Source organism: Gopherus flavomarginatus, chromosome 16 (assembly GCF_025201925.1).
Source record: "Gopherus flavomarginatus isolate rGopFla2 chromosome 16, rGopFla2.mat.asm, whole genome shotgun sequence".
Lineage (NCBI taxonomy): Eukaryota > Metazoa > Chordata > Testudines > Testudinidae > Gopherus > Gopherus flavomarginatus.
In genome coordinates, this window is record NC_066632.1 from 16,306,317 (window position 1) to 16,377,485 (window position 71,169).

The 71,169-nt window shown below is 52.9% G+C and overlaps 1 protein-coding gene and 1 long non-coding RNA gene across 2 annotated transcripts; both read right to left on the reverse strand.

Moving 5' to 3' along the window:
- Nucleotides 1-2,178: 2,178 nt before the first annotated feature.
- Nucleotides 2,179-28,592, reverse strand: LOC127035681 (ultra-long-chain fatty acid omega-hydroxylase-like). Its single transcript, XM_050925901.1, is given in 14 exon segments — nucleotides 2,179-4,439; nucleotides 4,441-4,624; nucleotides 4,969-5,051; nucleotides 5,745-5,809; nucleotides 5,939-6,072; nucleotides 6,541-6,670; nucleotides 7,545-7,611; nucleotides 8,128-8,395; nucleotides 11,131-11,252; nucleotides 11,661-11,788; nucleotides 18,034-18,087; nucleotides 24,676-24,820; nucleotides 25,962-26,184; nucleotides 28,523-28,592. Coding segments are annotated over 13 exon segments (1,656 nt in total). The 5' UTR covers nucleotide 26,184; nucleotides 28,523-28,592; the 3' UTR covers nucleotides 2,179-4,385.
- A 30,204-nt stretch (nucleotides 28,593-58,796) lies between these two features.
- On the reverse strand, nucleotides 58,797-66,854 carry LOC127035771 (uncharacterized). Its single transcript, XR_007769939.1, has 2 exons — nucleotides 66,748-66,854; nucleotides 58,797-59,064 (listed from the first exon to the last, which is right to left on the reverse strand). It is a non-coding gene; the product is annotated as an uncharacterized LOC127035771 (long non-coding RNA).
- Between the last annotated feature and the right edge of the window lie 4,315 nt (nucleotides 66,855-71,169).

Here is a 71,169-nt window from a genome sequence, read left to right on the forward strand (position 1 = left end):
GCATGCATGGTCGTGAGCCACTCCAGACATGCACTGCACTCTGAATTGACACAAGCGCTATTGATGAGGACGCACAGGGGTGACTGGGAACATGTGTTCAACTTCCCATAATGCAGTGTTCTGCATCCCATAATATTTCACACCTCTTTTCAAAATCCCCCAAAACCTGTGTGTCTCCTCTCACTGTCTGCCATCTCTGGCAGAAGCATGGAGCATGCACAGCTCTGCACTACTCTCCTGAGTATTGTGAGCACGGGGCGCCTGAGCCTGCAGGATTTGCGCAGTGTAACTCATTTCAGCCTCATGAGGCATTTCAAAAACTTCCCTAATCACTCTGGGCTGAAATGGTAGTGAGTGGCACAGTGGGATAGCTACTCATGGTGCACTCTGCATTGATACAAGCACTCCTGGTGAGGCCACGCACCACTGACTCAAGGAGTGCAGTGTGCACACGCACAAGCAATGTAATAACTGTGATGGCTGTATGCTAACGTAATTTAGGTTGACACAAATTTGTAGTGCTCTGTGGCAAAGAGGTGTGGCCTCCCTAGGGTTACCACTGGTGGTGTATCCCGAGGACACACCAGACTCTCACTGCACCGAGGTACAAACAGGGCTGGCTCTAGGCACCAGCAGGGGAAGCATGTGCTGGGGTGGCACATTTTAAGGGGTGGCACATTCCAGCCAATCTTGGGGCGGCACATTCCGGCCACCCTTTTGTTTTTTGCTTGGGGTGGCAAAAAAGCTAGAGCCGGCCCTGACTCTAAGGCTTTTGGGCCTTACACCCTAATTAATTTAGCTAAGCTATCTTCTTCCAGGCCTTCGGAAGTGTAGGCTCATTGCATTTCTGTGTTACCGTGTGCCTATGCCTTACCAGGCTAACACCTATGGCTACCAATGGCGAAAGTGAGACAAAGTCAGTTTGGAAATATGGTGACAATGGTTAACAGGGAGGGGACTTAACCCTAAGAACAGCTGACTCAGAGGGGAGGGCAGATTCTCCATCATCCAGAGTTCTTGAATAAAGCTTGAAGGTCTCTGGCTAACAGATCTCTCTGCAGGAGGGCAGACTGACTGAGCACAGTGGTTCCTTCTGGCCTTGAAATCTCTCACACTAAAATCTATTAGATCCTACTCCCCTCCTAGAGCCAGAACTAGACTCCGGGAGTCCTGCCACCCAGCTACTGGCTGTGACTCCTGTCTCTCCTCCCCCAGAGGGACGCAAAACCCAAGACTCCTGAGCCCCAATATCCTGCTGCCATCTAGTAAACAGCTGTGTAACCCACTGTCAGAGTGAGTGCCCCCCACCAGTAGGCTCACATGGACAGGGCCGGGGGGGCGTGGAGTTAACCCCTGGCCCTTTTGCCCAGGCAGCACAGCTGGGGCTGGGCTCCTGCCTACGTGGTGTAGAAGCAGCTACATCCAGGAGTTCTGTTATTCTGATTTTATTTTTCAGCCACTGGGTTGTTTGAACATCAGCCTTTCCGCCGGGTTCAAACGCCTGGAGCTGCTGGGCCTGGTGTGCAGGGGAACCCGGCCCAAGGTTCCCTGCTGCAGGTGGTGTTATCCATGTGGGTGCTGCTGTCACACCCAGCAGGCAGAGAAGATGGGGGTGGGGGAGGTATAACACAAACAACTGGGCAATGAGACCTGAGTCTTTGCTGCCTCTCGCCCCGCTCAGCTGCCCAGAGTCTCCCTACCAGTGACTGGGCACCAGCCTCTGGGTCACAGCAGACAGAGATGGGTTCAGATGTATTGAGGGCCTGGGCACAGGGAACACTGGGGACCCCACTCCATTCAACCACAAATGTGTAAATACAAAAACTCCAGTCACTGTTTACACGATGCATTAGTAATGAAGCAAACCAGTTCATGGTGTATAATAACCTGCTCCATTTTTCCACACAGAAAATGAATTTGGCTAGATAGCACCACACAAAGGTGTTCACTGCGATTCTGCACAACCCTGGTGTTCCAAGAACCAGTCGCTCACTCACAGGTCAACACTCAGTTCTTTCATCTCCCCCAATTTTCTTAACCCCGACCATTCCGCAGGGGCCCTGCACCAGCGCTGGCAACTCTTGCTGGTGGCCGCTCTGACACTTGTTCCTAAAATACTTAACATTAGGAAAAACAAACAAATATGCACATACCCAGGCCCAAGGCACTGTTATTTATTTATGGAGGATTTGGGGTTTTTTTGCAGACTGAACAGTAAAAATAAAGTCCAGTTGCCTTTATTCTTCACTGGCCCTAAGCAGAATAGAAACGCAAACAAGGTGCTCTGCACGTTCTTGTCTTTTTTGTTGTAGTTTCTTTTGCTTTTTTGGTTGCATTGGTTATTTTTAAGCCTTGTGAGCTAGTAAATCTGCTGCTGTGAAAAGTGACACTTGTATGTTAATATCACTTTTCACAGCCTCCCAGCTTGCTACTCGCTCTGCTGTGAAAAGTGACATTACCAAACATACAAATATAACTTTTCACAGCACTTACACAGCCCTGGCAAGCCTGGAGACAAAGGTGGGTATGGAGGCAGTGGAGCCCCAGGGCAGTGGGGGGAATGGACAGGGAGCTGGTGGAGGCAGTGGGTGCCAGGAGCAATGGGGGGAGTAGGAGTGGCAGCAGGGGCCAAAGTTGATGGAGGCGGGGGGAGGGGGTGAGCTAGGGGCCTGCACCTGCCACGGCATGGCCACGAGCCAGAGCCAGAAAGCTGAACACCCCGCAGCCGGATTCTGTGGCCTGAGCTTGAAACCCCATGGCCGGGGATTGAGCATGTGGACAAAGCCCAGGGCCAGAGGAGGCAGAGTGGGCCAGGTCAATGGGGGGTGGGTGAGCCTGGGGCCGGCCCCCGCTGCCTCACAGCTGGGAACCAGAGCCGGAAGACCCTTAGCCAGATCCTGGGCCCTGGAGCCCTGCGGCCAAGGAATGGAGCATGCGGTTGAAGTCTGAGAAGGCAGCAGGGACCAGAGAGATGGGAGGGAGGAGTGAGACCAGGGCTGGAGCCTGTCACCATGTGGACAGGGGACAGAACCCAAAGCTCAGTGACCGGATTCGAGGGCCAGATCTTGAAACCCCCAGGCTGGAACCCAAAGTCCCATGGCCTTGTCCCTGCAGCAGGGGCCTTGGACTTCACCGTGCTCGAGAACCAACTTAGAAATATCATGAAACCAACTGTCCCCCAGTTCCAGGTCCAGCTGCCCCAGGGGCCACACTCAGCCCCCTCCTCCCTGCCCTCAACCACTGTTCGTTTCATAGAACCATGAGTTCCCTGTGGCACAGAGTGGGTCCCTGCTGGGTCTGCAGCCAGCCCCCTGGGGCACTACAGAGAGAAAGAGAGAAAAGACACACACACACACTTACAGGTTCCCTGCCCCAACTCCTCTGGGTGACTGCAGCCAGCAGGTTGCGATTACTAGGCAGCTGCCCCCTGGATTGCTGTCCCCACCTCAAAGCCATCCAAAGCAGCCCAAGGCAGAAGCTCTCAGCCAGGCTCCTGGGGGCCTCTCAGGAAGATGGGCCAGAGCACTGAGCCACCTGTCTGCAGGCCTCTCAGCTGTTCCTGCCCCAGACCAGATGGGTGGATTGCTGAGTACAGAAGTAGGGGGAGCAGGACAGAGGGGGAGTGGGCGGGAGGGAAGATTCCTACCCTCCAGGGAAGGGGAGTGAGAGAGAGACCAGACCCTCAACTCCAGGCGGCAGCATCAGGACACGGAGGGGCTGGCGGGAACACAGGGGCTGATCCACTAACGAGTCCATAGCATTCAGGGTTATTGACCACGTGGTCTTAGATGCCCAACATAATTATGTGGCACTTCACCCCCTGACTGCATTTACTCTCAGCCCTCCTGGGCAGGGCCATTAGCCCCATTGCACTGATGGGAGTTGAGGGCCAGAGGCAGACTGACTTGCCTAATGCCGCAGGCTCCCTGTGTGGCAGAGCAGGGAAGTGAACACGGGTCTCCCACATCCTAGGCTAGCGGCCAAACTGCTGGGCACCCTGCCTCTGGCCAGTGGCGGCAGGGAATGCAGGCCACAGGGGTCACCTAGGCTGTGAGTAGGCCGAGCTGGGAGCCAGGCTGTTGGGCTACATTTCTAGCTCTGACATTGAGTCACCAGGTGGCCGTGGACATCCAGCAGGGCTGGGGAAAGGCACTTGTCACCCTCGCTCCCAGGGGCAGGTGGGACAGGGTTAAGCAGCTGGTGTCTGAAAGGAGCCTGCAGCACCTTCGGGGCCCCACGCCTAGACGCCACAGCCCCTCCTTTGGTAGAGAGGGCTGGTCTAGATTAGAGGAGAGAGCTGACTCCCAGGTGTCTGCTAACCTCTGGCCCCACCATGACCCCCCCCGGTCCGCCACTCAGCAGGCCCCTGAGCTGAGTGGAGCAGGCTAGATCTCCCGCAGCAGGGGGGAGTGGATGGCCCTAGGAGCGCGGTGCGGGGGGGTGGCTCTCACAGCTGGGCCCCAGTGGCTCCAGGTGCAGCCACAGCCCGTTCTCACTGCGCAGGATCAACTCGGGTTTGCGCCGCACAGGCCTGCTCTCATCCAGACGCACGGCGAAGCGCAGCAGCGTCAGTGCCAGCACCACCTTCATCTCTGCCATGGCAAAGTTCTGCCCGATGCAGTTCCTGTGAGAGAGCCAGGTGTGTCAGCCAGTGCTCTTCGCACGGAAACCACACGCTATATGAGAGCAGGGATGGGGGACCAGGGACAGACACCCCAGAACCCACTGCCCACAGGGACAGACAGACACTAGGGGGAGCCTAACCCCCTCTGGGAGAAGGGACTGATCCTCAGCAATAGCAGCTGGCTCCAGCACTGACCAGAGGCCAACTCCTGTGTATCCCACAATGCTTCATTGCAGTCAGGGTGCCAACAGGGAGCTGCTTGCTGGTGGGCAGCCGGGGGGGAGGGGCGGAGAGGAAGGGGCAGTTCGTGCGGCAAGGGGCTCTGAGCTCGGCAGGCAGGTTACCTGGGTCCAGCAGAGAAGGGCATGAAGGCCAGTGGGGGGTTATTCTTGGAGTTCTCTGGGTCGAAGCGATGTGGGTTATAGACCTGGAGCAGCAAGCACAGGGCATGGTGAGGGGAGCTGGGGGTGGGCTGGGGTCCCTGAGCCAAGGAGGGAGCAAAGGCAGCCCCCGCCCCCAGTACAGCATGGACATCAGGCTCCCCAAGACTGAGCTGCTCACTGGGACCGTGCGCTGGCAGCGGGGATGGTTCTGCCTCCACACAGCACTCAGAGCTGGGCCGAGCCCAGTTACCCAGCCCTGCCCAGTGTGAATGGGGGTGCGACCCTCACTCCCCTTTAGGCGAGCTCAGGGGTGGGAGGGAAGCTTCCTCTCTGGGGAGGGTCGCTGGGAATAGGAAGCTGCTAGACTGCTGGTGTTTCAGCACCCGCAAGTGCCACGCCGGAGCACTGAGTCAGCAGTGACTGAGGGGACAGCGCCACCTACCAAGCCCCCCAATCCTGCCCCTTCAGCACAGCGCCCCCTAGTGCCATGTGAGGCACCGAGTCAGCAGAGACTGCGAGAGGACAGCGCCACCTACCGAGCCCCCCAATCCTGCCCCTTCTGCACAGCGCCCCCTAGTGCCATATGAGGCACTGAGTCAGCAGTAACTGCGAGAGGACAGCGCCACCTACCAAGCCCCCCAATCCTGCCCCTTCAGCACAGCGCCCCCTAGTGCCACGCTGGAAGTAGCCGCAGGGTGGAGTAGAGCCAAAGGGTAGAACAGAGTGACCAGTGATACCTGGGGCTCCGGCCAGACAGCAGGATTGTGATGTGTCCCGTAGATACTGATCAGACAGATGTTCCCTGCCAGAGAGGAAACTGCCTCGTTAGAGAGGAAAGGAAGAAAGAGGGGAGAGGTTGAGCACCTCAGGGGTTATGGGCCCAGCTCTGGTGCCATGCCCCTGGCTGGGGGACAGGGAAGGAGGCTGGTACCTTTGGGTAGGACACGTCCGTCGGGCAGTTTGATGTCCTCAGTGCAGCACCGGGACACGGCCGTGACAGGTGGGTGCAGGCGCAGACTCTCTTTGATGCACATGGTGGAGAAGGGCATTCGGGACAGGTCCTCCCTGCAGAGAGCAGAGCTTAGTGCTGGCCCCAGAGGTGGATGCATGAGGGGCCCAGTGTGAGCCCATGAGCCAGGCACCAGGGTTGGGACAGTTTCGCATCTGCATGGAGCTGGCACTGAGGGGACGTATGACACCGTGAGTGGCGGGGAAGGGGCGAGCACACCTGAGTGGCAGGGCCCTTGGGCATCCGTAAGGGCATGCAAAATCCAGAGTGGCAGGGCCCTCGGGCACTGGGGAGCAGCCTAGGCCCATCTTGCAGGGGAAGCCCTCCAGTTTGTGAGGCTGGCAGATGTGAAGGGACCCCAGCGGGGAGGGGAGGGCAGCAGCTGTGCTAACCCTCACAGGTGGGGCAGGGGCTGTGCTGGGACTAAAGGGTGGGGGAGGCCACAGAGGCCCGGGAAGTGGTGGTGCGGGGGGTCCACACTGCACTGGACAGAGCCAGCACTGCAGTTGGAACAGCCATCTCACCATTCAATCTCCTCTGACTCCTTGTCCTGCATTAAGTCCTTGATCTCCTCGCGGCAGCGCTTCTGGTACTCGGGGTGACAGGCTAGGTTATACAGCACCCAGGAGAGGCCACTGGCTGTGGTGTCATGGCCTGCAGAGAGGCGCCAGTGCAGCATGAGAGCCACCATGCCAGGGGCAGAGAGGGACCATGGAGAGTCCGGGGCTGGAGGGACCCTGCCCAGCTCAGCTCCTGCCAGCACCTCTTCTGAGGCCTTGCTCCCCATGACTTTCTGGTAGTGCCAGCTGAGAACTCCAGGCCCCTTGTGCATGGAAGGTGAGTGGGGTGACTCTGACCATTTGCCCCCTCTAGCGCCCCGCCTCCGTTGCTGAAACTGTCTGGCAGTGCCCAGGGGCAGATCTGTCTTAGCCCCATTTCATTGAAAGGCATACTCAAGTCACTCAGAGCCAAGGACTGAATCCAGCTCTCCTGGCCTCCCCACCAGAGCCATGACATCTGCTAAGACCCCACTGTGACGCAGTAGGGAGCAGGATGGATTGACCTGGGAATGTCATTTAGTTTTAATGAGGCTGTCTGCGTGGGGGATGGGAGAGCAGGGGATGACTTTAGGTGAAGGACGGTACCTGAACCTGTAACCTGAGCCAGGAAGAGGGTGGGGAGTAGACACCTTTGCCCAGGGAGAGAGCCTGCTGGAGGGGTTTTTGGTTTCAGTTTTGGGCTAGCTGGGAAAAGGCAGGGAACCCCAAGTCTGGGGTCTAACATCCTTGCCCCAAAGGGGGACCTGATTGAGAGGCCCTGGTTCTACCTACAAGCCCTGCTTGAGATTGTGTTCCTGTGGTCTAATAAACCTTCTGTTTTACTGGCTGGCTGAGAGTGACGGTGAATTGCAGGAGTGTGGGGGGTGCAGGGCCCTGACTCCCCCACACTCCGTGACACCCATCCCCCCATATGAGGCTGTGAGGTCAGCAGGAGGGCCCCTCATCCCCTCCCCAGGGTGGCTTCTCACCCTCAAACATGAAGGTGTCGGCCTCGGCTGCGATGTCCTCCTCTGACAGGTCCTGGTCGTCCTCATCCTGCACAGAGCACACACTGCTGGACGGGTAACCTGGCTCCCCACGGGGCCCGGCCCACGCCTGCCCCATCTCAGAGCCTGGGAGGATGGGACATCTCGGGGTGGAGTGAACTAGGCCATCTCCCCTCCACCCCAGCCCAAGGAAAGAGGCAGCCCCTGCCCTGCCCCACAGCCCCAGGCCCCAATGTGGGCTCCCCTCCCCCCCATGCCCAGCCTGGCTCTGGAGTTCGAGCTCCCCAGAGGTGCTGGTCCCATGTCGCCAAGTGCAGTTTATATTGCTCCACGCTGAGCATGCTGGGGAGGCAGCTCTGGCTGGGCTGCTCCGGAGAGTTGGGCTAGGGGGCAAGTCCTGGTATGACAGACATCACACAGCACCTTACACCTGGCGACACCCTGTTCGGATGTCAACGAACCCCCAGCTCCCTAGGGCACGGCCTCCCACTGTGCTATCTTGGCCTATAGCAGGACATCAGTGACCTCCCTCTCACCATCATGGGGCAGGCCCCCACCATGTTACCTTGGCCAGGAGCAGGATGTCTATGAAGTCCACTGTCTTGCCCTGCTTGGATTTAAGCCAGGCCTCCCTGCCCAGGCGGTCCAGGGCCTGGTGGCGCCGCTGCACCACGTCGGCTGTGAAGCGGTGCACAGTGTCGCAGGCGCGCCGGAAGCGCCGCCCGTCGGATGTCAGGTGGTACAGGAAGTCCCAGTGCAGGAGCAGGCGGTGCTGGCGTCGCACCACCAGGGAGCTGAGCTCCAGGATGGCCGCGATGTAGTCACTGGTAGTCCTGCAACACAACAGCTCAGCATGTAACTGACAGGCCAGGGTGGGGGATGCGCCCTGATCAGAGCTGGGGGATCCTGGGGGGCTGGGCCTCGCAACATAGTGATTGTGTGTTCTCCCAGTCACAGGATCTCCAGGCTGGCCACGGGATCTCTCAGGTGTCTCTGGCTGCTGCTGTGGCTCAGCCAGTGTGGGACTGTGACATATGACCGGAAAGGGTTAAGCATCCTGCAGGATAAATGACTCAAATTCAGCCATTAAAAATGTTTTTTTTCTATTTACAGATATATTGGTAGAGGTCAACAGTGTAATCAAACTGTCCCTGTCTAGGCTGTATTCTGTTCATTCAGAGATCAAACGAATATCTTAGCATTTAAATGAATTGTAAATGCAGGATATCACTGTATTCCTTTCTCTTTGAAATGTATAGCCAATCATCTGCGAATGGTGGAAAAACAGGCAACTGCCTTATGTTAATTCGTGTAGCTAATCACTGATGATGGACCTACTTCAAAGTCACCCTGATTGCCTATTGTTGGCCTAGGGACTCCGAGCTATCCAAGGCGGCCAGAAGTTGTATAACAGACCCTTGGGTTCTGAGCCTGTTTATCTCAAATCTGCTTGAGGCTTCATGTAGGGGAAACCTAAGTCACAAGGACTGAGATCCTAGTTCTGACAGGACCTCCTTGAATATTCATGTTGGACTATAACCTATAGACTATTTCTGAAAGAACTCTTTGCATCTACAAAGCTATAAATCTGATCCTCAAGAATTATACTCATGTCTGTACGTATACTGTTCTTTTAACCAATTCTCTCTCTCTCTTTTCTATTTTAATAAATTTTAATTTAGTTAATAAGAATCGGCTGTAAACGTGGATTTGGGTAAGATCTGGAATATTCATTAACCTGGGAGGCAACGTGTCCGATCCTTTGGGATTGGTAGAACCTTTTGTTTTATATGATAAATAAGATTTTCATTCATCCTCATCATATCTGACTTGGGTGTCTAGGTGGAGCCCTGAGGCAGGGCTGCTTTAAGGGAACTGTGTTGTTGACTTCTGAGTAACCAGTGAGGTATAACAGAAGCTGTTTTGCACTGACTTGGTAAATCCAAGTATTGGAATATCCACCAGCTGGGGGTTTGCCTGCCCATTCGTTGCAGGTCACCCTAATGGAGTGACCTCAGCTGGCTTCCCTGGGACCCCAGTCACAGGGACATAAACAGTCCCAGACACGGTGACTGTGGGGGCTGCATGGCCCAGGCAAGCTCCAAGGAGCCTCCAGGCTAACACAGCCTGTTCCCTGTGTGCACCATGGACTCTGGGGTGTCAGGGGGCCCCCATCCCCATAGGGCAGCAATGGCAGCAGGGCATGGGGGAGTGGTTGGTCAGTGAGTGCCTGCAGGGGATGAGTGGGGTTCAGAGCACAGCTGGGGCTGGCAAGGATGGAGAAGTGCCCCTCCCCATCAGCTGGACAGAACAGACGTGGGTTTGGCGGGAGCTGATCTCGGACTCCTCCCAAGAGCAGGCTGATGGTGTGAGGAAGTCCAAATAGGGCTCCCCAGGGTCATGGGTCACCTCACTGCGGTAGAGATGGGAACTGACTCCCTGCCTGCCAGGAAACCAGCCACTTTCCCTGTCGCTGCCAGGTGGCTCCAGACCAGCCCTCAGTCCTGTTTCTGGCAATGGGGTCTGCTCTGAACTCGCACACTGTGGGCAGAAATGCTGGGCTCCCAGCACATCCCTCCGCCAGCCCGGGACCCACCTGCACCGGCAGGTCTTGCAGCCAGCTGGCAGTGTCCTATGGCAGGGAGCCAGCATGCACCGGTGCAGTAAATCAGGTACAAGCTGCAGACAAGGGCCCTGCAGTACATGTATAAACTGGGGGCAGGAGGGTTCTGAGGTGACGAGAGCTTCCTGGCAGCGAGATGTGACAGCAGGATCATCCCCCAAGAGAAGCACAGCACAGCCAGGGCCAGCTCCTGGCAGCAGCATCCCAAGCAGGTGCTTGGGGCAGCAATCTGCAAGGGGCAGCAGTCTGTGTGTTTTTGCCCCCAAGCAGCGTGCCAAATTGCCGCCGTGGATGGCTGGGGCAGTCTGTGTGCCGTTAGGGTAGCACGCACGTTTCCGTGGCGGCGGCAATTGGGCAGCAGCTTCTATGTTCAGCTGTCTGCTGCAGCGCAGCTTCTGTTTCCCGTCTTCCGTCTTCCGACGGAAGACAGAAGCTGCTGACGAATTGCCGCCACCGCAGAAACACAGGTGCTGCCCTAATGGCACACGGACTACCCCCACCGTCCGCGGCGGCAATTCGGCGCGCTGCTTGGAGGCAAAAACAGTAAAGCCAGCCCTGAGCACAGCCAGGCCGACCTCACGGGCATTCGCAGACAGACCAGCGAGTGGAAGCACCAAGCACCAGCCTCTGCCCCCTGAGCTGAGGAGCTCCACCCCCAGTGCTGACCAAAGCCTGGTGCAGCCACTACAGAAACCCCCCCACCCCCACCCCAACACCTCTAGACTCACCTTCCCTGGAAGGCCCTCTGCTCCTGCTCAGGCTGGCAGTAACACCCATACAGTTCAGGGACCCATTCCATGAATCCGGACGGGCTCGCTGGAGCCAGGCCAGGAAGGGAGGGATTCTGCAGCCCATTTTCCCAACTCTGACCTCCCTCAATGAGGGGGCTCCCACTCTCGGGTCAGTGCAGGGCCCTGCTGGGGCAGCTGCCCCCGTGTCACTCACTCCTGGCAGTTGCTGTTGTAGCTGAAGACGCATTTCTGCAGACTGTCCAGTGTCATTAGGCTGACCTGTTCAAACATGTCCAGGGAGGTGGAGCCTGATGCCACCAGCCTGCGCCACTTGGTCTGTGGGAGAACAGTGCCCGTGAGACTCGTACCCGAGCAGCTGCCTGCAGGGACAGCACAGCAGAGCCCAGTGCCCACGCAGTGCAGGTGGGCCAGCGTCAGAGACAGGCAAGCAGACGGGAGTAGGTTAGTGGACTGGTGCAGTGACAAGGCTGAGCATATGGTTGGGACAGGTGCAAGAGCAGTGGGCAGGCGGGCGGGTAGGGTATCGGTGCAGTATATGCTCTGGAGTGAGCGGGGGGTGCAGGGCCAGGGGCACAGTGTAGTGATGGTGCAGCACATGCCACAGGAGGAGGGCAGAGTCACGGGCAGGCTGTGGGTAGCAGGGTGCCAGGGCAGCATGTGCCCTGGGAGGGGCCAGAGGCACAGGCATGGATTTGGTGCTGTGGGGGGAGGGGAGGTACTCACATGCATGATGTCAGTGCTCTGGTTGAAGATCTTCACGTAGGGCTTCAGGATGTCGAAGTGGAAGGCTGGCGTCAGCATGCGCCGGTGTCGCACCCATTTTGCACCATTGCTCAGCAGCAAACCATCCCCTGAGATGACAGGCACTCAGCTCAGAGCCTGGTAGCCATGGCAGAGATCCCATAGCCCAGGCCTCCAGCAGCCCCCAGGTCACAGCCAGCTGGGGTGCTCAATGAGAACCAACCTCCCTGGTGCATGTTAGGCAGCCACGAGAGTGTGCACGTGTGTGCAATGCGTGCATGGAACGTGGGTGGGGGTGTGAGTGAAATATGTGTGGTTTTGGGGACACATGTGGGCATGAACATGCAGGTGCACGTGTACGTGCAGGTGCGTGGTGGGCTGTGCAGAGAGGTGTGTGCGCATGTCAAGGTCTGTGCGTGATCCTGTGCACACCCATGTGCTGGTGCTCACAGCTATGGCATGAGTAGCTCCAGCTCCACACCAACGTAAGGACAGACAGGCTGGGTCAGCCCAATGCTCCATCCAGCCCCATGTCCTGTCTGCTGACAGTGGCCATACCCCCTTAGTCACCTCTTTTCCAAGCTGAAAACTCCCAGTCTTTTTAATCTTTCCTCATACGGAAACTGTTCCAAACCCCAATTCCAATATATCTTTTTTGAGATGGGGCAACCACACCTTCACGCAGGATTCAGGATGTGGGTGTACCATGGATTTATATAGAGACAATAGGATATTTTCTGTCTTATTATTTATTCCTTTTCTAACGGTTCCCAACATTCTGTTTACTTCTTTGGTAGATGCTGCACATTGAGTGGATGTTTTCAGAGAACTATCCACAATGATGCCAAGATCTTTCTTGTGTGGTAACAGCTAATTTAGGCCTCATTTGTTGTACGTGTAGTTGGGATTATGTTTCCCAATGTGTGTTACTTGGCATTTATCAGCAATGAATTTCATCTGCCATTTTGTTGCTCAGTCACCCAGTTTGGAAAGATCCTGGAAACTCTTTGTAGTTTGCTTTGGGTTTATCTTGAGCAGTTTTGTATCATCTGCAAATTTTGTCACCTGTTTACCCTCTTTTCCAGATCATTTATGAATATGTTGAATAGCACTGGTCCCAGGACAGACCCCTGGGGGGCACCATTATTTACCTCTCTCCATTCTGAAAACTGACCATTTATTCCTACCCTTAGTTTCCTGTCTTTTAACCAGTTACTGATCCAGAAAGGACCTTCCCTCTTATCCCATGACAGCTGACTTTGCTCAAGAGCCTTTAGTGAGGGAACTTTGGTAAGTCACCCCCCTTCCCTTGGTTAGTCAGGGACCACGATGAGGTAATGCTCACCTGACCCCGAGGGGGGTGGGGAGCATAGCCAAGAGGGAAGAAAGAACATGATAAAAGGGAGAGATGTTTGCCAGACTCTTCCTCTCTCATCCACCTTCATCTACAAATACCACCACCAAGTGACTGAAGCGTTGCTCAAAGGAGAGAGCCTGGCTAAAGATCAACCAGCCAGCCTGTGGTGAGGAGCATCTAAGTTTGTAAGGGCACTGAAAGTGCTAAGATCAGCTTAGAATGTGTTTTGCTTTTATTTCATTGGACCAAATCCAACTTGTTATGCTTACATTTTAAGTGATTATAATCAATCTTTGTAGCTAATAAATGTTTGTTTATTCTACCTGAAGCAGTGTGTTTGGTAATAATAATAGGAGATATACCTATCTCCCAGAACTGGAAGGGACCTTGAAAGGTCATGGAGTCCAGACCCCTGCCTTCACTAGCAGGACCAAGTACTGATTTTTGCCCCAGATCTCTAAGTGGCCCCCTCCAGAATTGAACTCACAACCCTGGGTTTAGCAGATGTGACGAACTGGGAATGTTCTTAATGTTTCTCTGAATACTGTGTTGGTGCCTCAGTGTCCCCATGGCAGTTCTTAAGTATCTGGCAGAGCAAAGGGCCAGTGCACCTAAATGCCTGACCCTCTGTCTCCTAGCAACTGATGGCCTGGGCCCCTCCTCTGCAAAGGTGCCAGCTGAAGGTGTTGGAGACAAAGGGATCAGGTGACCTCCTGGCCCGGGAAAGGGGCTGAGGAGAGAGGAGGGGCTGGGAGTGGTGGTTAGTCTGGAGCTGGCTGGGGCCAAGGGTGGAGGGCAGACCTGGGGGTCTGGCTCACTGCCCCCCAGAATGGACCCAGCCGAGGGGTCCGGTTCGCTGTATCTACAAGCTCTGTTTTAGACCCTGTTCCTGTCATCGAATAAACCTCTGTTTTACTGGCTGGCTGAGAGTCACGTCTGACTGCAAAGTGGGGATGCAGAACCCGGTGGCTTCCCCAGGACCCCGCTGGGGTGGACTCGCTGTGGGAAGCGCACGGAGGGGCAGAGGATGCTGAATGCTCCAAGGAGAGACCCAGGAGGTGAAGCCGTGTGAGCTTCTTGCCCTGAACAAGTCTGCTCCAAGGGAGAGGAGGCTCCCCAAAGTCCTGACTGGCTTGGTGGGGAGCAGTTCCAGAGCATCGCCCGGGGACTCCGTGACAACTGGTGGCAGCGGTGGGATGTACTGCACCCCGTGAATGGCGCTGCTTGCAGTAAGTGACTGGGGAGCAGTAAAACAGAGGAGGGATAATGAGGACCAGGCATGCTGAAGGCTCAGAGTGGGACGGTTTCAGGGGGCAGTTAACCTCTGGGAGTGTGTGACCAGCGAGAAGGACTGTTGGAGTAACGGGGTCCCCCTGAGGATTGCAGCGAGCAGTCTCAGGGGCGGAGGAGCTTGCCGCTCGACCCTGGGAGAGAGAAGGATTTTTGCAGTAGCAGGGTTTCCCGGGGGATTGCAGGAGCAGTCCCAGGGGCGGAGGAGTCTGCAGCTCGACCCTGGCAAAGAGGTGGTGATCACGAGAAGGGCTGGCACACCAGGGGTTCTTCCTGGAAACCATGGGGGAGCCAAGAGCACACAGGCCTGTGAGTCCAGAGCCACTTGGGAACGGTGAAGTGATGGCCTATCACCATCTCCTTGAGAAGGACATTGTGATCCTGTGCACAAAGAGAGGGTTACGCATGGGGAAATTCACCAAGGCACAGTTAATCGTGCAGTTGGAGGAAAAGGACCGCTCTGAGGAGCAGATTCCTGGCCCAGATGGGGCTACAAGAGGATCTGAGAGCAGCTGGAGCATCAGCCAGGCATCCCCGGGAGTCTGGTCCCCAATCAGACGAGGGTCTTCACGATTGGGTTCCCTATCAGGAGATTGGAGACGGATGGGATGGGAGCAGAGCCCGAGAGAGCAAGAGGACCGTGAGAGAGAGCAAGAGCCCGAGGAAAAGCTGCAGGAGAAGCAGCAGCAGCGTGGACTGGTGATGGTGGATCAGAGAGACATAGGGGGCTGCCCAGGGGTTAGTGGGGAAACACGCCTGCGGGGGCGAGACCCTGGGACAGAGAGAACTGTGGTGGTGCAGCCCCAGATGCTGAGGGACTGTGGGACCTGGGTGAAGTTCCCTGGGGTGAAGCCCCTCGCCCTGCCTATGGCCCAGATCCCTGTGCAGACCCAGGAGGGGTTGGGCTGGCTGGTCGTTGGGGTTCTCCAGGATATCGGCTGGGAGGCCCTGTTGGGGGGTGACTGTCTCCCCATGGGACAGGATCCAGGCCCCGCTCCTGTAACGGCTGAGGGTTTGAATTCAAATCCAGGGAACCAATTGGCTAGGATGGAAATGGTCAGTGAAAATGCAAATGACCTGGCTGGCAGGGGGGAGGGGCTGCAGGGCTCAGGATACCTGCCTACCTATAACCAGCCCCCTGGGGCTGAATGGGAGGGAGAGATGCTCCCTGCCCCCCTGCACACCGGAGTGGGGGCTCATGCTGGCTCTGATGCTGTGACCAGAGCAAAGAGCTCGCTGCCTGGCCCCACTGGGACAGCAAGGGCAGTGCTGAGCACGGGGGCAGCTGAGATCCCAGCTGAGTGGGGGGACACCCGGGCAGGGCAGGTCAGCTGCCAAACAGGTTTTCCTGGTCCAGACACGCTGCTGGGAAGTGATTACACAGCAGGGAGGGAGCTACCAGGGACAGGGCTCAGGGGGGCTGCGACCCCAGGCCCAGCCAGCGAGAGGGAGCAGGTCCCACTCCCTACCCCAGCCGCTGAATCCCAGACCGAGCTGCAGAGGGATCCCTCCTTGAAGAAGCTGCAGGAACTTGCTGGCCACAGCGCTGCAAACCTCCGTGGGGAAGGCTGCAGGGACAGAGTCCTGCAGGAGGAGGGATTCCTGTACCGGGAATGGGCTCCCCAAGGGGAAGTAGAACTGGGGGGAATCGGGAGACAGCTGGTGGTGCCCCAGGAATCCACAGGGTTCTTCCCGTTCGAGCTGCTGGATGGGAGGAGAGTGAGGGGACCCCTGAACCTGAAGAGGGAGGATTGGGAGGAGAAGGGGGAAGACCCCCGGGGGGATCTCTTCGCTGAGGTGGGAGACAATCTCCCCATCAGGTGTTTCCCATTCAGAGTCACTGGGAAAGCAGCCCAGAACCTGGAGAGAGAGGTCAGGGACATGCTGCCTTTAGATGGGATCCAGCCATTTTACAGCCCATGGGCCTCACCCGTGGGGCTGATCCCCAAGGGAGACAGGATGATCTGGTTTTATGGGGGCTATCAGAAGCTTAAAGCCATCACAGTGTCCGATGCCGACCCCATGCCTAGGCCTGGGGAGATTCTAGACAAGCAGAGGGAGATGGAGAACTTGGCCCTGGCAGACACTGATAACATGTGCATCTTTAGCCAGACCTGGGAGGAACAGGTGTCCCAGGTGAAGAGGGGGCTGGGCTGCCTCAAGGAGGTGGGACTGACCTTAAAAGCTGGAATGTGTAAGGGGCGACGGCAAAGGTGTTGTGTCTGGGCCACAAAGTGGGAAGCAGCTGCCCAAGCCCAAAGCTGGCCAAGGCCAAGAGGGGGGCTCTTAAGTGCTGGGAGAAGACCCCGTCCCAGTTTGAACCCCAGAGGTATTGGGGTAGCAAAAGGGTTCAAGCCACATAAACCTTCCCACATGCGGCCTGCAAGTGCCATCAAGCACACCCGACCTAAGGGAGGGCGTGAGACTGGACTGTCCTGGTGTAACTCACACCAAGGAATGGGAGAGATGCTGGGGCATCCATGGGAACGCTGGTGGGTTCGAACTTCCCCAGGTCACTGGCAGGAGTGACCTCGCTCAGTTCGGTCTCGAAGGGGGGAGAGATGTGACGAACTGGGAAAGTTCTTAATGTTTTCTCTGAGTACTGTGTTGGTGCCTCAGTGTCCCCATGGCAGTTCTTAAGTATCTGGCAGAGCAAAGGGCCAGTGCACCTAAATGCCTGACCCTCTGTCTCCTAGCAACTGATGGCCTGGGCCCCTCCTCTGCAAAGGTGCCAGCTGAAGGTGTTGGAGACAAAGGGATCAGGTGACCTCCTGGCCCGGGAAAGGGGCTGAGGAGAGAGGAGGGGCTGGGAGTGGTGGTTAGTCTGGAGCTGGCTGGGGCCAAGGGTGGAGGGCAGACCTGGGGGTCTGGCTCACTGCCCCCCAGAATGGACCCAGCCGAGGGGTCCGGTTCGCTGTATCTACAAGCTCTGTTTTAGACCCTGTTCCTGTCATCGAATAAACCTCTGTTTTACTGGCTGGCTGAGAGTCACGTCTGACTGCAAAGTGGGGGTGCAGAACCCGGTGGCTTCCCCAGGACCCCACTGGGGTGGACTTGCTGTGGGAAGCGCACGGAGGGGCAGAGGATGCTGAATGCTCCAAGGAGAGACCCAGGAGGTGAAGCCGTGTGAGCTTCTTGCCCTGAACAAGTCTGCTCCAAGGGAGAGGAGGCTCCCCAAAGTCCTGACTGGCTTGGTGGGGAGCAGTTCCAGAGCATCGCCCGGGGACTCCGTGACAGCAGGTCAATGTTCAAACCATTGAGCATCCCTCCCTCCCCTCCAACTTGGTTTGAAGTGTGTCAGAGACTCTCCTTGGGATAACAAGCCTGGTACACGTCAATTTCTTTGTTACACTGACGAACTTATATAAACATGCAGACTCCAGTGGGCATAACTAGACACTACAAGACAAAGGTTCCTGGGGTTGTATCTGGGACCGGATATATTGGTTAGTGTCATTCAGTTGCACTGTCCAAGGAGCATTTACATGCCAGAGGCTGTGCGTGAACAGCCCAGGAGTGGGGGTTCTCACAGCAGAGCAGGGTAAGGCTGGCTCCCAGAGTCAAGGATTGGAGTGACCTAGCAGATCACTGGTCTAGATAACACCAGAGGGGAACATCACACCCTCCTTTCCCCACAAGCCCGTCCCCTGAGGTCTGGGCCCCATGACACCAAGCACAAGATCCAAGCCCAGAAGAAAGCGCACTCACCCAGCCAGGGCTTCAGGAAGCCGTAGAATATGTAGTCCTTGGGCGCGATGGCAGCTGTGAGGGAGACCAGAGATGGGGCAGGCCTGGGTGTTAGTGCTGAGACACACACACGGCACAGGGGACAGTAATGGGGTTCACCCCAGCACTCGCGCTCAGACACACATGGCAAGGAGGGTGGTAATGGGGCAGACCCTGGTGCTAGCACTCAGATACAATGGCACGGGGGGCTGTAATTGGGCACACCCCAGCGTTATCGCTCAGACACACAGAATGTGGGGCGGTATTGGGGTGCACCCCGGTGCCAGCGCTCACACACACATACACGGACCAGGACACAGGGAAAGAGTGCAGGGCTACTAGTATCAGAGCCCCGGCTGGAGCTGCAGGACCTATTAGTCTGGAAACGGGCAGCCACAGGAATGTGGGTCTGTCCAGCACCCGCCTGCTCCACTGGCTGTTTCCTAAGGAGCGTTGGAGCATCCCCCTGTGAAAGGAGCCCCCGTCAGACAAGGCAGAGCCCTGCTGGACACCCTGCTCCAGGCTCCTCCCTAGCAGCCAGGAGGGCAGCTGCTGGGGCAGCAGGACAGGCTCAGCGAACAGGGTGAAGGAACCACACGACAGGGATCAGGCGCTGAGCCACCAGGCCCCTCACGCAGAGCAGGCTCTGCTCCGAGCGAGTCACCGGGCAGGCAGGACATCGGGCACAAGCAGCATCTGCAGCCTGGGCCAGGCTTGCAGAGCGACAGACACGCTACTTGGGCAGTCACAGACCGCGGGAGCTCAGCAGACACATGGGGCCTTCACAGTACAGAGCTTGGCATCTTCAAAGCTCCCTATTTATTAGTTGTAATCCCTGGCTCTGGGAGCAGGGTGAGGATCCTGTGGCCATAGCAGGGTCTGAAGAGGAGTAGGAGCCAGGACTCCTGAGTTCTATTCCCATCTCTTCCACCCACTCTCTGCACCATTCTCCAGATTTCCCCTGACATCCCACTAGTCTCATGGTCATGCACTCCCACAACGGTATTTGCCCCACACTCTCTGCTCCCCCCCCCCCCCCCAAGAACATTGGCCATTTAGTCCTTATGAGACACCCTGACCTGTTTCTCCCCTGCATCACCTCCCTGATTGTTCCCTTCACCCCACAGCCCTGCTGCACCCCCTTCAGGATCATGGACTGAGCTGATGAAGGGTGGGTGTGTGTGTGTGTCCCTGAGCTGGCAAGATGTTATCAGACCCACTGAGCTGCCCCTACTCACCTATCACCAGCCCCAGCAGCCAGGGATGCCGGCAGGGCTGCAAGGAACCTTTGTTCCCATGGGTCACTGTCCCAGAGGCTGATGGCAGCACCAGCTGGGCTGCAGCCAGGGGGACATGCTCCTCTCAGGACGCTAACGGCTGGCTACAGCCTCTGTTCCAACCCCTCTGGGGCCAGGGGAACTCACTAAGGACCCTGGGTTGGCAGCAGCCATGTGCTGAGCCGAGCTCAGCCTGAGACCTGAGCCGTTCCCCAGCTCTGAGAGCCGGACAGCTTCCTCCTCAGCCCTGTGGAGGAAGTCTGGTCTCAGCAGCCAGTCCTCCTGGCCGGGGGCTTTTCTAGGGAGCAGCACACACAACAGATAGTTCCAGGAGCCTGCTGGGAATCCAACCCCTGCTGAGCTCCAGGACAGTTGGATGGACGGACACACAAACTCCTGGCGCTGGGGCCACCCTCACTACCTGACTCCAGCAGCACGGGTTTAACTGCCTCTGGGTGGAAGAGCCGCAGAATGGGAAGCCAGGGGCCAAACCACCAAAGGCAGGAGTGGCCATAGCGCCCGACGAGCTCATCAACGCACTGCATCCCTTCCTCCATGTTCTGACCCTACAACAAGGAGCCATGGGTTAGCCATGGGCCAGCTGAGACTCCGGCCAGGGCGACATGCTGGGCCCAGCGCCTGACTCAGCCCACTCAGCTCCCCCCACAGACGCACTGCTGGCTGTTCTCAGAGTGCCCCCAGCTTCATTTCTAATGGGGGAGGGGAAACTGCTCTAACCTGGCAGTAGGTTGGACAGGGCCCACTTGGGCTCCCTGTGTTATCGCAAACATGGGCTCCCAGCTGTTCTCTGTGCAGAGCTGAACCCGGGGGCATGAGCCCTCAGCCCTGGCATGAACTAGCTACATGCATTCACACAGCCCCGACACTGCACCCCTGCCCTGCACTTCTCTGCCATCCAGCTGAGCTGAGCAGGAGATTGAGTGCCGAGCAGCCCCACTGGACGGGGGGCTCCTGAGCCCTGAAACACCCCTGTCCTGGTACAGTGACATACAGCTCTGCTCCAGGGAGCAACTCTCTCCGCTCAGACCCAACCACTGGCTTGGAGCACTAAAGCCAGACCTCCCCCATCTGCGTCCTGCCAAGCCAGCCTGGCACTGAGGAAGAGAGCTGGACTCTGTTCCTGCTGCTGCATCAGCAGGGCCGGTGCTACCATTTAGGCAGCCTAGGGCGCCAGAATAATTGATGGGTGGCATTTTGCCAGAGGGGGCGGCAGGCGGCTCCGGTGGAGCTGCCGCAGTGGTGCCTGCGGAGGGTCCGTTGGTCCGCGGCTCCCGTGGAGCTGCCGCAGTCGTGCCTGCGGAGGGTCGGCTCCTCACGGGGCTCCGGTGGACCTCCCGCAGGCACGACTGCGGCAGCTCCACGGGAGCCGCGGACCAACGGACCCTCCGCAGGTACCACTGCGGCAGCTCCACTGGAGCCACGGGACCAGCGCGCGGGGCAGCGAAATTGCTGTCCGCCTAGGGCGCTCAAACCCCTAGCACCGGTCCTGTGCATCAGCAACAGGGATTGTTTACAAAGTTTCAGCAGATGGAACTGGGTCCCTGGGCACAGCCCCTAGCCGCTGGAATGGGCAGCAGTTCAGGGATGAGCAAACAGGCCCCCGCTTAGCTCCACGTGCCCTTGGCTCGGCAGGCCCAGACACCACTTGGAACAGAGCTAATTGGAAAGAGTGGTAGCAGTACATTAAGTGGAACAGAGATGTCACCTCTGCAAGGGGGTAGGAGAGGATAGAGCAGGAGCCCCCAGGTCAGACAGCACCAACCAGGCCGGGGACTGGACTCCTTCGGAGTCTGGCTTCTGCTTATTGCACGTCCCCCTGCAGTGCACAGCCCCAGTAACTCGCTCAGCAGGGCAGTGTTAGGGGTGCAGAGCTGCAGCAAACCCTCACCCTCTGCTACACCTGGTGACTCCTCTCAGTACCAGGATGATTGGCACTACGAGAGACACCAGAGCACTGGGCAACCAGCCCTAGCAGGGGCCACTCTCCATGGGTGGCAGGGAGGGGACAGGGCCAGGATAGGCTCCCCACATCACTGATCATTGCTGGCCATCACTATCCTGCCTCTGGAGTGTTTCCGTGTCCTCCCCATGGGGCCCCAGCTGCTCCTGCAAGACCAATGATGACACAGGTCCCCAGTGGGGAGGTGGCTCTGCTTGCTGCCCCCAAGCAATTCAGCCAGGCAGTGCCCTTGGCCCTGCTGCCCAGAGTGTCTGAGCCATCACCCTGCCCAGGCTGGAGGGGCCTTTGTGGTGTAGCAGCTCCTGCCGGGTGCTGTCTTAGGTCTGCCCTGCATGGCCGGGTCCCTCCTCCTGCTGTTCCCAGGAGCCCGGGCACAGTGCTGATGGAGCTGAGAGCCTCAGTCCCGGCTATGGACCATTGGCTCTCCATGCAGGAGACAGCCAGTCTGCGCTCCCTGTGCCCAGGAGAGGAACTGCTAGTGCTCAGTGGCTCTGGTGGGGTGAGGGCTTGTCCATGGCTCCCTGGCAGCACCAGGTGCAGTGGGGGGTTTGCCACAGGGGCACCATCTCCTCACTTCTAAAGGTGGAGCAGTAGCTGTCAGGAAGCTCACAGCCTGCAGCCCGTGGAGGCGCTCTGCCTGCTCCTGCACACCTTCTCCCACCCCTCCATGGGGCATCACAGGACTCAGACCCATCCCTTATGGCAGCAGGGAGCTTCTGGGTGCCCCTGCATCCAGAGGGTAGCAGGAACTGGCTGGGCTGGACTCCTCAAAGCAGCAAATGACACAATCTCTCAAGAGCCAACCAGGAATCAGCCCATACCAGGGCCTAAGGAAGACCCCGCCATGAACACTTGGCCCCCACAGCTACATAGCCCCATTTTATTCCCCTGCCTCCCTGCACAGAGCACATTGACTGCCTTTGCCCAGGGTGAGCTGGTGCAGACACTGGTCTGCAGCAAGAGCAGTAGGGAGCTGGAGAAGCTGGACTAAGGCAGCCCATCCTCTGGGGGGATCCAGAGCTGCCTCGGAGGAAGGGGATTCTGCAGAGACCAGCCCGGGTCCGATGGGTTTTCCAATGTAGCACGGCCCCTCGAGACAGACTAAAGCTTCCTGGGGCTGCCTGGGCAGAGCTGTCCCACAATGAAGCAGGGAGGCAATAGCTCTTCCCTCCACAGTGCCCCCCACCTCCAATAGCACAGTGACAGCAGGGGAGGAGTCTGGGAGGAGCCACCAGAACAACTCAAGCTCTGGAAAATCTGCCTCTCTGGGGAAGGCTATCGGAGCCCAATGGATTTAATTTCTTTAAGAGCAGGAAAAGAGGTGCCTAGACACCAGCTACCAGCCCCTCCCTGGGCAGGGACGCCTGGCAGCAGAGGGCTCTGCCATCCAGCAGACAGCAGCTGAGTGAGATCCAGCAGGAACAAACTCAGACTGGTAACGCCGTTCAAGTGTTTAACAGGGAGGGGAATGAGCCCTGGGAACAACTGGAGATGGGCTGTCCCTTTGTAATGCTCCCTCCAGCCAGGAGCTCGGGGCTGGCTGCAGGGAGCTCTGGGGAGGGTCTCTGGCTTGTGTGACACGGGCAGTCAGATTAGAGGAGCAGAACGGTCCCTCCTGGCCTGACCCACCCTGTATTCAGCTCTGGGCCCCCTGGAACCCTCTCTACAGTAATCCAATCCCAGCAGCCAAGGCCAGAAGAGGCTGCTGGGCCCCCACAGTGCAGAACCCAGAGGAGAGCAGCCAAGGTGGCAGGGAAGGATTGGTTCACCCGGGCAGGAGTGTCAGTTGAGCCAAGGAGCCTGCACTGATTATGTATGAGAACATGAGGGTTACAACCCACAGGAGTGGGGGTGGGGGGGGTGACCTGGAGCAGAGCGAGATCCAGGCTGGACAGTGCAAACTGAGGAACTATTGCTGGGAGAGGCTCATTAGCGCCCCAGGCAGATTGTCCCCTTTGGTGCCTTCCCCAGGGCTCTGGTTGGGCTGCTCTGCAGGGCCCCAGGTGGCTGGCTCCCAGCCCTACCCTGGGGAAGATCAGGACAACCTTCTTACCGGCATGATGTCACACTAGGGATAAGAGACTGACTGGGAGCCCTCTCCCTTGGGATGGTCACAGCAGCCTGGCCAGGTCCCTGGAGAACACACTGCTGAGGCCAGTCCTGCATAGGTTCCCCAGGGACAGGTTAGAGGGGCCCAGGTAGTCTTTCCCATCTCTGGCCCCACAGGTTGCGTCTACACTGCAATTAGACACCTGTGACCTGCCCACATCAGCTGACTCAGGCTCCAGCCTGATCACAAATGTCTATACTGCAGTTTTACAGCCCTGAGCCTAAGTTCTGGGACCCCATGGGGGGGGGTGGGGAGGTCCCAGAGGCCAGGCTCGAGCCCCAACCAAAATATCTACACTGCAGTGTAAAGGCCTGTCATAACTATAAAGGGAAGGGTAACAACCCTCCTGTGTACAATGCTATAAAATCCCTCCTGGCCAGAGGCACCAAAATCCTTTTACCTGTAAAGGTTAAGAAGCTCAGATAACCTGGCTGACATCTGACCTAAAGGACCAATAAGGGGACATGATACTTTCAAATCTTGGGGGCAAGGGGGGGGGGGGAAGGCTTTTGTTTGTGCTCTTTGTTTTGGTGGTGTTCACTCTTGGGACTATCAGTTCATGTTCTCCAAATCTTTCTGAACCAGTCTCTCATATTTCAAACTTGTAAGTAACAGCCAGGCAAGACGTGTTAGTTTTCATCTTTGTTTTCTCAACCTGTAAATGTTCCTTTTGCTAGAGGGTTTACCTCTGTTTGCTGTAACTCTAAACCTAAGGTTAGAGGGGCTTCCTCTGGGCTCTGAGTTTGATTACCCTGTAAAGTTATTTCCATCCCAATTTTACAGAGATAAACTTTACCTTTTCTTTAATAAAATTCTTTTAAGAACCTAAATGATTTTTCAGTGTTTTAAGATCCAAGGGTTTTGGATCTGTGTTCACTAGGACTAATTGGTGAGGGTATACTGTCAAGCCTATCCAGGAACAGGGGTGTAAGGACTGAGGGAGGGGAGGAATTAGTCTCACATCTGCCCAGGAAAGGAGGAGGGTTAGGGACTTGGAACTCTGCCTTTCCCCAACTATTTCCCAAGTGGCTCTCCCCTAAGATTTGAAACATGCTTGGTGGTGGCAGCTTACTGTTAACCTAAGCTGGTAAATAAGCTTAGGGGGCCTTTCATATGGGTCCCCACATCTGTGTGGAGAAGGAAGCCTGACACAGCCTCACAGCCCAAGCCAGCTGACACAGGCCAGCCACGGGTGTCTATATGCAGTGCAGACATACCCTCAGAGTCTTACCCCTCCACCCCAGGAGCCAGCATACCTGAGGCTGTTGTGATCGGCTTGAGGTAATCAGGGTGCACCAGGAACAGGACTGGTAGGAAGGGCCCCATCCATATCACAAAGGCCTGGGAGAATGTAGCCACTGTTTGGGACACCAAGCTCAGCCCCTCCTCACCAGGTATGAACTGCAGGAGGGACAGGGCAGAGTTAATATAGGGTAGGACTGGGTCCCTCCTGGAGTCCAGAGCAAGTCAGTGCACACCAGACGGGGCAGAATCAGATCCTCTGATCAGAGGCAGGGATCTCCCCACTGCCACGTGCAGTGCCGCACCAAGTGTATCTGTCAAGACCCTCACCTCCTGAGCACGGCCGATGCCTGATATCACGGTACATGGTGATTGTGGCAAGGGCATAGCCAGCTAACCCTCTCTGCTCCACAGCAAAGGCGATCGAACAGGCTCAGCGGCCACTCACCACCAATGCAGGCAGAGCCACTGGGGTGCAGCTGGCTGGCAGGGGTGGCACAGGGCTGGGCCAGGGAGCATGGCAGGGGCAGTGGTAAGCAGAGAGGCTTCTATGGATTGGTTCCCTTAGAGCCCCCTGCCACTGGGCAAGTGTCTGGGCACCGGAGTCCAGAGTCACCCACCAGGGCACATCCCACACTCAGCCTTGGGCCCTGCCTGGAGAATGTGGCATTTGAGTGCAGGCCACTGGGTGGGTAGGGGGCCATTCACCCACCCCCACTCTGCATGTGGGCCAGAGCCCCAGCTGCCCCACCACTTCCACCCCATTCAGTGCCAGAGATGGTGCCCAGGGGCCTGCTGTCTCAGGGGTGCATCAGAGCCAGCAGCCATAGGAAGGGCCCGATCCACAGCAGGATGGGAACAGCAGTGTGACCGATGCCTCTGACACCAGCTTCCTCATTGGGTCAGGACATTTGACTGAGTTCAGACACTGCCCACTCTGGTGCCAGACAGGGCGTATGCTGAGAACCTGGTGGAGCTGTCCCAGGACCCTTGTCTCCTACCCCTGCTTGGTCTCAGCCCCATTCCCACGTGTCTGATGGACGGGCACGACTCCCTGAGCGACCTTCCAGGCCATGCACCGGCTAGGACCAAAACTCTTCACCTGGGATGGAGGGAGAGGCCTGAACCAGCAAAGTCACCTACCCCCAGCCCTCTCAGGGAGTATTCCACCAGCCCCTCCCTTGGGGTGGGCAAGGGTGGCTCCTCCCAGCAGGGACCAAGCCATGTCTCAGTGGAGGCAAGGAGTAAGAGGGAAGAGAAGACACTCACCCCCTCCCCACCCCCATGTGACATGACCTACCATTCCCAAGTGTCCCAGCAGCCAGTTGCGACGCGGGGGCTCTGGAAAGCAGCGCAGCCGCTGGCAGTTCACATAGTAGCGGTGCCAGGAGTTCCCGAGCTGCAGGAGGGTGCGGAAGAGCAGGGCCAGCAGGGCAAGGAGCAGGGCAGAGATGGTGTAAGCATGGATGGGGGTCCGCTCCAGGCTCAGCAGCTCCAGCACCCAGTCCGTGAACGGCAGCATCCTGCGGGGAGAGACAGGGCATTACCAGGGTGAACTGCCACTGGGTCCCTTTGTGACAAGCTGTATGTTACTGAGCTACTGAGAGGTAGATATGCTGGAGGGTAAGGATAGGGTCCAGAGTGACCTAGACAAATTGGAGGATTGGTCCAAAAGAAATCTGATGAGGTTCAACCAGGACAAGTGCAGAGTCCTGCACTTAGGAAGGAAGAATCCCATGCACTGCTACAGGAAGGGGACCTACTGGCTAAGCAGCAGTTCTGCAGAAAAGGACCTAGGGGTTACAGTGGACGAGAAGCTGGATACAAGTCAGCAGTGTGCCCTTGTTGCCAAGCAGGCTAACAGCATATTGGGCTGCATTAGCAGGAGCATTGCCAGCAAATCAAGGGAAATGATTATTCCTGGCTATTCGGCACTGGTGAGGCCTCATCTGGAGTATTGTATCCAGTTTTGCGCCCTCCACTACAGAAAGGATGTGGACAAATTGGAGATAATCCAGCAGAGGGCAATAAAAGTCATCAGGGGGCTGGGGCATATGACTTATGAGGAGAGGCTGGGGGAACTTGTTTAGTCTGCAGAATAGAAGAGTGAGGGGGGATTTGATAGCAGCCTTCAACTACCTGAAGGGGGGTTCCAAATAGGCTGGAACTAGGCTGTTCTCAGCGGTGGCAGATGACAGAACAAGGAGCAATGATCTCAAGTTGCAGTGGGAAAGGGGTAGGTTGGATCCCCCACACAGCCAATAGCCCTTCCTGCTCCCCAGAAGCAATGTGTGTGTGTGGGGGGGGTCTCATATCCCACTCTCCCCCCCTCCCAGATTCCTGCCAGGGTTTTATATTCACTGCAGCCACCTGACTCTTCCCTAGGGCACAGGCCTGGGGTCTGTAAAACTGCCACAGAGCTTCCATGGGTGGGCAGGGTACTTGGCAGCAGGGCACCAGCTCCCTCGACCCTTGCCATGCTGCAGAGGGGCCAGTGCTCGCACGTGCCCTCCACAGTGCCCACAGCCCCTCTTCCCGGCTCACCTCTGCTGCACAGCTGGCTCCTGCTCCCTCCCTCCACCCCCCCACCTGCACATAGCTGGCTCTAGCCCTCAGGGCTCAGCACCTGTCCCACACCTTCTGGGCACAGCTGGCTCCTTTCCTGCCCTTCCCCCCTGCACACTCCAGCTCAGGGCTGCTGCACAGAGCTGGACCTTGCCCCAGCTGCCTGGAGGCTCTGCGCGGTTCCCTCACAGCCAGAGCCTCTCCGAGACCCTCATGCATGCAGCTGGCTCTGAGTTTTTACTCCCAGCGCCTCCAGCTCCTGCCCTCCTCCCCCCATAACAGCTGGTGCTGGGCTCTCCGGGGAGGCGGCACAACAGCCACTCCCTGCCTGCCTTCCCCAAAGCGACTCAGGTGCAGCAACTGGTCTTTCCCAGGCCCTGGCTTCCTTACCTGCCTGGAGCTCCCTGGACACCAGCTGCAGCAGCCTTTCCCTTGGGTCCAGGGCTGGCTCTAGGTTTTCTGCCAACCCAAGCTCAGGCGACGCTGGGGCTTGCAGACAGCGCTGGAAGCTGAGAGAGTGATGTCATCTTCTCCCAGCACCCACAGGGGCTTTACCCCCTCCCCCACCCGGCCACACAGAGAAGCCCCAATATAAGGGGTGGCACAAGGCAAAGCAGCAGCCAGTGCACAGCTGAGGCGTCCGGCTTGACTCACCCTCTCCTCCCCAGGTAGTGGCTGGGCCCTGGCAGCTCAGCATCCCGGGGCTGGGGCTTTCCCTTCCAGCTTGGGCCACGGGCACAGCACCCTCACCCCCTCTAAGTGGCACAGCTCTGAGCGTGCAAGTGCCCCAAAGAAAAAGCTGGCCAGAATGACACCTCTGGAAATGTGCCACCCCAAGCAGTTGCTTGCTTTGCTGGTGCCTAGAGCTGCTCCTGCTTGGGTGCTAAAGCCTGCCAAGTCTGGTGCTGCCAAGGAGGGACTTCCCAGGCTAGCATCCCAGTGGGCTGTAACCTGAGGAGCAGCTCCCTGCTAGAGTCAGTCTCCAGCTGCTAGGAGAGAGACTCCTTAACCTGGCATCCAGAGTCACTCTAGAAACCAAAACTCCTTTGTCTCTGGAGCACCTGCCCTGAACCCCACTGCATACCACTAGAGCGCTTACACTGGGCCCCCCACCCTCAACAGTAACGGGGCACCCCCACTCCCCCCCCCCCAGCCAACAGCCCTCCCGGCCGTGCAGGGACATCGGGGCATTCGCTTCCGCCAGGACCCCTGTTCAGGAGAAGCCCCGGTGCCACCCCCGGGCTGGGCCATGCGGAGCCCTGCCCGGGTAGGGGACGAACCAGAAGCTCCACTCACCCAAACCGGACACGGACACCAGAACTCACAGCCCACGCGCGAGGAGCGGCCTTTATAGCCAGGCGGGGCGGGGCCCTGGGCCAGGAGGGGAGGCGGGGCCGGGCCCTGGGCCAGAGCGGGGGCTCGGCTCGTTTCAGCTCGGCTCGGCTCGGATCGGCGGGTGGCGGGCTCCAGGCTGGGATACGATCACCCCGCACTGGGGTCCGCTCGGGTCGGGGTGTGGCTGGGAGCGGCCGCAGCCCGGGACCATCGCTTGGCTCCAGCACCGGCAGAGCCCGGCCACCAGCTCCAGAGAGCAGGGGCCACAGCTCACCCTCCAGCCCGCAAGGCCCGGGAGCCACCTCTGCTCTTGCATCAGCAGCTGACGTGTCTGCCCGGTTCCATCCGGGGGCACCTGTGCAGCTGCTCCCACCCCAGCTCTGCCCATCGCGACTCCGGAGGCTGCCGCGCTGCGCTGGTGCCACCCAGGGCCCCTGTTCCTCTGGCGAGGGGGCAGGGAGCCCAGCCTGATGATCAGAGCCTCTGCAGCTGCCAGGGAGTGGGAGGGAAAAGCCCAGCCTCCCACCCCCCACCGCCAGCACGAATTGGCTCTGCACTGGATGAACCTGGGCCCATCACACGGAGTCACTGCACAGACCCAAACACACACGCGGGGAAGCCCGTCCAGAACAGTGTCATTTTCAGAAAAAGCCCGCTAACCTGCTAACCCCCTACTTTGCACCCCATGAACCTCTGACGCCCACAGCTTGGGATTGCTCTGTTGTATTTGTGTCTGAAGGCGAAGTTAGGGTGTGTAACAAACAGTAATCCAGGTTGCTCTGAGACCTAATTCAAAATTAAACAGGCAGGAAGTTAACACACTGTTAATCTTTCACTAATTTATCTCTACTAGCAAACTGACACCAATTATGGTAGAGAATAAAAAAACTAGCTTGGAACACAGTCATAACTCCATATTAACAATGGTGCTCACTGGTCACTAGCAGTGAGTGACCCTGGGCCTCAGCACATACAAGTGTGAGTCTCTTTGGGAGCCAAAGGAGCAGCTCTGGAGCTTCGGGGCAGCAGTCGACACAGCAACCTCTAGGGGCTATGGCTTCACTTCCAAACCAGGTGTGTTTTTACAGGGGCATAGCGCTGATCAAGTACAACCCTAGAGGAGACATGTAGCTAGGTGAGCTCAACCTTAAGTGTGTGTATGGGGGGTCTAGTGCTGATCTCAGCAAGTTACATGAAGATAAAAACTACCTATGCGTCATCTCCACCAGGGCTATATAGTGAGAGTCAGAGAATTTAAGGCCAGAAGAGACCATTAGACCACCCAGTCTGACCTCCACAGGCCCTTACATGTCACTCAGCTACCCCTGCATGGAGCCCAGTAACTTGTGTTGGACTAAAGCATCTCCCAGAAAGGCCTCCAGCCTGGATCTGTACACATCAAGAAATGGAGAATCCACCACTTCCCCTGGGAGTTTGTTCCAATGGCCAATCCCCCATTATAGAGCTATCACTCTTGTAGAAACAATTGTTTTGGCAGTGAAGATAGAGCCTATGTGTGTCAAAGCTCATGTTCTTGTTCACTTACTCCTGGTCTTGTAGGGTTCTGAGGATATCTGAAAGCAACCTTAACTTCCAGCAAGCCTCATGTGGGGCTAGATTTGCTTCCAGGACTCTTACAGAAAATAACTGAAAACAGCACACTGTAGCTGAAGGCAATTGTGAAATGAGCCTAAGAGATAAGACACTTTTCTGAGAGGGGAAACTCCCCAGAAAGGTCGTTTTTAAACTGATTTCTTGTCTTCATGGTTTTGAGTTGTATAACAATAACACCTAGCTCTTATATAGCACTTTCCACTAGCAGGTCTCAAAGCACTTTACAAAGGAGGTCAGTCAGTATCATTATTGCCATTTTACAGATGGGGAAACTGAGGCACAGGGCAAGGAAGGGCCCTGCTCAACATCACCCAGCAGGCCGGAGCTGGGAATAGAATCCATATCTCTTGAGTTCTTCCCTCCAAGTTTATTTCCTCCAAACCAAGACCCCATCCTGCAGCAGCTGCAGCCCCAGGGGATGCACAATCTGGCACAGGATCGGGGCTGACAGTTTTTCTCTGGATAATATTATTCTGTAGAGTGCTGTGGAAAAGAAAACCATGCCACCAACTGAAGTCTGGGTCGCTCCAGCCCCACCAAACCAATATGGGATAAGTTCCCTTGGTCCTTCAGGGTACTGGTGACTGAATCCTGGGCTCTCCCATGCAATGTAGATGTGAACTAGAAGAGTGAGTCAGGTTTCCTTTCAGTCACACGACTCTATGTTTAAATGTTTGTTCTATTGAGGTAAAAGGTTGGCAAAATATACAAGAAAATACACAGGCCCCACATTATTCCTACCACAATCCAACAAACATTACCTTGCTTTTTCATTATCAAGGATACAATGTTTATTAGAGGGTTGTAAATACTGTTTTATTAACCTCACAGGTTTCATGACTCTGTCTAGTGATGAGGCAGCATATACTTACCTTGGGGCATGCCACCTTTACCCTATTTCATACGCCATCCTTGGGATAGAAACACCTATGAGTCATCACTGGCTTTTTTTCTCTCCCTGAGAAATTCAAGCACTTTGCAAACTAATTAAATCAGATATATATTTAATTAATAGATGTTAAGGTCAGATTTAAAGACTCCAAGTGATGGAGACCCCATTATGTCCCTAGAACAGTTGTTCTGAAGGTTCCTCACTGATAAAAAAATTCTAGTCTGATTTTTGTCTCCATTCAGCATGTTTGTTAGATTAAGTAAATACTGTTTTATTAACCTCACAAACATGTTTACAACCCTCTCATAAACATTGTATCCTTGATAATTTTTTGTCTCCATTCAGCATGTTTGTTAGATTAAGGAGCCCTATATCATCAGCAAACTCCTCCATAGAGACAGGATAACAGCGAGCAGCTAAGGGCCAAGTTTCCATGGGAGTTTGTAAGAGATATTTTGAAGGCTTTGCTCTATTGGTACATTACAAGAGTGGACAGCTATTGTGACCTGCACCGGATGTGCCACAGTCGCTTCCTGCCTGAAGAGAGAGGAGACTCCCTCTGCATGAGGTGTGAGGCTGGTAGCTTGATGGAGGAGAAGGTTTGTGGTCCAGAGAAACAGGTGACCACTTTGCAAAACAGCAGGGGTATGGCAAATTTCCTGGATACTCAGATCCAGCCTGCACCATGGCAGATACCACACTGAGAGGCTGTGGAGTCCAGTGACCAAGGGAGACAAGAAAACAGAAAAGATGACTGGAAATTTGTCATCTCCAGAGGTAGGAGAACCCAAAGGATCTGCTCACAGTTAGAAGTATCAAATTGCTGCCGGGTGCTGAAAAAGACATATGAAGAGAGCAACCTCCAAGAACCAACCAAAGGAAAGGACCTACAGACATCAGAGGAAAGAACTGAGAACTGCTGCCAGCTCAGACTAGACAGACTCAGACAAGCCCAAGAGAACATTCACAACTGGCCAAAGAAGACAGACAGTCCTTGGTGGGGACTGTATGCTAAGAAGAATGGACAGGACATTCTGCAATGGGAAGAAGCATGGCAGGACAGCTTGCTGCCTTCTGTGAGCGAAGATGAAGGACACCACCCCCAGAATAAACTAGATTCTGAGGTCTCAGGAGAGACCCCTTGTGCAGTGATCCACAAAGACGCCACCTCAGACATGTTTTCGCAGATCCTGGAACGCTCCTGCACAGGCTGGAGGCAGGGCTTAAAAAGGGAAGCAGAACATCTCACAAGGGGGCAGGCAGTGGAAGGGAGCAGAACTGTGCTCTGAACTCTGCCAGTGAGTGTACCTCTTCACATGGTACAAACACCCAGATATGTAAACCAGCCTCAGTGTTATGTATCCGACAAATCCAAGCACAAAGGGGCATGTAAGGAGAACATTTTAAATTATCTCTATATTAATACCTGGGGAATAAACAAGAGGAGTTGGAGACACTCACATAAGAGCAGACACACAACACAGCTGGTATTACTGAAACTTGCTGGATCGGATTTGTGATTGGAATATTAAAAATCAGTGATTTCAACTTGTTCAGTAAGGACAGAATGGGAAAAAGGGGAGAGGTGGTACTTTAGCTCAAAGACACTGTTCCTGTCATCTGTCACAAACAATGCAGAATCACAGGACCACAAAGGCTAATGGATTAAAGTTCTCACTGGCAAAAGTACAACTGAGGATGGGGTGAGAGGGGGGTACTTGTGGGCATCTGTTACAGACGACCTAATCTCACTAGGGAACAGAACAAACTGCTTCTTAAGCATCTGTCTATAATGTGTAGGAAGAAACACTGTGTTATCATGAGTGACTTTAACCTGGGAAACATTTGGTGCACATTTCCTTTGGCCCGTAACCAAACTTTCTTGGGGTGTCTAAAAATACTAGACGATAATTTTCTAACACAGAGAATCCTGCCCCCAACACGAAGGAACTAGGTGTTGAACCTCGTTCTGAGAGATAAAGAATGGTTAGTCACTGAGCTGAACATTGGCAGTTGCCAAGGTACCAGTGATCATGGTCCGGTTGCATTTACTTTGTGCAAACAGAATACAGCACCAACTAGGACCAACTTCTCTTCTGCAGATTAAATAATCCCAGTTCCCTCAGCCTCTCCTCATAAATTATGTGCTCCAGCCCCCTTCTAATGTTTGCAAAGAATCCTGTGGCACCTTATAGACTAACAGAGGTTTTGGAGCATGAGCTATCGTGGGTGAATATTCACCCACGATAGCTCATGCTCCAAAACCTCTGTTAGTCTATAAGGTGCCACAGGATTCTTTGCTGCTTTTACAGATCCAGACTAACACGGCTACCCTCTGATACTTGACACCTTCTAATGTTTGTTGCCCTCTGCTGGACTCTTTCCAATTTTTCCACATCCTTCTTGTAGCGTGGTGTTGGTGTCACCAGGTATAAATCTAGGTAACTCGGGAAAGTGGTAGATCACAAGTGTCAATGAAGCCCTCCTGTTGTAGGCCTTAGTAAACCATTGTTCCTCCATGTTCAACACTTTGTGTAACCTAGTGTAACCTAATGTACTAATAGTTGCAAAAATATAATGTTGGCAGTTAGTTTTTGGTTGTAACAGCCAATTCTCTGCTGTAATACATTGAAGCTAGGCTGAAGCAAGTTTCAAGGCCACTTTTAGATACAGCATACATGTCTCTGCAGTAGAAAGGGGGAGCGGGAGGGGGAAAACAAAGAAATGTGTGAGAAAAGAATGCTGCAGCTGGACAGAAGAGGGAGGGGAAACGGGGGATTGCTAGTCAGTGAGAAAAGTTTTCATGGATATAAAGGAACAGACTGCTTGTTTTAGACGTGCTTGATCTGAGTCATTCTTCCTGCACCGCTTTGAGATCTCAAATAAATTTGCTTTGCTTCTCCACCCTGGTGTGTTTATTGGTGCGGCACACCAGGCAACGGACCCCCCCCCCCCCGCTGTTGCTTGGCCTCAGGCAGTTATCTGCCGGCAACAGTTCGGCCCAAAACTGGACACAGTACTCCAGATGAGGCCTCACCAATGTCGAATAGAGAGGAATGATCACATCTCTCGATCTGCTGGCAATGCCCATACTTACACAGCCCGAAATACCATTAGCCTTTTTGGCAACAAAGGCACACTGTTGACTCATATCCAGCTTCTCGTTCACTGTAACCCCTAGGTCCTTTTCTGCAGAACTGCTGCCTAGACACTCGGTCCCTAGTCTGTAGCAGTGCATGGGATTCTTCCCTCCTAAGTGCAGGACTCTGCATACCTCCTCTCAGACAGATTCCAGGCAAACTCCCTCTATTAGCCGCTCTGCTGTTCCCCGCTCAGCTGATTTGCAGCTGACTGCCTTTTTATAACAGTCAGACCCACTCAAGGCCCACCTGGAACAAAGCACTCCCAATTCACACTTTTCAAACAATCAAGCACACAGTCAAACTGACAAACTGTCCCCACAACAGACACTCAGATACTCACCAACACAGGGAGTCCCTTCCCCCAACCCACTCAGGTTCAGATTCACACATGGGAAGCTGTCCTAAACAGCCTTTCCCTTGTGTCATAGGTAGGGGTGAAAAGCCCTTCCCCACACTTTTGCCCTTCAGCCACTCCATGTGCCTTTTGTCTGACACCTTCGTTCACATTCGCACAGACAAAGGGCTTGTGTACATACAGCGCTGCAGCAGCCCGGCTGTACCAGTGACGTGTGTCTGGTGAAGATGCTCTCTGCCGAAAGGAAGTTCTAACTGTATGTCTAACTGATGACATAGCCAAACACTCAGCACCAGATCCAGGCCCTTGGCTTTTACAGAAGGACTGGATTTGTCTTAGGCTATGTAACACCACAGTTTATGGGTACGTCTACACTACGGGATTAGTCCGATTTTACATAAACTGGTTTTATAAAACAGATTGTATAAAGTCGAGTGCACGCGGCCACACTAACCACATTAATTCGGTGGTGTGCGTCCATGGTCCGAGGCTAGCATCGATTTCCGGAATGTTGCACTGTGGGTAGCTATTCCGTAGCTATCCCATAGTTCCCGCAGTCTCCCCTGCCCCTTGGAATCCTGGCTTGAGATCCCAGTGCCTGATGGGGCAAAAATCATTGTCACGGGTGGTTCTAGGTAAATGTCGTCACTCACTCATTCCTCTGGGAAAACAACGGCAGACAATCATTTCGTGCCCTTTTTCCCTGGATTGCCCTGGCAGATGCCATAGCACAGCAACCATGGAGCCCGTTCAGCTTTTTTTTTACAGTCACTGTATGTGTACTGGATGCCAATGACAGAGGCATTACTTCAGCGCTACACAGCAGCATTCATTTGTTTTTGCATGATAGTAGAGATGGTTATCAGTTGTTCTGTGCTGCTGCTGCTGTAAATTGGCAATAAGATGACAGTTATCTGTTGTTCTGTACTATCTGCTGCTATCATGGGTGTTCCTGGCTGAGGTTGGCCAGGGGTGCAAAGGCAAAAATGGGAATGACTCCCTGAGTCAATTCCTCCTTTATGGTTTCTAAAAATAGAGTCAGTCCTGCCTAGTATATGGGGCAAGTGTACTGGAGAGCCAGTGTATCAGAGAGCACAGCTGCTCTGTGTCAGATTCTGCAGAAATGATGAGCTGCATGCCATTCACGGGGAGGTGCCCCTGCAACAACCCCACCTGTTGCGTCCCTCCTCCCCCAACCTTCCTGGGCTACGGTGGCAGTGTCCCCCCAATTTATGTCATGAAGTTATAAAGAATGCAGGAATAACAAACAGTGACTTGTTAGTGAGATAAAATGAGGGGGAGGCAGCCTCCCGGTGTTATGACAGTCCAGGCAGGACATTAAACAGGGGAGAGGAGCCCAGCATCCCGCTGCTATGATAGTCCAGGCAGTACAGAATCTTTTCTTTACACATGAAAGGGAGGGGGCTGATGGAGCTCAGCTCCCAGTTGCTATGATGAGGACAGTTACCAGCCATTCTGTACTATCTACTGGGAATGACTAGGAATAATTCCTATTTTTACCCAGGCGTCCCTGGCCAGCCTCACCTGAGGCCAGCCAGGAGCACTCACGGGCTGACAGTGATGACGGATAATAGTCATATTGTACCATTTGCCACTAGGAAGGGGAGAAAAGCAGATACTGCACTTCACTGCTGCAGCATCGCGTGTACCACCAGCATTCAGTAGACATAGAGTGACATTGAAAAAAGTCAAGAAACGATTTTTTCCCTTTTCTTTCACGTGGTGGGGGGAGGGAGTAAATTGACGAGCTATACCCTGAACCACGCCGGACAATGTGTTTGAACCTACAGGCACTGGGAGCTCAGCCAAGAATGCAAATACTTTTCGGAGACTGCGGGGACTGTGGGGTAGCTGGAGTCCTGAGTACCCCCTCCCTCCATGAGCATCCATTTGATTCTTTGGCTTTCCGTTACGCTTGTCACGCAGCACTGTGTAGCCTGGAGATTTTTTTCAAATGCTTTGGCATTTCTTTTTCTGTAACGGAGCTCTGATAGAACAGATTTGTCTCCCCATACAGCAATCAGATCCAGTATCTCCTGTACGGTCCATGCTGGAGCTCTTTTTGGATTTGGAACTGCACTGCCACCCGTGCTGATCAGAGCTCCACGCTGGGCAAACAAGAAGTGTAATTCAAAATTTTGCGGGGCTTTTCCTGTTTACCTGGCCACTGCATCCGAGTTCAGATTGCTGTCCAGAGTGGTTACAGTGGTGCGCTGTGGGATACCGCCCAGAGGCCAATAGCGTCGATTTGAGGCCACACTAACCTTAATCCGATATGGTAATACCGATTTTAGCGCTACTCCTCTCACTGGGGAGGAGTACAGAAACTGATTTAAAGAGCCCTTTAGTGTGTGGGCCTCGTAGTGTGGACTGGTGCGCCATTAAATCGGTTTAACACTGCTAAGATCGGTTTAAACGCGTAGTGTAGACCAGGCCTTAGTCAGCATAATTTATGTTGCTCAGGAGTTTGAATAAAGCACCCCTCGAGTGACATAAGTTACCCCGACAGAATCACCGGTGTAGACAGTGCTGTGTTGGTGGGAGATGCTCTCCTGCTGACATAGTTACTGCCGCTCACAGAGGTGGTTTTATTACACCTACGGGAGAGCTCTCTTCTGTGGGCATAGAGCGCCTTCTCCAGCCTCTTCACTATGCATGTATAGAAGCCCTTAAAGTTACAGAGCCATTTCTAAATAACAGATTGAGCTCTGTGTGGCTCGAAAATTTGTCTTGCTCATCAACAGAAACCGGTCCAATAAAATATATTATCTCACCCACCACGTCTCTCTAATCTCCTGGGACCCACATGGCTACACTGCATAGCTCAAAGGTGTATCATTTAACTGATGCCCACCACTAGCACTCCTGATTCTCTCTGAGCCTGCCTGTGCTGCAGGCAATGCAAAGGGTTTCACACTTAGAACTTTCACCCAACTGTTTCACCCTGTCAAACGTAAGCAGCAAGGCCTGCCTGAACTGTCCATGTGACTATAGGCATTGAAGGCTCTGGGTCCCCAGAAGGGAGTGAGACAATGGAGCTGATCCACACGGGGAACCAGATTCAAATCACAAGCCTTTTCCAAGGCCTCCATCCTTATACTGGGGCAGTTACTTAGCATCTCTGGTCCCTGGGGAGCTGGGATCCCATTCCTGCAGTCTCTCCCTGCGGCCTCTAGTTCCTCCACTCCTTGATTCCCAATCAGTGATTTCTCTACACCCCGTGAATTTCCCCAACACCGCCACCCCAGTTTTGTGAACTAGTTACATGCCAATTTAGTGACTGTTTGGAAATTTGAATTGAAATTGAAACATTAATACACACTTTAAAAGCATATACAGTGTATGATAAAGTATGTGTATCTGAAAAGTATAATAGATTTGAAAAGTATGAACATAGACTAGCTTCCTTATACAGGTGTATTTTATGACAATATCAGTACATTCAGGTCGGTGATGTTGGCCAACCTAATAATTTCAAATGATGATTTGTAAGTGAAGTCAAAATGAGCTCTCCCTGACAGCTAGTGATGAGCTGGGGCTGGGGGGAAAGGCTTCAGGGCCAGACTGTATTTACATTCACACTTAATCTACCTAGGTATCCAGCACACAGAGCTATGTTGCCCAAGTGATAGATTTTGGCTGGAGTTGGGTTACAAATCACTTGAATGCGGGGTGAGGGGGGAATGAAATGTTGTTGTTCTTATTGTATGAGTAAAGGGCAGTAGAACTGTACTTAGCCTGTGCTGATTGAGGGCATCAAGGCTGGGGCCCTGTCCCTCTCCACTGTTTAAAGACAGAGCTGATTAGGCTCCATAGAGAGTCTTTTGTTCTGTTAAGTGACCACTGCAGTTGAAATCACTGACAATCAGGTGTAAGTGCTTAGTCCTGATGTGGGGACAGTGTTCCTGTGCAGTCTGGGGACTGCACTAGCAGGAAGGTTCTTCTTCGAGTGCTTGCTCATATCCATTCCAGTTAGGTGTGCGAGCGCCGCGTGCACGCTCGTCGGAGACTTTTTACCCTAGCAACACTCGGTGGGCCAGCAGGTCGCCCCCTGGAGTGGCGCCGGCATGGCGCCTGATATATACCCCTGCTGGCCCGCCCGCTCCTCAGTTCCTTCTTACCGCCCGTGTCGGTCGTTGGAACTGTGGAGCACGCCTAGCCGTTCTCCACCTCCCTAGCATTTCACTCTTCTGCAGTCTAGTGTATATAGTTCAGTTATTATAGTGTTAGTTGTAGTTATAAAGTTAAGTAAGTATAGTTGTAAATAGTTATACTGAGGATCGGGGTTTCGCCCCTTTTTCCTCCCCGCGGTGCCGGGGCCCATGCCCTGTTCACCCGGCTTTAAGCCTTGTGTGGCCTGTCATCGGCCGATGCCAACAGGAGACCCGCACGACTCCTGTCTGAGGTGCCTAGGCGAGTCCCACCTTGTGGACAAGTGTCGGATCTGCAAGGCGTTCAAGCCCCGAACTAAGAAGGAGCGGGACAGCCGCCTGAAGCAGATCCTGATGGAGGCAGCGCTGACTCCCCCACCGTCGGCACCGACTCCGGCACCGGGACCAAGTGTCGCCTCCGCTCCGGACCGCCCGGCAACGGTAAGGGCTCCAACTTCCCGCTCGGCACCGGCCCGGCACCCTAGCCGGCACCGCTCCCTCTCCCGGAGGAGCAAAAAGCACAGGGCTCCTGCGGTGCCTGCAACTGCACCACAGTCAGAGCGTGCCTCAAAATCTGACCGCCCGGCACCGTCATCCGCCGCGGCACCGAGCATCGCCGCACCGTCAACTCCGGCCCCTCAGAGACCGTTGAGTCCGGTGCCATTCAGCTCCCCGGTGAGGACAGAGGTCGAGCTCGTCGCGCCCTCCACGCCGGAGAACTTCTCAGCGGCACGTGACATCATTGCATTGACAGAGCCCAAGCTGCCCCAACCCCCGGCACCGCCGGTGCGGGTTATACAATCGCTGGGCAAGCCCGCCATGGTACGGCCGCATTCGCCAGGCTCTACTGGGCAGCAGTCCCGATCTAAATCGAGGGACCACTCACAGCATCACCGCTCGAGATCTAGACGCCGCTCGCAGTCCCGGGACCGCTACCTGCGGCACCGGTCATACTCGCGGCACCCGTTCAAGATCCCGGTCGCTGTCGTACTACTCTCGGCACCGGTCTAGATCGTGGCACCGATGTTCATACCACAGCCGATCCCGGCACGGCAGTGGACGGCACCGGTCGACCTCCCGGCACCGAGCCGGTAGCAGGTCCCGGTCTAGATCACGGTACCACCATGACTCCCGGTACCGTTCACCGGCACTGCGCAGCGACGTCGGGATGCGCAGAGGCCTGCCACAGTCATCGGCGGCTCCTCCATGGCCTTCGAGGCACTTGTCCGCTTCGTTCCATATGGACAGCGCCTCTTACGGGGGTTCAGATGTGCGCGCCCGCACGGACCAGGGTCCACCTCAATGGTCCTTTTGGACGCCCTGGGCATACCACCAAGCCCAGGGCGAACCTTCGGGACAAGCTCGCTCCAACCCATTGGAGCGTCGTGCACCAGAGGCCACAATCAGTCGGCCCCCCCCCTCAGGTATGGAGGAAGACCCCACGGATACCATGGGGCAGCAGGATTCTCGGGAAACAGAGGCCCCTCTGGACGAGGCTTCAGTGCAAGAACCACTTCTCCCTGGGGTGTCTTCGTCCTCGTCCCCAGATGAGGCGGTAGCGGGCACGTCTTCATCAGGGCCCCCGCCGATCGATCTCCGGGCACATCAGGACCTGTTGAGACGAGTGGCCCAAAACATAAACCTTCCTGTAGAGGAAGTCCCGGAAGTAGAGGACCCGGTAGTAAGCATCCTCTCGGCGGAGGCACCGACCAGGGTAGCCCTCCCCTTCATTAAGTCGATCCAGGCGAAGGCGGACACCATCTGGCAGTCTCCGGCCTCCATTCCACCCACTGCCCGCGGCGTGGAAAGGAAGTATATGGTACCATCCAAGGGGTATGAGTACCTCTACGTACACCCCGCTCCCTGCTCCTTGGTGGTACCATCAGTCAACGATCGGGAACGCCACGGCCAACAGGCTCCTGCTCCAAAATCCAGGGAAGCCAGGCGCATGGACTTGCTGGGACGTAAAATTTATTCTGCTGGAGGCCTTCAGCTCCGTGTGGCGAACCAGCAGGCCCTCCTGAGCCGTTACAGCCACAACACTTGGGAGGCTGTCGGCAAATTTGCAGAGCTGCTCCCTCAGGACTCATGCCAGGAATTTTCATCTCTCCTGGAAGAGGGCAGGAGGGTCGCCAGAACCTCGCTACAGGCGTCCTTAGATGCCGCAGATTCAGCAGCGAGGACTCTGGCGTCGGGCGTAGCCATGCGCCGTATATCGTGGCTGCAGTCTTCCGGACTACTGCCGGAGCTGCAATACACGATCCAGGACCTGCCATTTGACCAGCAGGGCCTCTTCTCTGAAAAGACGGATCCCAGGCTACAGAGCCTAAAGGATAACCGGGTCATCATGCGTTCTCTGGGAATGCACACGCCCCAGACTCAGAGAAGGCCATTCCGCCCCTACCATCAGCGCACTTACCCCCCGCCTCGCCCCAGACAAGACTTCAACCGGAGGCGAGGCCGGCCAAATCGCAGACGACAGTCAGGTCCTCAAAGGGGTAACACTTCCGGGTCCAAAAAGCCACCGCAGGGACCCAAGGCGAACTTTTGAAGGTGCGCCCGAGAGCAGCTTACCAATCCCCTCTCTGGATCCACTTCATTTCCTCAACCTCCTCCGCCACTTCCTACCGTCATGGTCCCAGCTGACTTCGGATCGTTGGGTCCTGAGCACGGTGCAGTTTGGTTACCATCTTCAGTTTGTTTCTCCACCCCCCTCCCATCCTCCCTCCTCGTCCCTCTTCAGGGACCCCTCTCACGAGCAACTTATCGTCCAGGAGGTTCACAAGCTCCTGTCCATTGGGGCTATAGAGGAGGTGCCAAGGGAGCTAAGGGGCAAGAGGTTTTATTCCCAGTACTTCTTAATCCCCAAGTCAAAAGGGGGCCTACGACCCATCCTGGACCTGCGAGGCCTGAACAAATTCATCAAAAAGTTCAAGTTCCGCATGGTAACATTAGGAACCATCATTCCTTCCCTGGATCCCAGAGATTGGTACGCCGCTCTCGACATGAAGGATGCGTACTTCCACATTGCGATCTTCCCCTCGCACAGACGGTATCTCCGCTTTGTGGTGAATCCGGACCACTACCAGTTCACGGTCCTCCCCTTTGGGCTCTCCTCGGCCCCCCGGGTATTCACCAAATGTATGGTGGTCGTTGCTGCTGCCCTGCAACGTCGTCGTATCCATGTCTTCCCTTACCTCGACGACTGGTTCATCCGAGGCACGTCGGAAGAGCAGGTGACCGGACACATCGCCATCATCACGGAGCTGTTTGCGAGCCTAGGCCTGACCATCAATCCGGACAAGTCCACTCTGGTGCCTACGCGGAGCATAGAATTCATAGGGGCAGTGCTGAACTCCAACCTCGCGACGGCCAGCCTCCCCCGGCACCGATTCCAAGCCATAGTGTCCATGGTCACAAGCCTGCGGGCCTTCCCGACCACATCTGCTCGAACATGCCTCACTCTCCTGGGGCACATGGCCGCATGCACCTTCGTCACCAGACACGCAAGATTCCGCATGCGCCCGTTGCAGACCTGGCTCGCGTCGGTCTATCGACCACGCAGGGATGCCATAGACACAATCGTAACGATTCCACCGAATGTTCTAGTCTCCCTAGGCTGGTGGACAATGCCCTCTCAAGTGTGTGCGGGCCTACCGTTTCATGCCCCACAGCCATCAGTGTCCCTGACAACGGACGCATCATCGCTGGGCTGGCGGGTGCACCTGGGGACCCTGCGTACACAGGGTCTGTGGTCACAGAGAGAGTTGACTCTTCACATCAATTTGCGGGAGCTACGGGCCATTCGCCTAGCATGCCAGACATTCCAACGCCATTTGCACGGTCGTTGTGTTGCGGTATTCACGGACAACACAACGGCCATGTATTACATCAACAAGCAGGGCGGGACCCGGTCCTCCCCGCTGTGTCAGGAAGCAATGCGTCTGTGGGACTTTTGCATAGCCCACTCTATTCATCTAGTGGCCTCCTTTCTCCCGGGAGTGCGGAACACCCTGGCGGATCACCTGAGCAGATCCTTCCTGTCCCACGAATGGTCCATCCGTCCGGACGACCTCTATGTCATTTTCCAGAGGTGGGGGTTTCCCCAGATAGACCTGTTTGCCTCCAGATCGAACAGGAAATGCCAGGTGTTCTGCTCTCTGCAGGGTCGCTCCCTGGCCTCCCTGTCGGACGCGTTTCTCATACCGTGGACGGGTCGCCTTTGCTACGCCCTCCCACCCTTCCCTCTCGTCCATCGAGTCCTGATTAAGGTCCGGAGAGACAAGACCCGCCTCATCCTGATCGCTCCGGCGTGGCCGCGGCAGCCTTGGTACACCATGCTGCTCGATCTGTCCCTGGCGAATCCGATTGCCCTACCTCTTTGGCCGGACCTGATCACGCAGGACTTCGGCAGGATGCGCCATCCGGATCTACAGTCCCTCCATCTGTCTGCATGGCTCCTGGCTGGTTAAGCCAATCCGAGTTGTGCTGTTCCGATGCAGTACAACAAGTGTTGTTGGGCAGCAGGAAGCCTTCCACGCGTTCAACCTACCTAGCGAAATGGAAACGCTTCTGCTGCTGGTGCAGTCAGCACAGCCACGATCCACTCGCCGTACTAGTCCCCACCATCTTGGACTACGTGTGGTCTCTCAAGCAGCAGGGCTTGGCGATCTCCTCTCTACGCGTCAACCTCGCGGCTATATCCACCTTCCACCCAGGCGAGGCTGGCAAGTCCGTCTTTTCTCACCCAATGGTGTCAAGATTTATCAAGGGCCTGGAGCGGCTCTACCCCCAGGTCAAACGACCTACCCCTACTTGGGACCTGAACCTGGTTCTAACCAGGCTCATGGCGCCCCCCTTCGAGCCCTTAGCCACATGCTCGCTGCTGTACCTGTCCTGGAAGGTGGCCTTCCTAGTCGCTATTACATCGGCCCGGCGAGTCTCGGAGCTTCGGGCTCTGACCGTGGACCCTCCATACGCAGTGTTCCATAAGGACAAGGTACAGCTGCGATTGCACCCGGCGTTCTTCCCTAAGGTCGTTTCCGCCTTCCATATTAACCAAGACGTCTTCCTGCCAGTCTTTTACCCAAAGCCGCATTCATCCCGAAGAGAGCAACAGCTCCACTCCTTGGACGTCCGAAGAGCTCTCGCGTTCTACATTGAGAGAACAAAACCCTTCCGGCGTTCACCACAATTGTTTGTGGCAGTAGCAGAACGCATGAGAGGCATGGCAATCTCCTCCCAGCATATCGCATCCTGGGTCACGTCCTGCATCAGGACATGTTACGACTTGGCCAGTGTGCCAACGGGACCCCTGACCGCCCATTCTACCAGGGCTCAGGCTTCCTCGGCCGCTTTTTATGCTCATGTCCCCATACAGGAAATCTGCCATGCGGCCACATGGTCTTCTGTGCACACCTTCGCATCACACTATGCGCTGGTACAGCAAGCTAGAGATGATGCCGCTTTTGGCGCAGCGGTTTTGCAGTCCGCAACTTCTCACTCCGACCCCACCGCCTAGGTAAGGCTTGGGAATCACCTAACTGGAATGGATATGAGCAAGCACTCGAAGAAGAAAAGATGGTTACTCACCTTTGTAACTGTTGTTCTTCGAGATGTGTTGCTCATATCCATTCCACACCCGCCCTCCTTCCCCACTGTCGGAGTAGCCGGCAAGAAGGAACTGAGGAGCGGGTGGGCCAGCAAGGGTATATATCAGGCGCCATGCCGGTGCCACTCCAGGGGGCGACCTGCTGGCCCACCGAGTGTTGCTAGGGTAAAAAGTCTCCGACGAGCGTGCACGCAGCGCGCGCACACCTAACTGGAATGGATATGAGCAACACATCTCGAAGAACAACAGTTACAAAGGTGAGTAACCGTCTTTTCCCACACTGAGAGCTCAGCTGAAATCACTGAGAGCTGGTGGAACCTTAAGAGATCAACTCACAGAAGTCACAGTGGCAGGTGGCAGCAGAAGGTGACTGTACAGGGCCATTGGCAACAGAGTGGTGGAGTGAACGGTGGCACAACGAACAGCTGTGGCCAGAGCGAACAGTGAGCAGCTGGAGTAATGAGCAAGGTGCCTTCTTGCCCCCCACCTGGGAGGTGTACTCATGTGAAAGCACCTCTGAACTCTGAGTCTCCACTGACCAAGGACAACACCGGTGATTGGGGTGCGGTGGAGGGAAAAGTGTGGGGCACATTAAATAAACATTTGATTGTTGGACTATATTTTAGTGACTTTGCTCCAGAATGCTGGATTTGTGACTGGGAATGGAAACTTCTATAAATATGTTTCCTAGTAGGCCAAGATTTTTAAAATGCATTATTTGCCAAGGTTGTTGCTCACATCATTGCTATCTTGAGAGGTCATTATGTCGGGGAGTTTCTGTACTAAACGTTTTTATTATTATAATTAATTTTTACATAAGAATGGTCATACTGGGTCAGACCAATGGTCCATATAGCCCACTATCCTGTCTTCCGACAGTGGTCAAGGCCAGGTGCTTCAGAGGGAATGAACAGAACAGTTAATCATCAAGTCATCCATCCCCTGTTGCCCACTCTCAGCTTCTGGCAAACAGGCTAGGGACGCTCAGAGCATGGTGTTGCATCCCTCCCCATCCTGGCTAATAGCCACTGATGGACCTATTCTCCAGGAATTTATCTAGTTATTTTTTTAATCCTGTTATAGTTTTGGTCATCACAGCATCCCTTGGCAAAGAGTTCCACAGGTTGACTTTATGTTGTGTGAAGAAATATTTTCTTTTGCTTTTTTAAAACCTGCTGCCTATTAATTTCATTAGGTGACTGCTAGTCCTTGTGTTATGTGAAGGATTAAATAACATTTCCTTATTCACTTTCGTCACACCAGTCAAGATTTTATAGACCTCTATCATATCCCCCCTATTGTCTCTTTTCTAAGCTGAAAATTCCCAGTCATTTTAATCTCTCCTCCTGTTTCATGCCCCTAATCATTTTAGTTACCCATCTCTGTACTTTTCCCAATTCCCATATATATCTTTTTTGGCATGGAGTGACCAGATCTGCACACAGTATTCAAGATGTGCACGTACCATGGATTTATATAGAGGCAATATGGTATTTTCTGTTTTATTATCTATCCCATTCTTAATGATTCCCAACATTCTGTTTGCTTTTTTGACTGCTGCTGCACACTGAGTGGATATTTTCAGAGAACTATCCACAATGACTCCAAGATCTCTTTCTTAAGTGTTAACAGCTAATTCGGACTCCATCATTTTGTATGTATAGTTGAGATTGTTTTCCAATGTGCATTACTTTGCATTTATCAACACTGAATTTCATCTGCCATTTTGTTGCCTGCCTGGGACTTAACTATCTTGAATAGTTTTGTATCATCTGCAAATTTTGCCACCTCACTGTTTACCCATTTTCCAGATCATTTATGAATATGTTGAACAGTTATGGTCCCAGTACCCACCCCTCTGGAATACCATTATTTATCGATCTCCATTCTGAAAACTGATCATTTATTCCTAACCTTTGTTTCCCGTCTTTTAATCAGTTACTGATCGATGAGAGGACTTCCCTCTCATTCCATGATGGCTTACTTTTTAAAAGCCAATTTAAATTAAACATTTTTTTTTTAAAAATTATATTATTTTAAAAATCTAGACCTGTTATGTGTTTTGGTGTAACTTGCATTATCCTTATGTTAAATTTGCATGATCCTAACAAAACATTTAATTTATTCATATCTCTTTTATATGTTGCAGGTCAAAGTGAAAATGAAAAGACAAAACAATACAACAATTTTTCCCTCAAAGGCCTCCAAAACTAACCAAGGTGAAGAACGCATGAAGAACCAAGAATATATCAACATATCATCTGAAGGGTCAAGTGGTGTATCTACATACCACCAGCCCAGAGCACAAACACAGCTACCTACTGAAGAAACAGTGTCTCCGAAACCTAAAGGCGGTTCCCGATGTACACTGGCACTTTACAGAGCTGCAACTTTCGCGCTCAGGGGTGTGAAAAAACACCCCCGAGCGCTGCAAGATACAGGGCTGTAAAGCCTCAGTGTAATCAGTGCCTCAGCGCTGGGAGCGCGGCTCCCAGTGCTGCAAGCTACACCCATAGAAGATGTGGTTTACGTGCAGCGCTGGGAGAGCTCTCTCCCAGGCAGGGCTTTGAAATTTCAAGTGTAGCCATACCCTGAGTGTTCCCATTCACTGAAGTTACAAAAGATGGCTACTGGCGCACCTCTTGCAAAAACGATTACGAAGAAGGAAAGCTTCCTAATACTATAATTGATAAAAGTGGAGGGGCTTGGTTTGTCAAACTGATCAGCAAAGCCAATGCTGCCAAACTACATGAAAAGGCTGCAAAACACCGTGCCTCTGAAGTGCATCAACATGCACAAAGCCTTATAAGCCCACTTCTAAAGCCAGTTTTAGAAGTACGTAATGAGGCTGTTAAGAATGCTAGAGACACAACACAGTTCATGCAAACAAACATGGCTGTGGCATCCTACTTTCTACTTAAGCAAGAGATACCACACATTACCAACTGGAGGCCAATGTTAAGTGCATTGTCACTTGTTCATCCTGAAGTTGAATACTGGTTCCGAACAAGACCAGCAAATGCTCACTATCCTTCTGCAAGAAACTCAACTGACTAGCTAGAAGCATGCAGTGCAACAGTGAAAGTCTCAACAGTTGAAAAAGTGAAGAACTCTCTCACCACATTCAAAATATTTGCATACATGGTTGATGAATGCACTGATGCAAATGGGCATCAAGTATTAAGTCATTGTGTACTTTATCTTGATGTCAGGGGTAGGCCAGTAGATGCATTTCTACATGTTCAAGTTATAGAAAACACATCGACTGCATCTGTGACAACCCACATCTTAGAAGAGTTAAATGCTTGTCAGTTGGACCCCAAACAGATGGCTGCTTGTGCATTTGAGGGAGCTGCAAACTTCTCTGGAAGACATGGTGGAGTACAAACTTTGCTCAGAGAAAAGTGTAACCCTAATCTCTCCTATACACACTGCAGAGGCCATCTACTCCAACTAGCATTAGTACGGGTTGCAGAATCTTCAAAAGACATTAAAAAAGCTATAAATTTAATGTCTTCATTATATTCTTTTTTCAGCAAAAGTCCAAAAAGACTGAATATCTTGGAAAATAGAGAAGATACACTGGGACTGAAGTTCAAATTAGTCCAACCTGGGAAAACCCGCTGGCTTTCTCATGAGCGATCCTTGACTGTTGTCTTAAAATTACTCCAGCCGTTATTACTGGCTTTGGAAAGTATCTACCAAGATGGGATGGATCTAAGTAGTGAGGCTGGTGGATTACTTTTGTTACTATGTTCAGAGTAGACTATTGCCATTCTCTCTCTTGTAAGTCTATTGTTGAAACCACTTGGGTCACTAAACAATGCCCTTCAGGCATCTGCTACATCTTTAGTAGGTCTTTGTCCAGCAATAGAAGCTACATTTGGATCAATCAGAGAGCTATCCATTGAAAAAGTACTGGAAGAAGCAAAGATTTCAGTCCAGAAGTTGACTAATGAAGGCATTTATATTGAATCCTTAACTGAAGAGGACAAGAAGTGTTTGTTAAGATAACTGAAAAAAGTACACAGACTTGATTCTTAAACATGAGTTAAATCTAATAAAATGGTCATGAAACATTTTTCAGTTTTTACTATGGTGCCATACAGCCACCTTTACCTTCACAATCTCACCCCTTATGGGCCTCATACCCCTGGCCTGTAAATTCGAACACTCCCCCTAATTTCAATTCCTGGGGAAACCACTCTCAATTCATGCTTTTGCTGCTTCTCTTTGCTTTTTCCCTGCTGGGCAGGATCAGCCAGCTCCTGCAGCTCCAGCTCCTCTTCCTCCACCTGAAGCATATTTACTTCCAACTCCAGTTTCTGCTGCTCCTGCTCTTGAACTAGGGAACTGGGGCTTGAGGATGCCCTGTGGCTGCTATGGCCCACCACCTGGGACTCTGCTATCTCCCCTGGGTTCTCCATCTCCCCATGTTGTTGCTGGAGAATTGGGCTGCTCTCTAAGAACTGCATCTGGGTTTGGATCAGGGTTCATTTAGAAATGCTTGGTCTTTGCACAACTCTATAATGTGCCGGTTACGCGCCACTTCCCCCGCTGTTTCCTGGCACTAAGCTTGTTTCTACTGCTGTGTCACTTCTTGCAAAACTCTGCTGTTGCATTCAGCATCCCAGCACTCCCACCACCTGTCGTGGATTTACAGGTTGCTCTTCCCCAGCTATTACGGTCGCTCTGGGGCTGCTCCCTTCATTGTTCTAGGCCTGAGGCCTCCACTTCTTAAGAGGGGGAGCGCCATGGCCCCACAACTCTGAGATGGAGCCCTGGGCCTCCATCCCCTCTGCTTCTCGCCAGGGATCCCCAGTGAGTCCAGCTGAGTGTAGAGCCCTGTGAGATACTCGACCCCTTTGGCAGCGATGCAGCCAGCAGGGATTGGCAGTGACACTGCACAGCCTGTTCCGATCATGCCCTCTTCATTAGTCACCTGGACTCCAGGACCGAGGGGGGCAGGTTTGTCTGGGAAAGCCAAACCGAGCTCAGAGCCTGTGTTGGCAACATCCCCTGTCCCTCTGCTCCCAAATCCCTGTGTTCCAGCTCTCTCTGCTGCACACCCCACACACCCACTTGGCCCCTTTGTCTCAGGTGCCGTTCTGCTGAGCACACATGTTCTGATCCCCTTGATAGTTCATTCAAACCAACCCAGACCTACCTGCTTAAGACCAATATCCCTTCTCTCACCCTATCCCAGAGGAAATATTAACCCCTTTACACCCAGGCTGTGGCACTACACAGTGAGTGAGGAAACGGAGTCATGCGTATTGTCCATAAAAATATTACAAAAATGTCCCACATTCTCCACAACAGGTGACTGAGAAGGGAAATCAAAGGAACCACTGGCCAATAGGGTTAAAGACAATAACATCAAGAAAATAAACACACCTTGTGCTGGTACAAGTCCTTTGCTAGACGTAGACAGTCAAGTTGTAAATAGGCAGAAATATTCAATAACTATTTTTATTCTGCCTTCAGACCGAAGCAGGCAGATGCACCCATCCCAGATGCTGTGGATAAAATAGGAAGCTTATGATCTGTAACACTGGAGGATGTGAAGCAGCATCTGTCCAAATTAAGGGGTGACTTGAACACAGTCTATAAGTACCTACATGAGGAACAAATATGTGATAATGAGTTTTTAATTTTAGCAGATAAAGGTTTAACAAGATCCAATGGCTGGAAATTGAAGCTAGACGAATTTAGACTAGAAAAAAGGCACAAATTTTTAACAGTGAGGGGAACCTGCCATTGGAACACCAAGGACTGTGGTGAATTCTCCATCGTTAGCCATTTTTTAATCAAAATTGGATGTTTTTCAAAGAAATCTGCTCTAGTTCAAACAGGAAGTATTTTGGGGAAGTTCTATGGCCTGTATCAGAGGGGTAGCTGTGTTAGTCTGGATCTGTAAAAGCAGCAAAGAGTCCTGTGGCACCTTATAGACTAACAGACATATTGGAGCATGAGCTTTTGTGGGTGAATACCCACTTCATGTTACACAAGAGGTTAGACTAGACCAGTAGATTTCAACCTATTTTCATTTGTGGACACCCTAAAAATTTTTGAAAGTAGGTGCGGAACCCTTTGGAAATCTTAGACATAGTCTGTGGACACTTAGGGGCCTGCAGTCACAGATTGAAAACCAATGGGCTAGATGATCACAGTGGTTCCTTCTGATCTTGGAATCTACAAGTCTATCAGCAAAGAATAAGGCCTGGTCTACACTACGTGTTTAAACTGATTTTAGCAGCATTAAACCGATTTAACACTGCACCTGTCCACACAACGAGGCCCTTTATATCGATATAAAGGGCTCTTTAAACCGGTTTCTGTACTCGTCCCCGACGAGAGGAGTAGCGCTGAAATCAGTATTACCATATCGGATTAGGGTTAGTGTGGCCACAAATAGACGGTATTGGCCTCCGGGCGGTATCCCATAGTGCACCATTGTGACCGCTCTGGACAGCAATCCGAACTTGGATGCACTGGCTAGGTAGACAGGAAAAGCCCTGCGAAGTTTTGAATTTCATTTCCTGTTTGCCCAGCGTGGAGCTCTGATCAGCACGAGTGGTGATGCAGTCCCAAATCCAAAAAGAGCTCCAGCATGGACCGTACGGGAGATACTGGATCTGATTGCTGTATGGGGAGACAAATCTGTTCTATCAGAGCTCCGTTACAGAAGATGAAATGCCAAAGCATTTGAAAAAAATCTCCAGGCTATGATACAGAGTCCACAGCACAGTGCTGTGTGACAAGCGTAATGGAAAGCCAAAGAATCTAATGGACGCTCATGGAGGGAGGGAGGGGGGACTCAGGACTCCAGCTATCCCACAGTCCCCACAGTCTCCGAAAAGTATTTGCATTCTTGGCTGAGCTCCCAATGCCTGAAGGGTCAAAAACATTTTCCCGGGTGGTTCAGGGTATATGTTGTCAATTTACCACCCCTCCCCCCCATGAAAGAAAATGGAAAAAAAATCATTTCTTGACTTTTTTATATGTCACCCTATGTCTACTGCATGCTGCTGGTAGACGCAGTGCTGCGGCAATGAATAGCAGCATCCTCTCCCATCCCCTCCCTGGTGCCAGATGGTACTGTACAAAAGGACTGATAGCTGTCCTCTTCATCCTGTGAGTGCTCCTGGCTAGCCTCAGGTGAGGTCAGCTGGGGGTGTCTGGGTAAAAATAGGAATCACTCCCAGTCATTCCCAGTAGATGGTACAGAACAGCTGGTAACTGTCCTCATCCTAACAACTGGGGGCTGAGCTTCAATCAGCCCCTCCCTTTCCTGTGTAAAGAAAAGATTCTGTACTGCCTGGACTATCATAGCAACTTGAGGCTGCCTCCCCCCATTTTATCTCACTAACAAGTCACTATTTCTTATTCCTGCATTCTTTATAACTTTATGACACAAATGTGGGGGACACTGCCACGGTAGCCCAGGAAGGTTGGGGAGGAGGGAAGCAACAGGTGGGGCTGTTGCAGGGGCACCCCCCGTGAACAGCATGCAGCTCATTATTTCTGCAGGATCTGACACAGAGCAGCTCTGCTCTCTGGTTTTCTGGTACACTTGCCCCATATTCTAGGCAGGACTGACTTTATTTTTAGATACCATAAAGAAGTGATTGACTTGGGGAATCATTCCCATTTTTGCCTTTGCACCCCCAGACAACCACAGCCAGGGGCATCCATGGTAGCAGCAGATAGTACAGAACAACAGATAACCATCATCTGATTGCCAGTTTACAATAGCAGCAGACAGTACAGAACAACTGATAATCATCTCTGCTATCCTGCAAAAGCAAATGAATGCTGCTGTGTAGCGCTGCAGTATTGCCTCTGTCAGCAGCATCCAGTACACATACGGTGATAGTGAAAAAAAGCTGAACGGGCTCCACGGTTGCCATGCTATGGCATCTGCCAGGGCAATCCAGGGAAAAAGGGCGCGAAACGATTGTCTGCCGTTGCTTTCCTGGAGAAAGGAATGAGTGATGACACTTACCCAGAACCACCCGCGACAATGATTTTTGCCCCATCAGCCACTGGGCTCTCAACCCAGACTTCTAAGGGGCGGGGGAGACTGTGGGAACTATGGGATAGCTATGAAATAGCTACCCACAGTGCAACACTCCGGAAATTGACGCTAGCCTCGGACCATGGACGCACACCGCCGAATTAATGTGCTTAGTGTGGCCGCGTGCACTCGACTTTATACAATCTGTTTTATAAAACCAGTTTATGTAAAATCGCAATAATCCCGTAGTGTAGACATACCCTAAAAAAGTTTGTAAGGGCACTGAAAGTGTTAAGATCATCTTAGAATGTGTTTTGCTGATGCTTTGGCTTATAATCACTTAAAATCGATCTTTGTAGTTAATAAATCAGTTTGTTTATTCTACCTGAAAGCAGTGTGTTTGGTTTGAAATATCTCCTGGGGATAACAAGCCTGGTACATATCAATTTCTTTGTTAAATTGACAAACTCATATAAACTTGCAGCCTCCAGCGGGCATAACTGGACACGGCAAGACAGAGGTTCCTGGGGTTGTGTCTGGGACCGGAGATACTGGCTAGTGTTATAAAGTTACATAGTCCAGGGAGCAGTTACATGCCAGAGGCTGTGTGTGAACAGCCCCGGAGTGGGGGTTCTCACAGCAGAGCAGGGTCAGGCTGGCTCCCAGAGTCAAGGATTGGAGTGACCTAGCAGATCACTGGTCCAGACAGCACCAGACGGGAATGTCATACCCTCCTTTACCCACAAGCCCATCCCCTAGGGTCCTGGTCCCATGACACCAAGCACAACAGATCCAAGCCCAGAAGAAAGCGCGCTCACCCAGCCAGGGCTTCAGGAAGCCGTAGAGCATGTAGTCCTTGGGAGCGATGGCAGCTGTGGGGGAGACCAGAGATGGGGCAGGCCTGGGAGTTAGTGCTGAGACACACACACTGCACAGGGGGTGGTAATGGGGCAGACCCCGACACTAGCACTCAGACACACATGGCACTGGGGGGCAATAATGGGGCAGACCCTGGCGCTAGCACTCAGACACACACAGCACTGGGGGCCGTAATGGGGCACACCCCAGTGCCAGAGCTCACACAGACATACACGGACCAGGACACAGGTAAGGAGTGCAAGGCTACTGGTATCAGGACATCCTGCTCCAGGCTCCTCCCTAGCAGCCAGGAGGGCAGCTGCTGGGGCAGCAGGACAGGCTCAGTGAACAGGGTGAAGTAGCCACATGACAGGGACCAGGCGCTGAGCCACCAGGCCCCTCACGCAGAGCAGGCTCTGCTCCAAGTGAATCACCGGACAGGCAGGACACAGAGCGCAAGCAGTATCCGCAGCCTGGACCAGGCCTGTGGAATGACAGACACTGCACCTGGGGCAGTGCCTGTGACCCACGGACCATGGGAGCTCGGCAGTCACGTGGGGCCTTCAGAGAGCTTGGCATCTTCAAACCTCTCTATTTATGAGTTGTAATCCCCCACTCTAGGAGCGGGGTGCGATCCTGTGGCTACAGCAGGGTCTGGAGGAGGCTGGAAGCCAGGACTCCTGGGTTCTATTTCTGTCTCTTCCATGGACTCGCTGCATGATGCTGCGGGAGTTCCCTACCCTCTCAGTGACTCCCCGCCTCGCAGGGCTGTGCGAATGGACGGCGCATGGGTGGGCGGCACTGGGGACAGGTGAAGGCGGCTCAGCAGGCCCAGCTCCCTCAGACTGAGCTGGTCACAGCTGCTCCTCTCCCTGGGTCAGCCAGAAAAAATAGGGGCAGAAACTGTTCCCCACCCCACTAGCCTAGGACCACCCCATCTCTGCAACATTCTCCAGAGTTCCCTCCTGCACTGACATCCCACTAGATTCATGGCCACACATCCCCACAACAGTATCAGCCCCACAATCCTCTTTTCCCTACAGGCCCCCACAAGAACATGGGCCATTTGGTCCTTATGAGTCCCCCTGACCTGTTTCTCCCCTGCACCCCTCCCTTATTCTCCCCTTCACCCCACAGTCCTGCCTCACCCCTTTGGGACCGTGGACTGAGCAGATGAAGGATAGCGATGGAGGGTGGCCCTTGAGCTGGCTGGATACTATCAGACCCACTGGGCTGACCCCACTCGCCTATCACCAGCCCCAGCAGCCAGGGATGCCGCCAGGGCTGCAATGAAACTTTGTTCAACCAGCAGCCAGGGGGACGTGCTCCTCTCAGGACGCTAGGGGCTGGCTACAGCCTCTGCCCTAACTCCTCTGGGGCTAGGGGAACTCACTAAGAACCCTGGGTTGGCAGCCCCCAGCCAGACAAGCAGCCCAATGGGCAGTCACATACCAAGCCGAGCTCAGCCCAAGACCTGAGCCGTACCCCAGCCCCGAGAGCCAGGCAGCTTCCACCTCAGCCCCGTGGAGGAGGGCTGGTCCTCCTGACCGGGGGCTTTTCTAGGGAGCAGCTGCCCTCTCACCACTGAGCCCATGTCCCCATCATGCCGGGTGCAGCACACACAACACAGATAGCTCCAGGTGCCTGCTGGGAATACAACTCCCTGCTGAGCCCCAGGACAGACGGATGGACGGACGGACACACAAACTCCTGGCGCTGGGGCCACGCTCACTATCTGACTCCAGCAGCACGAGTTTAATGGCCCCTGGGTGGAAGAGCCGCAGAATGGCTGGTTTTTTGTGTTGAGTCCTCGCAGTATTTTCTGTATTTGTTACTGTTTTCGGCAATCGACACAATATTGTCCATGAATCTGAGGTGGTATAACTGCTCTCCATTGACATGGATCACTTAGGTGCTGAAAGATCAGCAGGCTGTCAATGATGTCTGTGGATTCTTTCAATCAATCAAGACTAGATGGCTCTTTCTAAAAGACCTGCTCTAGCTTGGCCAGAAGTTGTTGGGCTGGATGCTGGCGTGACAGGGCCTGTGCGATGCTGTGCAGAGGGTCGACCAAGATGATCTTAATGGAACCTTTTAGACTTCAGAGCAACGAGTTGCCCATATTATAGGGGCCGTGTATGTCGCGCGTGCAGCGTGGCGCAATCAGTGAGTGAACCCATTGTCCTTCCAGCCACAGAGCTGCACAGCCTGTTAGTTGGGCCCAGCTGGCATCTCCTTACAGTCATCAAAAGAAAAACGTGAAACACATCCCCGATGTGCATCCAGGATAAAAAGCAGCTGCAGGCAGGGATGGCGGTAGCAGCCTGGAGCTCATTTCCATGGCAATGGGCTCAGCTGGGACTCTGCTATTGAGAGGGGATGGCTGCAACTATATTAATGGAACTCAGAGACTGACCCGGGCACAGCTGGCAGTGGACATAGTGACGGACGCTCAGAGCCAGCAGGGGTTGCAGCAGGCTCTGGGGAGCAGCCGCCAGCCCCACTCTCAGCCTAGGGGGTGCACAGAGAGGGGGAGGGAGAGCAGGTGGCTGTGGGTGTGGGGGGTAGCCATGGCCAGCAGCTTCTAGCCTGGGGGCAGGAGGAGGGGACAGCGTGGTTCCAAGTGTTGATAGGACATAAACCAAATCCTGAGAACCCAAGTTCTCTGTCTCCTGACCCCTATCCCCAACAGCCCCTACCAGTATCTCCAGGGCAGGGAAGAAGACTGCAGTGCATCCTCTCCCCTGCCACCCTCATATAGGGGGCACTGAGGGCAGCCAGCGAGGATGGGAGAGAGCTGCTCCTGTCACCAACGGGCTCCTGTACCCAGGACTGAAGAGGCACAAGAGGGGTGAAAGCAAGACCCAGGGGTGGGTTGGGGAAGGAGAGAGGGAAGAGGGGGGGACCTTGATGCTGCCCAGGGTGGAGCTGTTCTGGGGACAGAAGCTGTCAGTCTCTGAGGCTGTCACTTAAATGCTGTGTGAGAACCGAGCTAGCACAGAACAGAAATGCTGAGTGGGGAGGTCACTGCAGACCCAGTTGACCCACGTGGAGGTGGGAGCTCATTACCTGTAGGGTTGCCAACTTTCTAATCTCACAAAACTGAACACCTTTGCCCCGCCCCCTGCCCTGCCACTTCCCTGAGGCCCTACCCCTGCCTGCCCCTTCTCAGAGGCCCCATATCCCACTCACTCCATCCCCTCTCCCTCTGTTGCTTGCGCCCCCCCACCCTCACTCACTTTCACCAGGCTGGGGGGCAGGGGGTTGGGGTGTGGGAGGGGATGAGGGCTCTGGCTGTGGGTGCAGGCTCTGGGGTGGAGCTGGAGATGAGGGGTTTGGGGTGTAGGAGGAAGCTCAGGGCTGGTGGAAGGCGTTAGGGTGTGGGAGGGGATTCTGACCTGGGTCAGGGGGTTGGGGTGCATTCTCCGGGAGGGAGTTGAGGGCTGAGGCAAGAGGTTGGGGAGTGGGAGGGGGTGAGTGGTGCGGGTTCTAGCAAAGTGCTTACCTCAGGTGGCACAGCTGTACACAACCCCTCCCCCCTGTGGGATAGGAATGTTTTACAAACGAAGAAACTGAGGCACAAAGAAAGTGACTTGCCCACAGCAAATCTGTGGCAGAGCTGGGAGGTGAACCCAGCCAGCCCAGTGGATTTCAATCCGATCCAAGTCAGGAGTTCCCAGCCCTCTCATCTGCAGCTGACCAGGCCCCCTCCCAGTGAGCAGTACCAGAAAGGCAGGGTGGTCATGTCCCTGCCCTCGACACCAGTCGAGAATTCCTGCCTTGCCATGAGGATTTTGCTTGAGTGAGGATGGCAGAATAGAGCCCAGGGAGAACACTTTGGGACCCATTGATATGAAAGGTCCAAGGGCAGATATTCTGACATCTGATTCCATTGTCCCTTCAAAGGTGCACAGAGAAACCACGATGCCAGCTTTTCAGATCCCATATTCCAAGCTAAGCCACCCCTTATGGGAAAATTGGAAATCCTATAGAGGTTCAACCAATACAAAACTACAGAAATTTCCTAGAGACCTATAGAAATCCCACTATCTCTAACCTGTAGATTTGAATAGATTGAAATGCCTTCTACTGGGGTTTTTAGAAGCATACTGTAAAAGTCTATAACAGGCATCTGTTTAAATTCTACAGAATGGTGCAAAAAGAAAAAAAATGCTACAGAAAAATGCTGATGTGCTGCTCAGTTCTATAGGACTTTCCAGTAAGGGGCAGTGCCAGGGGTAGGTGACCATGAGGGGGCAAAGGAATCTATGGGGCAGGGAGGAAGCCTCTGGGGAAAGGAGGGGTGAGGTGCAGAGAGGGAGACTGGGGATGCAGAGCTGCTTCCTGCCAAGGCCGTGTGGAAATGGTGGCAGTCAAAAAAGCTAACAGTATTTTAGGAGTCATTAGGAAAGGGATAGATAATAAGACAGAAGATATCACAATGGCACTATATAAATCCAGGGAGCACCCACACCTTGAGTACTGCATAGAGTTCTGGTCACCCCATGTCAGAAAAGATCTATTAGAATTGGGAAAGATGCAGAAAAGGGGAACAAAAATGATTAGAGGAATGGAAAAGCTTCCGTATGAGGGAAGATTAAAAAGACGAGGACTTTTCAGCTTGGAAAAGAGCCAGTTAAGGGCGATGTGATAGAGGTCTACAAAATCATGTCTGGTGTGGAGAAAGTGACTAAGGAAGTGTTATTTACTCCTTCTCATAACACAAGAATCAGGAGTCACCTGATGAAATTACCAGGCAGCAGGTTTAAAACAAACCTAAGGCAGTACTTCTTCACACCACGCACAGTTGCTGGGGAACTCATTGCTAGGGAACGTTGTGAAGGCCAAAAGTAAAACTGGGTTCGAAAAAGAATGTGACAAGTTCCTGGAGGATAGGTTCATTAATGGCTATTAGCCAAGTTGATCAGGGACCCAGCTCCATACTCTGCTTGTCCCTAAACCTCTGACTGCCAGAAGCTGGGACTGGATGACAGGGGATGAATCACCCTTTAATTGCCCTGTTCTGTTCCTTCTCTCTGAAACCTCTGACACCAGCCACTGTCAGGAGATGGGATACTGGGCTGGACAGACCATTGGGCTGACCCAGCCTGGCCGTTATGTTCTTAACTGAGGGCAGCTGTGGCTTCAGTCCAGTTTAGAGCAATGGGAGGCGGGAGCCATTTTGAAAGGGGATAAAACTTATGTGACTTTGTGCCTGTTCTTCACTCAGGAGAATGTTAGTGACCCCGGTGTCACTGGCCTGGTGAGAATAGCGCAATATGATGATAATGTTGTGAGACTGGTCCTGGTTACTCTTGGGGAGGTATGCTGCATGGGAACTGCACATCCAAGAGGCAGGCAGGGGAGCACAGGCCCGGGGGATTGTGGGAGATGAGAGATGGGTCAGGTGGGTGCTGGGGAGCAAGGGGGCGAGTTGGGTGAGGGGTGGCACTCAGAAACACAAACACAACTAGTGCTGCTGGTTCCCCTGTTGCAGACACAGCAGTGCCAGAGGAAAGCAACAGTGGTTCGTTGCCTAGAGTGCTTAAGCGCCAATAAACACACCAGGGTGGAGAAGCAAACAACCAAATTTATTTGAGCTCAAATAAGGTGCCAGGGAGAAATAATAATCTCAGATCCTGCACACAGCACACAGGCAGGGCAGGAATATTTATACCCTTCTTCTTGTATTTCTTTTCTGATGCTGACTAGCTGATCTTTTACTCCCCTGTACTTTCCCATCCAGCTGCCGTATCCTTTCTCAGTCAGTCTTTTGTCTCCCCCCACTTTCTTCCCCCTCTTCGCTGCTGAGACATGTATACAGTATCTTAAAACGACCTTGAGCATGCTCTAGCCTAGCTTCAATGTGTTACACCAGAAAACTGGCTGTTACAATTAAAAGCTAACTGCTAATACTACATTTTTGCAGCTATTAGTACATTAGGTTACACTAGGTCACACAAGTTTAGTGAGGCTAACATTAAGGCCTTTAACATGGAGGTTCTTTGGTTCACCTAGCCCCTAACATGGGCCTTTAGCCAGGAGATTTTTACTTAGTGACACCAACAACTCCCTCCTTTGAGAACACTCAACAAACTTTTGGCTGAGTTTTCTCATATTCAGTGGCTAGCATGTTATTAAGCATAATAATTTCGGGGTCCTCCATGAGGGGGTACATAGGGGTTTCTTGAGAACAAGAGGTACAAATTCTATGAATAAATGCTTTACAGCAAGTAAGCAAAAGAAGAGCAACAATGCACAATACTGCACCCGTGAGCAGGAGGCGAATTAGCCCTGTTCCCACCCATCCAAGATTGGGCAGCCAACTAAAGACAGTATCAAATAGCGAGGGAGCCTGTTCCAGGGCCTTCCACTGGTTAAAAGCCTGCTCGGCGGATAAAATGTGCTTATTGATGTCCTCTACATTGTTTGGGACATATGTACAGCATTCTTTTCCAATAAGGGCACATACTCCGCCCTGTGAAGCCAGAACATAATCTAGAGCTTGGCGATTTTGTAGGGCCAGCAGGCGGAACTGATAAAGCTCAGAACTGATACTTTTTTCTATGGCCAGGGTGTTATTGGCAAACTGGGTGAGGAACACAGAAAGCTTTTGATAAAGTTGGGCTAGTCGTCCCACTCCATATGATGGAAGGAATATCATTCCACACCTATCTCTCTGACTGATAGGCTCAACGGTGGCATATAGAGATCGCTGATACCTGGGGCAAACTGAGGGGGCCTGGGCCAGGACACGGAGAGGAGGAGCAAGATAGCCTAGATAATAACTTCCATACCAGCCAAGAGGAAGCCATTTATAGGCACTATTACCACAGACCCAGAATGATTCACCATAGCTAGCCTTTCCATTGTTCCCTTTCTGGTTTTGTAAAGTATCATTTATAGAGAGAGAGAAAGTTGCACTGCCTGTCTGTTGACCAGTGGCAGTTACTAAAGGGACAGTGAAACTTACACCAGGACCAATATAGAACCTACATGTACTACTTCCTGCAAACCAGGTATGGTTACTTGTACTGGATTGCTGAAAGCATATGAGACCAGCAGGTGGAGAGCGCAACCGAATTGGCTGGGGCTTAAGTGTACTATTATAATAAGGAATCCAAGAACCATTGTATAAACCATAAGGGGCTTCTTTGGTACAATTACTTCGTAAACCTGCATTAGTAGAGGTGCTGTATGTGGTTACCATCCACCTTTGACAGAAGTCTGACCAATTTTGGGGAACAACTCTTCAGGGTAACCCAGCAGCATGACGTGGGATCTGGACACAAATCCAACAATTGGAAAAATTAAACTCATGGGCAAAAGCAATCTTTAGGGTTTCAAAGGTGTTAACAGTAAAATCCTTAGGAGGGTTGGAACTCCAACGGGCATGTAGTTGGGCCATCCCAACAGGGAGGAATATGGCCCAAAGGAGCCACAGAGGGCCTAAAATCCTAGGTTGCCAAAACCCCAAAAAATAAGAAGAACAACTAAAAGGCATATGAAAAACAAAAGGACCCATATTACCAGGCAGGGCCATTCCTGAGAGGACAAATACAACCAACTGTGAGGGTACTCTTGGGGAAGGGAATTAGGGCGCCCAAAAGGAAAACACTGCATTTAACACTTAATGCCGATGAGGATGGAAATGATGTTGGGGCTGTCTACGGACCTGTGCCCAAGCAGAATCAAATGGCACAGGAGGGGAGGAGGGTGATAAGAACCTGTGAACCCTTTGATTGGGGCCCCTGTATACAAAAACGTGTACCACCCACCGATCTTGATGAGGGCAGTAGTATGGCCGACTAACAGGGGGAATGTGAGACTCTACAGGAGGGCTTCCACCCATATAGGGCCTAAGAGACTGAAAAGAATTAGATTTTGCCCTAATGTCGTTTAAACAGCACTTTTAGTCCAAGATCAGTATCACTAGGATCACTGACAGGCTGCACAGTCCACTTGTCCGTTGATGCTGGAGCTGGTACTTTCTTCAGACGGGAGTGATGAATCCAGGTCTTGTGTCCCTCAACCTTGGCTGCCATGTGGGAAAACAGCAAGACTGTGTATGGTCCCTTCCACTGTTCTTGCAGGGGTTCGTCCTTCCAGGTACGCACGAGCACGGAGTCGCCTGGCTGCAAGGAGTGGACAGGAGCATCCAATGGAGACGGTTGTAGATCTTTGGTATACCTGTGAAGAGAAAAAAGAACAGCAGACAAAGAGCACATGTACTGTGATAAAAACCCACATCCTACTTCCCACTCCCCTGCCAGAACCGGGGTACCACTCATAGGCCATGCCCTTCCAAATACAATTTCGAAGGGACTAAGTCCTAATCTACCCTTAGGGAGAACCCTGATACGAAGCAAGGCAAGGGGCAAGGCGTCAGGCCATCGTAGAGAAGCCTCTTGGCAAATCTTTGAGAGGTGTCTTTTAAGGGTCTGATTTGTACGCTCCACCACACCACTGGCTTGCGGTCGCCATGGGGTGTGGAGCTTCCAAGGAATCTGTAGGGTCTCTGCTATATGCTGAATGATTTTTGATGTGAAGTGCGTTCCGTTGTCCGATTCCATCCACTGGGGGAGCCCAAAGTGAGGAATGATTTCTTTTACAAATTTAAGGGCTATTGTTTTTGCTGTGCAGTTGCGGCATGGGTAGGCTTCAGGCCATCCACTAAACCGGTCCACCACGACAAGGAGGTATTTAAATCCTTGGGTCTGGGGAAGTTCAGTAAAATCTATTTGCCACACCAGTCGCGGACCTGGGGTGGGTTCCAGAGTGGCTGATGGTACTGAAAATCCTGGTCGAGGGTTGTTCTTTTGGCAGACTAAGCATTCAGCCTGCACCTGGGAGGCCAGTGGTCGAAGTCCAGAGGTCAGGAAATATTAATCCATTAGCAGGGTAAGGGCCTCCCTGCCAGCATGAGTAGTTTGATGTAATCTCCGCAGCACCGGTTGGGTCAGGCTCTTTGGCAGGAGGATCTTTCCCTCTGTGGAATGGAGCCACCCCTCCTTTTCCGGGAGACCGAGCCTGTCAGCCAGCTGCTTTTCCTCACAGGAGTACTGAGGAGTCGCAAGCTCCCCCACTGAAGGAATGAGGGCATGCATGTGGGTGTTTTCAGTTGTCGGTAAATTTAAGGTGGCAGCACGCTTGGCTTCCCTGTCTGCTCGAGCGTTGCCCCTGGTTACGTCTCGGTCTTCCTTTTGATGAGCCTTGCAGTGTATCACAGCTATCTCTGCTGGGAGCTGTACTGCTTCCAGAAGCCAGAGAATCTGGGGTCCATGCTTGACTGGAGAGCCTTGAGCTGTCAGCATCCCCCTCTGCTTCCACAGACCTGCATGAGCGTGTAACACTCCAAAGGCATATCTGGAATCAGTGAAAATGTTAACTCTTTTCCCTTTTGACAGTTCAAGTGCACGAGTTAAAGCTATTAATTCAGCCAGCTGGGCTGATGTCCCGGCAGGCAGACTTTCTGCTTCCACTGTCTCGTGGAGAGTTACAACAGCATAACCTGCCCTCCTTTGTCCATTAATAACAGCACTGCTGCCATCAGTATACCATTCATAATCTGCATTTGGAAGTGGCTGATCTTTTAAGTCTGGACGACTGGAATACTGGGCATCTATTACATTTAAACAGTCATGTTCCTGTTCCTCTGTTTCAGGCAACAAGGTAGTTGGGTTAAGGGAAGGGCAGGGCTGCAGGGTAACTTCAGGGTTCTCCAGAAGTTTAGCTTGATACCGAGCTACTCGAGCCTGAGTGAGCCAAAGACCACCCTTGGTGTCCAGCAAGGCCCTAACCAGATGGGCTGTATAAACTTGTACAACCCCCCCAGTGTCAGCTTCTCAGCTTCCTCTAACACCAGAGCAGTAGCTGCAACCGCCCTTAAACATGCTGGCCATCCCTTTGCAACTTGATCTAGTTGTTTAGAAAAATAGGCTACGGGACGTTTCCAGGTGCCTAATAGCTGGGTGAGCATGCCCAGAGCCACTCCTTTTCGTTCATGTACATACAATTGAAATGGCTTTGAAAGGTCGGGTAAACCCAGGGCTGGGGCTTCCATCAATTTTCTTTTTAAGATCTTAAATGCCCTGTCAGCTTCTGGTGTCCAGTGAAAAGGGTCGTGATCTGTTCCCTTGACACATTCATACAATGGTTTAGCCCACAATCCAAACTCTGGGATCCATATTCTGCAGAAGCCTACCATTCCCAGAAATGCCCTGAGCCATTTACGATTGCTTGGGATAGGAACTTGGCATATAGCTTTTTTTCTTTCGTTAGAAAGCTGGCGCTCCCCCTGCCTGATGTGGAACCCCAGGTACCGTACTTCTGGGAGAGCAATCTGAGCTTTATTCCGTGCTACTCTGTATCCTCGGAGTCCAATAAAGCTTAGGAGGCTTGCGGTGGTTTTAAGGCAAGGGGTCAGACCCACAGCTGCAATTAGCAAGTCATCAACATATTGCAGAAGAAGGACCTTGTCCTCATTATCCCATTCCTCCAAGTCCCTGGCCAGGGCCGGGCCAAAAAGGGTGGGAGAGTTTTTAAATCCCTGGGCCAACACAGTCCAGCAAAGCTGCCTTTTAACCCTCCTTTGGTCCTCCCACTCGAAGGAGAAAATCTCTTGAGATGGTATATCAACCGGAATTGTAAAGAAAGCATCCTTTAAATCCAAAACTGAAAAATGGGTGTACTGCCCCCCCACTGAGGCCAACAAGGTATATGGGTTTGGAACGAGGGAGTGCAAAGTTTTAACCCATTCATTAACCGCCCTTAGGTCCTGCACCAGCCGGTACGTGCCATTAGGCTTTTGCACTGGCAAAATAGGGGTGTTCCAAGCTGACTGGCATTCTCGAAGTACACCGTATTGTAGGAATCGGTCTATAGTTCCCTGTAACCCTTCTCTGGCTTCCCTCTTGATTGGATACTGTTTAATTTGCACTGGGCCTTTTCCTGGCAAAAGCTGAATTTTAACAGGGGTTTGGTGTGTGGCTTTTCCTGGGATCCCTGATGCCCATACCAGGGGGTATATTTGATCTTCCCACTGGCTCCACTCTGGGGCTTGCATGGCTGAGGGTTCAGCTGCAAGGGTCATTATCCATGCATTCTCAGGTGATAAGATAAGGGTTATTTCATCTTGAGTAAAATGCAGAGTGGCACCTAAACGGCAAAGTAGGTCTCACCCTAACAAAGGCGTTGGGCAATTTGGAAGGTAAACCAGCTTGTGGGATATAGTTCTGTTTCCCAAAGCACATTCCGCTGGGGCATATACTGGACACTTGGTTCCTTTGCCAGTGGCACCCACCACAATAAGGGTATCTGCCACCGGTAGCTGGAGGGGCTGGTTAACAGCAGTTCGTGCTGCTCCAGAGTCTACTAAAAAGTCTATTTCTGAATTTCCCACCCGCATTTTTACTCGGGGTTCCGGGGGCGGGATGGTCCGTTTCCCCTGACACCTCTAATCATTATCCTCTGCCGCCATCATGTGGGTACTTTTCCTTTCAGGGCATTCATTTCTCCAATGTCCCTCCTGCCGACAGATAGCACACTGAATGGGACCCAAACGTCTTTCTTGTGAGCCAGGACGTCCACGTCCACGGCCCCTTTTTTCCCCTTCCTCTTTCACCTCTTCCAGTGCCAGCCTGCACTGCCGCTACCATCATTTTCATGTGCTTTTTCTCCTTTTCTCCCTCTCTAAGGCTATAAGCCTTATTTGCAATTTCCAAAACCTGTGCCATAGTCATGCCCATTAAATCCTCCTTTTTCTGTAATTTCCTTTTGATATCACAAGCTGCACGGCTAAGGAAAATGTCCTTTATTATTGCTTCAGTTGCCTGATCATCGGGGTCTGCACTAGTATTCTGCCGAATAGTGTCTCGAATGCGTTGCAAAAAGGCACTTGGAGTTTCCTTTGGCTCCTGCACAATTTCATAGGGCTTGGCCCAGTTATTGTATCTGACCACCGAGTGCCTGAGACCATGTAAAATCAAGTCCTTATAAGCAGCTAGGTGGGCAAAGTGCTGCTGATTATTAGGGTCCCACTGAGGGTTTCTAAAGGGAACTTGATCTTTTGCCTCAGGGACATGTTCCGGGTCTGCCTCATGTCTTCGCTCTGCCTCCTCCCTAGCTTTTGCCAGTACCTGATTCCGCTCAACCTCAGAAAGTAAAGTTCTTAAAAGGACCTGACAATCATCCCAGTCGGGCTTGTGACTCACTAGGCATCCCTCAAAGACTGAGATAAAACGGCTTGGGTTTGTGGAAAATTCTCCAGCCTGTGCTTTAAAGGCTGCTAGAGCCATAGGATCAAAAGGAACATGGTTGTACAATTGCACAGTTTCTGCCACACGGTCCTGCGCTGCACGGCGAGATATCCTAGTCTCTGTAAGCAGTGGATAGACTCCTACTGTGGGAGCAATCTCTGGGGCTGAGGGCACCTTTTCTCTATATGGTGGGAGTGCTGTGGCCAAAGGGGACATCGGTTCTGCCATTACAACTGGGGAGGGGTTCGGGAAACTAACATTAGTTACTACTGATCCTGTTGCGACTGCATTATACCTTACAGTCGGGGTTATATTGCACCTTAACAAGAGATCTGACCTACTTCTTAACATCATAAACAACTGCGCATACATAAGTTCATTCCATTTACCTGTTCGATGGCAAAACAACAGTAACTGAAGGATTGTACTGTAATTCACTGATCCTTCAGGTGGCCACCTCTCCTGACCCTCCAACTGATACTGGGGCCAGTCTACTGTACAAAACCTTTGTAACCTATTTTTGGATAACGGATCCGATCCAAACACCTTCCAATTCTCCAGAATGCATTCTAGGGGGGAGCACCTTGCCTTCCCCACCTTGCTCTGCCCCTGCCCCATGTCGCAGGTAGATGCTGAGCGTCCCCAGATCCTAACAGAGGGAGTCCAGACAACCGGACTGTTCCTACCTTATCCAAGGGACCGGTTCCTCACCGTCACCCACAACTGCTTCTCCACTACTCGAGCGCGTTGCACCGTTGTGCCCTCCGAGGTCAGCCAGATCACGTCTCCGCCAAGGCCCCCGATGAAGTCACCGGTGCGCGCTGGGCGTCGTTCGTCGCTGCAATCCGTTGACCACCAGAAGGGATCCAGGCAAGGCTAATTTTCGCCTCTGGCCCACCCAGGGATGCCAAAAACTGTTGCAGACACAGCAGTGCCAGAGGCAAGCAACAGTGGTTCGTTGCCTAGAGTGCTTAAGCGCCAATAAACACACCAGGGTGGAGAAGCAAACAACCAAATTTATTTGAGCTCAAATAAGGTGCCAGGGAGAAATAACAATCTCAGATCCTGCACACAGCACACGGGCAGGGCAGGAATATTTATACCCTTCTTCTTGTATTTCTTTTCTGATGCTGACTAGCTGATCTTTTACTCCCCTGTACTTTCCCATCCAGCTGCCGTATCCTTTCTCAGTCAGTCTTTTGTCTCCCCCCACTTTCTTCCCCCTCTTCGCTGCTGAGACATGTATACAGTATCTTAAAACAACCATGAGCATGCTCTAGCCTAGCTTCAATGTGTTATAGCAGAGAACTGGCTGTTACAATTAAAAGCTAACTGCTAATACTACATTTTGCAGCTATTAGTACATTAGGTTACACTAGGTCACACGAGTTTAGTGAGGCTAACATTAAGGCCTTTAACATGGAGGTACTTTGGTTCACCTAGCCCCTAACATGGGCCTTTAGCCAGGAGATTTTTACTTAGTGACACCAACACCCCCCACCCCTATGTCACTTCCCTTGCTCAGTACACAGCTCATTGTGTAACTGTGCTGTGCAATTTCTTGGGGCCCTTGCACCACACTCAGCCTATGGCGCAATTGGCCCTGGCTCCTGTAAGCTGCTCCCAAATAGTAACAGGGCTTGGGGGAACAGCTGACCTGCATGGGGAGCTGGAATCCTCACCCAGGGGAAGTCAGAGCCTCATATGGCACCAAAGGCAGGACACGAGGCTCTGCCTTGGGGCTAGGCACAAGGGGATCGACACTAAACTTGGAATCCCCACTGCCTACCAGGAATTTTTCAGGAAGTGATGTCTGAGCTCCAGCTAATCAGGGATGGGATTTCCTAGGGCCAGGTAGCACCATGCTGCTATTCAGCATGTGCACACCTGGGCTGAAACTTGCTGGGGGCAGGGGGCAGTGAGCATAGAGCTGATAAGTCCAGGCTAGTCCTACCACCAGAGCTAACGGAGAATCCTTGTTAACAGTATGGAGTATATGACCCATAGTCACCAGCTCTGCTTCCCTCCAGCAGAGGACAGTGGTGACATAAACCTGGCAGCTCATTCCAATGCACTACTGATGGATGAACCTGCTTCCCATGTCACGAATGAGGAATAGATCATAGGAGTCCTATGTCCTACCCACAGGGCAACTCCCCCAGTCCATGCCACAATGTGGCCTGCTTCTCCCACAGGCAGAACTGTCCTGACACCAGGACTAGCAGACACACTGAGACCACAGAGAGCGATTTACAGGGTGTGTGAGGCACAAGGCTGGGACCGAAGGATTCCATCTGGATCAGGACTGCACCCGAAGCACAGTCATGCCTGGGTTTGCTGTTCTGCTGTGTCCCAGTCATAAGGCTGCCACCTGATGGAGAGGAAGTGTGGCCTAGAGCCTAGAACACTGCACTGGGACTCGAAGAGCTGGGTTCGAGTTCTGGTTCTGCCAATAGGAAAGTCACGTCTCCTTCTGTGCCTCAGTTTCTCCATCTGTAAAATGGGGACAATGATACCAACCGCCTTTCTGAAGTGCTTTGAGATCTCATGGAAAGTGCTGTATGAGTGCTAGGGACTAGCACTGCTTGCACCCAGGTTTCATTTGTTGACTGCACTGAAGTCACTTCTGATTGACTCCGGTGTGAGTGAGGAGGGAAGCAGGCCTGAGTCCTTGCCCCAGGGTGCTCCTTATCCAAGGAGGTGCTCGGAGGACAGGACAGGACCTGGGGATGGGGTTCCAGGGATAGGGCAGGAGTTACCTCCTTGGTCTATGTTTGTGCAGCACCCAGCACAAGGGGGTCCTTGATCCATTGGCACCTAGGCACTCCAATAATACACCTAATAAATAATGTACTGCGCCTAATACAGCAGGGTTCTAGTCCATGACTTGGGCTCCAGCATGACCATGATACAGCTAATAAACAATCGAGACCACACTAGGCCAGTTTGCCATGCAGATACAGATTCTGATCCAAAGAGCCCCAGAGGACCTGATTTCCCATCTCACCCCAACCTTTCCCCCAGGTAATGTCTTGAAATTCCCACCCTTTGCTTGGGTCATTTCTCTGCCTGGGCTGGAGAGAACCTCCCTTCCCACACCCACATATCTGCAGTGTTTCTCTCCTGCCCTGTTGCTTCACAGCTGGAGGGGGTGCTGCTGAACAGCAGCCCCCAGGCACCTGGTCTCCCAGGATCAGCATAGTAAGGAGAAGCTGTGATAGTCCTTTGCTCTTGGGCCCAGCAGCAGCTTCTCAGAAATGCAGCCTCATTGTCCGCCTGGCTGTGACACCATCTGTGGTTACACAACAGGGCCGGTTGTTGAAATAAGATGCTTTGTTGCGTGATTGGGATCAGAGTTGGAGAGACAGCTCACGGAATGGTCTAATGTAGTCGTGGGACGGGGCCATGGAAATGAACGACATATATGTGAACCACATGGCTGTGGAGAGGTCACCAGGCAGGAGGATGAAAAGAACCAGTCCCAAACCAGCAGGACATGGAGGTAAAAGCCAACACCAGTCACCAACTCAGACCCATGCAGCATCCAAGCAGCGAGTTCCGATAGCTTGGAGCCTTTCCTGAGAGCACCCCATCCTCAATAACAGCCCTGTGGCCACTACAGCTGATGTGAAAGAGGAGGCAGCTGTCCTCAGACTGCCAGCGAGCTGTCCACGGGCCACAGCACGGGAACCTCTGACCTCGGCAGCTCCACAGAGCAGAACTGCAGCCAAACTGGGATCACTAGAAGGATTTGGGGTGGCTGATTTGAGCAAAGACAGGGAACAAAGGGTAGGAATTAATGGTAAATTCTCAGAATTGAGAGGGGTAACTAGTGGTGTTCCCCAAGGGTCAGTCCTAGGACCAATCCTATTCAATTTATTCATAAATGAGCTGGAGAAAGGGGTAAACAGTGAGGTGGCAAAGTTTGCAGATGACACTAAACTACTCAAGATAGTTAAGACCAAAGCAGATTACAAAATGACAAATGAAATTTAATGTGAATAAATGTAAAGTAATGCACATTGGAAAAAATAACCCCACTATACATACAATATGATGGGGGCTAATTTAGCTACAATGAGTCAGGATAAAGATCTTGGAGTCATCATGGATAGTTCTCTGAAGATGTCCATACAGTGGGCAGAGGCGGTCAATAAAGCAAACAGGATGTTAGGAATCATTAAAAAGGGGATAGAGAATAAGACAGAGAATATCTTATTGCCCTTACATAAATCCATGGTACGCCCGCATCTCGAATACTGTGTACAGATGTGGTCTCCTCACCTCAAAAAAGATATGCTGAAACTAGAAAAGGTTCAGAAAATGGCAACTAAAATGATTAGGGGTTTGGAGAGGGTCCCATATGAGGAAAGATTAAAGAGGCTAGGACTCTTCAGCTTGGAAAAGTGGAGATTAAGGGGAGGATATGATAGAGGTATATAAAATCGTGAGTGATGTGGAGAAAGTGGATAAGGAAAAGTTATTTACTTATTTCCATAATACAAGAACTAGGGGTCACCAAATGAAATTAATGGGCAGCAGGTTTAAAACAAGTAAAAGGAAGTTCTTCTTCACGCAGCGCACAGTCAACTTGTGGAACTCATTACCTGAGGAGGTTGTGAAGGCTGGGACTATAACAGGGTTTAAAAGGGAACTGGATAAATTCATGGTGGTTAAGTCCATTAATGGCTGTTAACCAGGATGGGTAAGGAATGGTGTCCCTAGCCTCTGTTCGTCAGAGGATGGAGATGGATGGCAGGAGAGAGATCACTTGATCATTGCCTGTTAGGTTCACTCCCTCTGGGGCACCTGGCATTGGCCACTGACAGAAGACAGATACTGGGCTAGATGGACCTTTGGTACGGCCGTTCTTATAAGATTTATTTTCAACCCCCCGAGGGGGCTGATCATAGCGCAGTCCGGAAAGGCCATACTATAGTACCTAGCCCCATAGCTGAGCAGATTGGAACCAGTGTTACAGGGAAGTACAGAGGCCACAAAGGGCAGCGGTTTCTGACAGTGGAGGGCAGCCATGGAACAGAGACACCCGGCAGCTAGTGACTAGATCAAATCAGGATTTTTTTTTACAATGTAGAAAAATTTCAGCAAAAACATTGATTTCTTTCATCACATTTTTTCTAATATTTTAAGGTTCTTCAGAAAATAAATATTTCCAATGAACCTAAAACCCCAAAGCATTTTTGATTTTTTCCACAACTTTTGGATGAAAATTGAAATTTTTTTTTGAAAAAAAAAAAAGAAGTCCATTTTGTAATGGACCAAATAAAATTACACACACGTTTATATGGAAAAATGTTCAATTTTCAATGTTGCTAATGACAGCTCTTAAAGTAGCCAAAGGCTGAGTTTGTTCCCGTTTGAAAACCCTGTCGGTTTTGCAGCAGCGGAGTTTTCTGATGATGAAATGCCTGATTACGAAAATATATCCGTGATGACTTACGAGAAGAAACCCCAGGCTTCAGCAGAAATGCCTCCCTCATACCCAGGTAAGTCAGAACAACATGGCACTGGCACCCACAGCCCCAGAAGTGGCTGCATTCTAATGCTAGGTGAAGGGTCTCAAAAATGCTTTCTACTGCTTAGGCAGAAAGGGATCAGTTGTCCCCTGCTGAAATGCAACCACTTCTGGTGTGGGATGTAGCAACTGTTTAACAGCTTCACAGTG